The sequence below is a fragment of the Lactuca serriola genome, chromosome 5 (genome assembly GCF_051521515.1).
Source record: "Lactuca serriola cultivar US96UC23 chromosome 5, Lser_US96UC23_V15, whole genome shotgun sequence".
In the NCBI taxonomy this organism is placed as follows: domain Eukaryota; kingdom Viridiplantae; phylum Streptophyta; class Magnoliopsida; order Asterales; family Asteraceae; genus Lactuca; species Lactuca serriola.
Genome location: NC_136412.1, coordinates 4,992,929 through 5,064,546, shown reverse-complemented (window position 1 = coordinate 5,064,546; position 71,618 = coordinate 4,992,929). Strand labels below are relative to the sequence as shown.

The window sequence follows — 71,618 nt, the reverse complement described above, 5'->3', positions numbered from 1 at the left end:
TTACTCAATTTAAACGGCTTCACACGGTTGTTCTTGAACTGTCTTGAGCAATGATGCACTCGGGTTAATAGATCTTCCGGAAGGATGGACATGCATTTCTCATAATGCTCATGTGTCATGACAATGGCGGGCCCATCCACACACTCGACACTGATAACTTGTGCATAAGGTGTAATGAAAACCTCTTTTGGGTGAGGATTTCGAAGAGTGACAACAGCTTGGACTTCTTGATTGTGGTGAAACCATCTCACTTTTACCTTCTTTTGGCCCTTTCGATCTTCATACATATCTTCTAGATATGCAAGATGACGTTTTTCCTCTTCGGCCATCACAAATACAAACGATTGTACCTGAAAATCATCATGTATGTTACAAATTTTACTAAGTAAATCTCAAATAATTTAACCAACTTACTGCTATTGTAATCCCATTCCTGCAAAAGGCTGGAAAATGCTTCAGTTGTTTACCGCAGGTCCACGCTACACCTGACCACACTATGTCAGGTGTACGCAACTTTATATTTCTTGGAAGACGATTCTGATACGGAGCACTAACTCCCGAAATATCATCACTCTTAGGGGATTCTGAATTTTCAAAAATAAATAAGTAAATAAATGAATGTTAAATCTACTAAAGCTAGGGTTTTATCATATTTCATGAAAGATTGTCTCTTTAACGAGAGAAAATGATATAGCATCAAACTTACTTTAGGTGACAAAATGAGAACTTTTTAAGCATATGAATCAAACTACAACTACAAGACTATTTTTCTTTTACTCGAAGACAACAAACTTTTTGACCTAGAAGATGGAACGATTTCATCATGAGAGGTAAGGTAAGCACTAGATTGTGCAGGTTTTGTTCGATCACTAGCAAAATTTACATCTAGAATTAAAGAAAATTTGACGAAACAAGCTGAAAGATGAAATAACGGGTCAAGGAAATACAGGAAACTTACTGGAATGTTCACCTTGGCGGTGCTGCTTTGATAGCATGGAAGTAAGCCAGTTCACCACCTCTCTCCTTGATCTCCATCTATACCCAGCATTGACTGAATTCTGGGCCTCGTTGACCTTTAAGAACTCCTCCGCGACCACATAAAACATATGCCTAATGCTCCTCTCGGTTCCCACAACTGCAAGCACCGATTCCCCCGATATATCTTTCAGAAAATAGTGCACTACCCTCTTACCCCTTTCCTTTGAAACGAATAGCTCTTTCCACTCCACAAAGCATTGACTATTTGCAGCCATGTTTGGAACAAGAATCAGTATATGCTGAATTCACTAATAACGCATGTCAGAACCCTAATTTACAAAAGTAACAATGTAACCTAGACCCTACCCACCATGAATTTTTAACAAGAAAACACTATCCTACAGTTCTTACAAACCCTAGTTGCCAGAAACAAATGACTAGAGGTGTATATGAGAAATTTTGGCAAAGGGTTCCGTAAGCCAAAGGAACCCTATTCAGCTGCCAAGAAACCCAACAATTTTGGAAGGAAATAACACCAAATCCTCAACAAATACATACCAAAAGTCTTGATTGAAACCCCAAAACTTGAGAAATACAAAACGGGTATCCCGTGAAACTAATAGATAACCAAGGTACTAGCTAATTTCTTGAAGATCTGACTGTAATACACGAAAAAAATCTCAACCAGTATACAAAAAGTTCGAGACTATGGAAACCCTTGAGAACTATGCCAAAAGTATCTGATAAGGCTAAAGGGCGCCTCTTTTGTGGTGGTTGGAGACGGCAGATGATGGCGGTGGTTGATGCAGGTTCGGGAAACAGTCGAGAAAGGTGATATTCTTCTTAGCAAGATAGATATACATATGTACCTATAGGTAGAAGAAGAGGATGAGAGAGAGAGAGATGAGAACTTTGGGGATGTAGTCAGAATGTTAAATTGAAAAACTGTCAGGTGGTTTAGAGGGTTAGCTGATGGTGGTGATGGCGGTGAATGAATGTAGAAGAGAAAGGTAGGATGAGAGAGTGGTGGCCGGCCGGCAGGGAAAAGGGGGCAAAACCATCAAGAAATCATATTCTAACGGAGGAGGGTTTTATGTATGGTGTGAATGGTAAGAGGCAAGTTTATTGTGTAACCCTGTGGGCCCCACAAAATGACGCCCAGCAAGTCCCCTGCATTCGACCTCATCCCCCAAACCCCAAGGCATACTTCAGTATTTTAGAGTAATTCACTCGAAAATAATATTTGGAGGTGAGATATATATGTATAACTATTATTTTATTATGAAATAAATATTAAGTTGGTTACGATCAGTTTGTGAATACGTGAGAATACATTTCTCAATAAAGTGGCTTGTTATATATATATATATATATATATATATATATATATATATATATATATATATATATATATATATATATATATATATATATATATATATATATATATATCAAGGTTGTAAAAATTGTTTGACGGTAGTTCGACGGTCGACTGGTGTTAAGGGATTAATCGGTTTTGGCGGGAATTAATCGAGGATTAATCGTGGACCATAGATTATTAATAAAAAATTAAAATTAATTAAATATTAATATATCTTAAGAAAAACAAGTACTTCAAAATTAAAAAATAAGAAAATTTGTAATTTGGAAATTTGAAAATACGAAAATATAAACATTTTGGTATAATATTTGAAAATTTGAAATTTTTGGAGTAAAAAAAGAAAGCTGGTTTTTTGAATTTTTTGAATTTTTTAAATTTTTTTTTTCGACTTTTTTGATTTTTTTCGATTTTTTTGACTTTTGTTGACCGATTAATCCTGTCAAACTCGATTAATCATAAATTTCCGATTAATGTCCTAATCCTCAACAGTTGGAGAACGTCAAGTGATTAATCCATGATTCTGTCCTTACGGCCTAAAGGAAGAAAATAAATAAAGAATGTCAACCATATTCAGTGTATCTTTGATGAAAACCTATATTTCATAAATTGATTTGTTTGCAGACCTAAACAAACCAAACAAAAATTGAGAAAATTGTTTTTGAGTTCTTTAATGAGCTCATTTATTTCATCAGAAAACAATAAATGCAACTAAAAACATATCAAGACATGATAAGAACGTTATTTATTTTGTTCAAAAAAATATATAAATGCAACAAAAAGATATAACCAACACTTGTTAATGTGCTTGTTTATTTCATTCCAAAGAGGCATATAAAAATCCCGCTCGAGAATTTTCTATTCACTGAATATCAAAAAAGTAGACGAAATTGGCACCTGGTAGGATCAAAACCATAACAAATGGTCAATATGGTTCTCTGCAACTATCCAAAACAACCCCACAACACAAAATCTTTATTTATGAAGTTAGTATTGGTTGTATCCATACCGGGTAACCGAAATTATTCCTTCCAAAATGTCATAAGAAACCACATCATTTCAACATTTATTTTCAGTTTGGCACAATGAAGAAGATTTTATTTCAAATGTAATAAATGCCCTTGTAAACAAAAGGGTAAAATAGGCAGTTACAGTAAGATGGTTCATTCGGTCCATCCAGAAAAGAACATGTTTGAATTTATACCTGCTAAAAGAAAGTGCATTTTTCCATTGTAGTCATCAAGAATAAACGAACTGTTTCGAAGTTAATTGTAAATGACCTAATAAACAAAAAGAGTAAAATTTTCAATTTTTCACACTTAGATAGTTCAATCGCTCCATAAAAAAAGAAACGGAATTTTGGACATATAAGAAAACCTTATTTTTTTCCCCATTTAGTCATCAAGAATGAAGTTTTTCTTTCATAGTTACGTATAAACGCCCTTGTACTTAGAAGGGTAAAATAGCATTTACTCAAACTCATAATTATTCATTCGGTCGTAAAAAGAAATATACTATTAAGTGTAAAAACATATGATTATGAAGCGAAACCTATTTTCCCTATTTACTCACTAGGAATGAACATGTTTTTTCATAGGTTACTTATAAATGCCCTAGTAAACACAAAGGTAAAACAACCTTTTACTCATATTCAAAAAGTTCATCTAGTCCAAAAAGCAAACTTAATGCATAAAACACTTGTTTTAGAAAAAATTTCTTTATCCACTCAGCAAATAATGCACTATAAAGAAAATTTTCACATACCTTGATATGACTTGCAACATTTTCCCTAGTAATTCCACCCATATTAAGAATCCTTTTGGGTACATTTTTTGCATAACTTCCACCAAAAAATCAATTTTTAGTCATTTTTTATACACACCCGACGTATAAAATAATAGACTCACTCTCAATCACCAATATCATTAAAAGCAGCAACAAACTTTCTATGAAGATCAATCTACCAAGCAACATGAGGGTTCTTTTGAGCCTATGGATCATCACTTTCAAGTTTCAAATTAACAATCCATTTTCAATTCCTTGATCTGATTTATCATGATCGTTGTTTGACTTTTACTTTGACTTTGATTTTGATTTTGAATCGCCTAATCACATGTTGCATTATGTTCCTTAACTCCTCAACGTGAATAGGCTTCACTAAATAATCATAAGCACCATGAGTAATCCGTTTCATTATAGGATCTGGGTCACTGTTTTCTGATAACACTGAAAAAACATTTTGAAAAACTTCACATTTATGAGAATACCTTTGCTGAAAAAAAAACATTTTATTATATTTAACAATATGATTATCTTTTTGCACAATAGCACAAAATGATCACCAATTTGTTTCATCACGAATGTAAAATTGGTTTCTGGAAGGTCGTCCCCACCAAAAAAAAAAAAAAAAAAAAAAACCACAAAATTGAAAGTGAAAATTTCATTACGAAAACAAAAAAATTGAATATCAAAATTAATATTGTGAAATTGTTTTATAATAACAAAATTGTTCATATGAAAGTGAAATTATTAATATAGTTGGAAAATTGTTGATAATTGAGACCAACGAGTTCTAGAAGGTTGAAACCATGCATGTGTGTTGTAACGTCCCAAAATTTACGACCAAAAATTTCGTTTTAAAAATATTACTTTAGAAAACATCAATAGTTAAAAACATTGTTTGGTCAACCATAACAAAACGTAAACCATGTCTAAAAGCCAAATCATACAATCATCAAAATATTAGAGTATAAATCCCAGAGAATCTCGTAAGTGCGGAAACCAGTGTGTGTGTATGATGTGCTGCTACCGCGCCGGTTCTTTCCCCTTAGACGAAGAGGTACCTGAAACCAAAACTGTAAACTGTAAGCACAAAGCTTAGTGAGTTCCCCCATCGTACCACATACCATACAAACAAATAATATGCATACTGTCAGGCTATTCTGGGGTGCCTGACTACCCGGTACGGCCATTCTGGGGTGCCGACTACCCGTGTCAAGCCATTCTGGGGTGCTGACTACCCATGTCAAGCCATTCTGGGGTGCTGACTACCCATCGGTCCTAACAACCTATCCTCGGGGACTAGTCCCCTCCTACTACCACTATCGCATATAACATAACAGGCCAGCATGCAAACATATCATCACGTACTGTCAGACATTTTTGGGGTGTCTGACTACCCTTCGGTCCTAACAACCGAACTCTACTATTATCACATATAACATATCATGCTAGCATATAACATATCAGATAGTAGCAACCTAGATGATATCACAAAGACAATCATCTAACATACGACTCCTACTGGTGGGCCGGCATTGTGGCCGAAGACCCACCGCTACTGGAAGGTAACTCACCTCGAAGTAGTTGCTGATCTGAGCGGGAACTGACTGTCTACTGCTGCTGCTGCTGCTCCGGAAATCCTTCGGCTGCAATTCCCACAACGTACTCAATCAAACACTGCTAACTACCCTTTGGGTAAAATGACCATTTTACCCCTGATCATGACCTAAGTCAAAATCAGAGTCAACTTTCAGTTGACCCGACTCGCCGAGTTGGCTTTCCAACTCGCCGAGTCCCTACCCAAACGTTTGCCCTGAAACCCATTCCTACTTGTCGAGTTAGGCGACGACTCGACGAGTTCTCCTTCTTAACAGATACTCAAGTCCTTCATCCTACTCGTCGAGTTGTATGAACAACTCGTCGAGTTCATCTTCATCCGATGAACACTTATGCTAAGACTCGTCGGGTTGTATGAACAACTCGCCGAGTCTGTTCTTGATCTAAGGAGATTGCCTTGAACTCACCGAGTCAGGGCATTGACTCGCCGAGTACCTCCATAGATGAGTTCAGCTTCCGACTCACTGAGTCACACCCCGTGACTCATTACTCACTCGACACTACGAAAAGGGGACAAACTCGGAGACTCGTGAACAGACTCGTCGAGTCACATGAACGACTCGCCGATTCGTTTCCATGCACCCACTAAATACACAAATCTGCTCGATTCCAGTCCATGTCATTCACAGATCTGGGCTTCTAGGACACGAATCACACGTAAAGTTTCCAACTTTACGTGTAGATATTCACCAATATGGATTTTGGGGTTCAAAATGCCTCAAAAGGGTAGATCTAGGGTAAACAAGCAACATGGGTTCATAAAGCTAACAGATCTGAGCTCCTGGAGCTCAATCATGCCTAGATCTAGAGGCCAATCAACTTATTACGAAACATTATGCACCTACAAGCTTGGGAAATGGCTTAAGAATGTCTTAAATAAAGCCTTAAGCATAGAAACAGGGGAAAATGGGATATACCTCAATGGAACTGCTGAAAGAACACAATGATGCTTGGATGGCTTCCCTTCTTCTGGATCTACTTCCCTTCTTCTTCAAAACCTTCAAGAGCACCCAACAAATGCTTCAACTCTTCAAGGAACAAGCTTAAACGAGGGTTGGGAGCTCTGGGAGGGTGAATGGGGGTTGGCCTGGAGCGGATGTGCTGCTTAAATAGGGTGCAAACCCCTGAAACTTAAGGTTTCATCCAACAGTGGTGACTCGTCGAGTCCAGAATATGGATTCGCCGAGTCGCCAACTTAAACGTGTCCCGGGTCCCGCATCTACTCGGCGAGTCGGACCTGTGACTCACCGAGTCCAAGGCTAAAAGAAGAGAAATACTCAAATAAGATTTACGTACCAGGAACCATGTGCTACATCTGTCATATAAACATCAACCAATTTGAATATGTTTATGTTTTCCCTTAGCATATACAATGCTGTTATCGCTTAATTTGTGGTTGCAATTGTGAAAAAAAGTTCAAAACGAATTGATTGTTAACACATAAAGCAATTTTAAGGTCAATGAATTGAAACCCCATTAGCGAGGAGGGAGTCGTTCCCTCCCAACCCACTGCCACATCAATTTTTGTTTCTTCTTTTTCTTCATCTTTCCCAACCCACAACACTCGGAAATCCTATCTTTTTTGAACCCACTCAACCCACTTGTAACATCCGGATTCCCAAGTATTTTATTTTAATCATTTATTTTGAGTTAAAGAGAGGGACTCGACGAGTTGACGCCTAGACTCGTCGAGTAGGATCGCGATTCGCTGACTGGATTAATGAATGGACTCGACGAGTCTGTGCTAGAGGCAGAAACCCTACATCTTTGGGCTTGTGCCCTATTTAAGGGTCCTTATGGCCCTTATTTGCGGCTACAAGTCTAGAGAGAGAAACCCTAGAGAGCTTGAGCGAGTTGTGTGAGACAGAGAAAGCTATTTTGATCCATTGTTGGTATTGTTTTGCAAGAAGAAGGTGTTTCTAGCAAGAAAGGGTCAAGGGGGTTGTTATTACGTGGTTTTCAAGCTTGGATTTCCATTGTTGAGGTAGTAATTCGACCCCCTTCTTCTATTTAGCTTAAGATCCTTGAATCTAGGGTTTTCTATACCCTTTTTTTGGCTTGAATTGATGAGTATGTTGTCCCTTTGAGTGTTAGACTATGGATCTGGACCTTTAGAGGTCCAAAGAGCCTTATCTTTCCTGCTTTATGTTGTTCCATGGAAGAAATGAACTTAGGTTGCCATTTTAGAAGTGAATTCATCAAAAGGAGCCCTTTATGTGTTGCATGAGCGTAAAGGTCGGACCTTTACGTGATTATTGGGTATGGGAAGGTCAGATCTATAGGATAGAGAAGCAGATCTGACCTCCGAAGGTCATTTGAGTGTTGCCATGGAAGCAACTCGTCGAGTTCATAAGAGGACTCGACGAGTCGAGTCGGGGTTGCCTGCGATTCGTAACAGAAGTAACCTGTCGAGTGGAAGGTGACCCGATGTGCCAAGTGAGGCTTAAAAGGACTCAGAGGACCCGCGTGGACTCGCCGAGTCGCCCATGCGCACTCGACGAGTCTGGTCAAAGTTTGACCATTGACTAGAGTTGACTTTTGTTGACTTTTAGGGTCTAGTCAATGTTTGGACTTTTGAGCTATTGGAGGGGTAAAATTGTCTTTTACACTTCTAAAAGAACTTAGAGAGGGAATAGCCTAGCCTTTGAAAGTCGTATTGATTAGAGTAATTATTTTATGTGATTAGGCGGAGGCTAGATCAGTATTTCCGAGTTCGAGATTTACCGAGTTACTCGAGGTGAGTCTTCTCACTATACTTTACCTAGAGTGGTAATTAGAGTTATATGACAGAGTATGTTGTATGCTACTATATGATGTGATATCTATGTGATTTTGTACTCTGTGTGATTCAGAGTTTACAGAGTTAGGACCGGAAGGTCCACAAAGTTAGGGCCAGAGGGTCCACAGAGTTATGGGATTGGAGGGTCCCACTGAGACACTTTGACCAGAGGGTCATACAGAGTTATAGCCTCGGGTGACTAATATGTGTTGTATGTGGTATTTTGGTGAACTCACTAAGCATTTATGCTTATAGTGTTGTGTGTTATGTGATTCAGGTACTAGCGAGGACTGTGGGAAGGCGCCGACATGATCCGTACACACTGGGAGATTTTATGTATTTGAGATCTTGGGATTTGTTTTATTTTGACACCATGTGATACAATGGATTTTTGTGATATTTTATGAATGGAAGTAAAATAAAAATTGTTTTGAAAATTTATGCTGTTACAAGTTGGTATCAAAGCCTTGGTTAGAGGGATTCGGATGTACCTTTGGGAGTATCTGAACTCAAACTGAGGATTTGAGGAAGTTTTTCACAAAAGAAACAATTTTTCTAAAAGTAAAAGAATTTGAGAAAAGCGGAAAGAAGCAGTGTGTACGATCAGCCAACGCCCGAACGATGATTTCCCAAAATACCCTTACATTAGGTGTTATGTGACGTGATATGATATGTTATGCATGTTAGAGTAGGATATGTATTCATATTGGGACTATAGTGGCCTGATTTGTGATGCCTTAGCCTAGGAGATTATTGCTGCTATGAGATGCTTGAGAGTGAATAGGTAGCAGCGAGGAGCGTATGAGAGGTCTGCTGGAGAGTAGCCTATGCGTGGCGAGGTTGGAGTACTTGTGATGTGGGATCCTAGGAGGAGGGCTTAGGTGAATACTAATGCGGTGTGGACGGTAGTATAATGGCCCGTACTATTGGAAACACCAGATCAGTGCGCAGTCCAATTAATAATCCTTAGGGTACTGAAGAGCAAGTATGGTTGAGTTATCGAGTGCGAGTATGCTCGGGAGAGTTTCTGAAATTTTTATGTTGCATTTCAGAGACATCATGGTTGGGACACGCCACACGCCTGAGAGCAGCATTGTCAGCGATGAGGAGATCCGCAGGTTGATTCATGAGGAGGTGGTTGCGGCCATCCGAGCTGAGATACCGAAGATGTTTGGGTCTATCAAGACCACTTTGATTGAGACTTTTGACGAGCGGTACACCGCTCTTACTGATGTTGTTGTTGTTGCGGCCACTGCAGCCGTTGCTGCTGCCAGGCTACGCAAGTTTGAAGTCTGCTTAATCGAGTACGCCTAGCGTAATTTTGGAGTACGCCCAGCGTACCCGGAACTGCCTCAGCTATGCATGCAATGACGTCACTCGAGTACATACACATGCAATGACGTCGCATACGCCCAACGTACCTAGATTTATGCCCAGTGTAATCCCAGATTCAACACCCTATAAATAGAATGCGAGGGCAGCCGATACATTTGCTCATTTTCTCTTTTCTCTCTCTCCCGTTTTGCCTCGATTTTCGTGCAAGAAATATCCCGAATCCCCGGTATCATTCCCGATCCCTGAATCAAATCCCGAAGCCCTGAAGATTCCGAGAAGTGAAATTTCCATTCCGAAGCTCTACCTGCGAGAAGCCCGATTTTTGTGAAGATCTCCCGGTTTCACCGAATAATACTATTTCTACAAGTCGTAGTGCTGTCCGATCATCTTCTGATCAAATGAGTGTATAGTTACTTTCTTCTAACACATAAATATAAAGTATTAGCTATGAAATACATGCTATGTGTTATATATTATTTGTCTATCTGAGATGAGATTGGAGTTGATGTTTTTATACGGGTGTTAAATGATTTAAACTGTGTTTGTATTTATATCTACAAAAATGTTGGGTAGAACATGGGTAGATGGAATAGTTGGTGACAATGCGACTTTGTGCCTATTGAGTAAAGCCTTGGTGACGATGCGACTTCGTGCCTATTGAGTAAGCCTTGGCGACGATGCGATTTCGTGTCTATTGAGTAAAACCTTGGTGATGATGTGACTTCGTGCCTATTTGATGAACCTTGGTGACGATGTGACTTCGTGCCTGCTGAGTAAACCTTGGTGACTATGGAGTTAGCGCCGGATAGCTATGGATTTAGTATCTGATGGATAAATTTTTGGCAGCAATGGACTTCGTGCCAATTCCTTAGGTAAATCCTTAGGAACGAATGAACGAATGAATGAAGGATAATTGGTTCTTAGGGTAAAACCTTAAGAAATAAAGGAGATAATGAGGATGGGTATTTGGGTTGATTGTTTGATGATTGAATATAATAAATGTATTATTGTGGGTTGAAAACCCTATATGCTCACCAGACTCCCAAGCCTGACCCACACAGTTTTCTTTGTATCACATGTATCAATGCGAAGACATATTTCACTGAGAGATTAAAGAAAATATAAATCATTAGTGTAAATAAATGTAAGTTCTGTTTATGCTTATGTATCTGTATCGAAACATGACATCTCGAGATTTTGTTATATAATGAAAATACATTCTCTTTGAGAAACGTTTTGATAAATTCTTATCATATTTTGTTTTGGAAACAAATTCCGCAACAATTTTCTTTAAACGATCACTCTGATTTTAAAAACAAGCATAAACAAATCGGTCTTTTCTGGTCGTGAAATTGGGGATGTCATACATACATATACATACATATATATATATATATATATATATATATATATATATATATATATATATTTGTATTTTTTTTTTCAAGTTTGTTTTTTTTTGTTTGCCTTTTTTTTAAATTAATAAAAGAAATACATTTTTATAAAATATAATATTTAAAAAACAAAAAAAGACATAATATTTAAAAACTAAAATTAAGATTACAATAAAAAAAAAGACATAATTTCAAATGATCACATTTTTTCCAAGTCCTAACTAACCCAATAACATTTAAATTAAACCTAAAACCATAACATTTTACTACTAATCTTAATTAACCAAAATATTTCTTCCTAATTTGATCATTCATTGCTTGTAGCACCGCTAGATCTTTAGGCCCCAAACTTTCCTCGCTAGTACAAATAAATGACAACCGGTGTGTCATTAGTTCTTTCTTTCTTTCTCTTTCTCTTTCTTTCTCTCTCTCTCTCTCTGCTCCTGCTTTTCCCGTGTTTGCCTTTCTAGAAACTTCAAGTGACGACGTTTCAAGTCATTTTTCTTTTATTAATAAATTGTGCTCATCGAATTTCGCTCTCATTTCCGTCGCATCTTTTGCTTTCGCCTCAACCTCCTCTGCATGCCTTGCAGAGCGCCTCGCTTTGTCGCGTCCGGGCGGTTGTCGTGGTGGAGATATCTCATTGATATCATCTGGGATGTCATCGGTGTCGGCGTTTAGGTCGATGTGAGTCAGTGCGTCCGATACGTCGACCGAGCTCGAATTGCGAGACCTTTTGGATTGAACCTCTAACGATGTAGGAGTTTTATTCCACTTTGGATCCGCTCTCAACAGCTCCCATGATTTCTCAAACTCGAAAACATGTCTCATTTCGACCAGATATTGTTCTTTTGCAGATTTGAACAAATCGGAGTCGTTGGTTCCACTTTGTTGTTGCGCCTAAGGTCGATTGTAAATGTCGTTGAATTTGTTGCGCCGCTTAGTTATTTAACTCCATTTGCTGCTTAACATGTCATTATTGCGATACATGTTTTTCTTCAACATAGCGTGGAATTTTTCGTGCACCGCCCCCAATAAGCACCTTTCTTCATTCCATTTATGCGGAGTTCGTCTTTTGAAGTAGTACACCATGCCGTCGTCAAAACATATTCCTCCTCTGGTGTCCACCATTGTGCAACGTCTGTATTTTCCGTTTCAACCGCTATCGATTCCCGTTCGTTTTTTCCTTTCTCTTTCCCTCTCCTACTACATCTCGCTTCCACTTCAACCGATGGTTGTGTTGGAGGTGGTGGTTGGGTGGCTGTTTGTTGCATCGAAGCAAAAGTAGGGAAACTATTTTGTTGTAAATTTGAGTTTTGACCAAATAGATTTTGTTGAAGGTAAGGTGAGTTCGGAAATTGCAGTTGTGGTGAAGCGGGATTGAAAGCGACGACTTTGTATGAGATTTGTGGTGATCTTTGAGACGATAAAATGTTGAAATAATTTTCGTAACCCGCAAATCCGAGAGGCGATGTTGTGTTTGGTTGTATGTTTGGGTTTGATGATGGAGGGGTGGTGTTTGAGTTTTGCTCTATTTTTTTTTTATTAAGGAAGTATAAAATATAGAGAGAATGAGAGAAAGGTAAAAAAAAATTGAATTAAAATGAGTATTTATATAAATTTAAAAGGATAATTTTTTTAAAAAATTTAAATAAAACCGTTTGCAACTGTCATTACTCCAACATATACTTTTTTCGCGTTTCAATACGTTGTAACGGGCACGAGAATTGCCTTAGAGCATTAGGTATGGGTCACGTTATAACACCAAATTTATATGACATCTCAACCATAACACCACCATAACATAAAGAAATAAATGGTGTTGCACATGTTATAACATGTTAAGAGGTAGAGAGAAAGAAAGAAAATGATTTGATTGGTTGATAAATATAACAACCAATTAAACTTTCCGTTGCAACTTGTCTTCATCACAACGAGATATGTCATAACACCCTCTTAACAAGGATGGGCGATGTTCATCTTGTTATGACTAGGTTATGAGGTGCCACATCAGCAATAATAACATTTCTTGTTATGACTAGGTTATGAGGTGCCACATCAACAATAATAACATTTCTCATTGTCTGTACCGTATGCTCTTAATGAAAACAAACCAGAAGAAAGGGCAAGACGGCCGCGTTTCCCGTTACAACGCCGTTATGACATGTCCACAACGATAACAAGCAATCTCAAACCCATACCGATCTTCTAAGACGTGACCACAATTAATATGTTATACTATAATTTTAAAAAATATGACGTAACAGTTTCTTTTTTCTTTTAAAGGTTAACATTGTACATCGATCGGAGATGCCCTTCTCAACCGGATTCAGGACCCGGAAAGCGAAGCGAAACAGTTTTCTTCTCTAACTCCGTCGATCCGTTTACTCCCGACCCACATCCCTCACGTTATCTGCTCCTCACGACGACTCTCCCCTGCTCGTGGTTGCCTCCCCTGTGAAACCATCGGCCTGAGACCTTCAATAGCCACAGCTACACCGTCGCACCCAACCCCAGGTTTCATTTTTTTTTCCTTTTTTTTTCTGCGTCTTTTTGAAATCGCCAATTGATGTTGGTTGATTTCTTTTTATCCAAAAGGTTTTCTTTTACTGTGATTTCCTTCTTCACTTAATACGAAATTTCTGTAGTATTTATTTTTTAATATCAATCGGCAAGTTCAAGTTTTTCTTTGGAATTCTGTTAGGTGATTTCTTACATTGGTTCATTATTGATTTGCCACTTGTTTTCTGTTACTGATTTGCTACTTGTTTGTTGTTCATATATGATCATGAAATCTGATGTGTCCAGTGTTCTATAAAAAAGGGAATGTATTTGGAGGCAAGCTGTTTGATCAAATGCCTGAGAGGGATAATACTTTCTTAATATGCGTGTTTTCACTTATCAGTTGTAATATACATGTTTTAATGTTTAACTTTTGAATTTTGATGTTGGTAACTTGGGAAGGAACAATAGATGCATGTTTTCTGTTAGGTGTTTTTGAATGCTGCTGTTAAGATATGATTATATCTTTCTTTGAATGTAATTTAGACACTAAAAAGTGCTTATCAAGTTATAGCTTTTTGACATCGGATAGCTAATCCAAATAGTTTTTAAAAAACTCCGTTTTGTAAGCTAATAAGCTATAGACTAAAAGTTAAAAAAGTAGTTATCATTTTAAATGAGCTTTGCCCTCTTTTAAACATTTAAATTATTATTCCAACAATAACATAAAGATTTTTCAGTTACAAGGATGGCGGGAATAGCTTTGCTTATGGATCTAGTGAGGAAAAATCCAAACGTGAATGGTCAAACCCTACATTCTACTGGTTTATACTCAGCCACGCTTGCTGCCTCCTCCGCCGCCGCTTATGCCGCCGCCACCACCCCCTTTGCATCTAGGGCTATATTCGGGTACACGACCTAATCTAGTTCTGTTTTTCCAGTAGTGTATATATGGAATTTCAAGAAATTCACTAGTAATTCCAGTGATTCAGTTAGTTTGTTAATGATGATTGTTGATGTGAGTGAAACAGGTTTGGTGGAAGAAGAGTTGCTTATTGTGATGCTGGTGCTACTTCTCCTCTTCTGACTGAAGATTACCTTACCAGTTTAAGAACAGCATCTGAAACCATCTTTCGACACGATACTTTAAACTACAGAACCAAAGAGTATTACATCGAGCTAAAACCATTGTGGTCCGCTTTTCAGGCGAGATCACTCGCGTTAACATCATTGAGGTCTTTCTTACTTTTTTATTTGCCACTTTTGGCGCCTAATGTTGAAGATGATGATGATTTCTTACCGGGTTCTTCGGACGAGCATCATGTGGACTTGGTTGTACCCTTCAAGAAATCAGTAAAGCAGATCCTTCGTGAAGTAAGCATATGAAAATTGATGATTTTCGCTATTTTTTATATTTAGAAACAATAAATAAGTTGATATTTTATATTTTCATCATCACAGACTAGTGTTGTTACTACTAGACGGGTTCTGGAACGACTTGCTGTTCATCGTTTCTCACAGCGAGCAGCATGGAAGCTTCTTAAAGGTACAATCAATCAAATCAAAATCCCCATAACTCTTCTCTTTTCATCCAATTCAGTTGCTGATTGTTTTTCTTTCCATGCTTAGATGTTCCCAAGTCTGCTGTTCGCAAAGCTAACAGGGGGATGCCATTTTATACTTACTTTTTTTGTGTAAGTAGAACCACGTTTAGAGGTCAGTTTTTAACTTCGTTATTTTTTTTTTGCTATATAACATTATAATTGTATATATTGCTATAGATATGGTCTGTGCACGTTTTCATAAAAAAAAATTCAGCATGTAGTTTTTAACTTCAGCTCTATGTTGATTCTATTAAATCTTCTTGTGCTTTGTAACCTACAGATTGCTTCTGTAGAAAAGCTTAATTCAACTTAAAAAACAATAGTATCAGATGAAATTATGATTGACCTTTGTTGAATCTATCATATATCTCAGACATTCTAACACTCAAACTAACAGAAATACTTGATAATATTCATAAAGATATTTTTCTCACAATTCTAGAGGTGAGAGTCTCTCCAAAGAAAAACAATGTTCTCTTACAAATTAATTTTTTAGCTACCGACTCTCTAAAACAAAAGGACTATATTTACTACCACTAGAGACAAGACAAAAGGGAATAATCAGCCAACATAATCAGGTGTTGTTCCCACTAATAGGAAAATAAACAGATAAAAGACTGAAATACCCCTGGGACCATTTTCTGTCCAGCACAACCAGGAAAATGTCACCCATTTTGCCATCCAGCTATGAATCAATAAAGTCTGGGGCTTATCAAATTACTATTCTATCCATCATAGATATCATTTTGATGCAAACTGCCATTATGCTTATATGCTTGCTTTGACACACAAAAAACAAACCAAGTTATCTTTAAGCAAGAGATATTAAGCACTTTTTTATTGTTTTATTGTGCTATGAACTATTGATAGGATGGTTCGTATTGCTCCTTTTGGTATACTTTAGCCCTTTTTACACATTTTTAGCAATTTAATGGTTAGTTTGCAACAAAACTATAACATGATGATCAGAAAACTTGGTTGCTGAAATTTTAGGAATTTATGTGCACCATTGGCTTTGTTTTTAAGTTTTTGATGGTTGATTTTTTGGTAGCTAGTCAATAATAACACATTGATTGATGTGTGTGAGTAGGTCATTTCCTAGGAGTTGCAGCATCATGGGTTGTTCAAGTTGGAATAGAAAGTTACCGGTTTGTGCGTGACATTTCAAAATCTGATGATGATGGTGTTGAGCGGGAAGAACAAGTGAAAGGTCTTGGGAAGAAGGTGTATGGTGTGACAGTTCGATGTGGTGCGTCGCTACTTTTTGCATCCATAGGAGCTGGGATCGGTGCCACCCTTTTCCGCCCATCAACCGGCCAATCAGTTGGTAAGTACCAACCTTCATTACAACATTGTATTCTCAAAAATCTACTACTTTTTTTTTTTTTTTTTTTACTTTATCTTTATGTTTCAACCCATAATAACAACATAGGTACATTTTGCTACCACTACGAGTAAAATGTACTTTCTATGCTAGTGCTACATATTTTTGTTAAGTAGGTTGCTATTATCGGTAATGAATTATATGCGCTTGCTAATATGTGTAAAGAATTCAAGTATGGGTACACATTGCTACTATCAATAAAAAATCTAAGCATGATGCTCTATCATTCATCGGTAAAGAAACGTAACTACATTGCCTATTATGGGTACATCATTCTCTAAATTGGTAAAATGAGTAAAGTACATTGCTATCTTTCACAATTTAAAAGATCATGTCAACTATAATGTGCTTATAAGAAAAAAAAAGTATAATGTTATAGTTGGAATGGATAGATTTTATAAAGTATAACTTCCTTACAGTTTGGTAGGTTACTTGTTTCAAATTGTGTCTTGCTAAGGAAAAAAAAAGTATGTTGTAACATGACAAAAGGAAACAAAAGTAAGATGCTGCCTATAATAAATATAGAATTGATGAAAGTACATTGCTATTTCTTGCATTCAGCCACTACAACACACACCACCACTCTATTGTCATGCATAATTTAAAAAAAAAAATTGTTTTTGGAGTTGGGGTTGTTGAGTGACATTGCTGCGTTGTTTGTTTTACAGGGTGTTTGATTGGGGACTTGGCAGGGCCTATCATTGTATCGTTTTGTTTAGGCAGCGGTTCTCCGTTGGAAGTTTAGACGCTATTTGTTTTTTGTCAACAGCTGATTGAAGCTTTACTTTTGAGAGAGGTTGAACTTGAATGAATGAATCTTAAAACAAAGGTTTTATTTGTAAAACAATATTGGGAGATGTATCGGTATCTTTGTGAGCATTGCTATTAGCAACCAACCATTGTAACGAATAATATATATTTTATTTTATTTTTCTTTTCCAGAAGGGGTGCAACCTTCAAAATAAGATGTGCTCTTTGAATTTCTTACAAACTGATAAAATTTGATTTACTATTATTGTTTGGATCCCTGCTTCACTTTTTTTGGCAATGGTCAAAAACAGTGTACGTTCCTTTTTTTTTTTTTTTTTTTTAAACTCATTTTCTATAATAATTAACGTGGACATTTATAAGATGCTATTTTGGATAAAGTTGTATGAGATAATTTCTATTTAGCTTTGTCTCATGGTTATTGTGTTGTATTCTTGTATGCATTGGCACTTTAAACATTTTAAATGTTAAGTTTATGACTTTTTCTACAAATTGTTTTACTTAAATGATGTTAACCATGAATTTCATGTTACATGTTTTTAAATTCTTATTAAATATTATTATTTAAAATAGCTCATACGACGTTCAAAATGAATATGGAGTGACAATAACAACACATGATTTTGAACATGGACTGACAATAACAATACATGACACCACATCTGGTGTCGTTGGTTTGGATTAAGGAGTTTTGATTTTTATCCCACCGACTCATAAAAAATATTTAAACTTTAATTATGTGTGTATCCGTTTGAGATGTTGCAAGACAGCACCAAAATAGCTTGGTCCCCTTAAGATTTTTTAAGAGATCCTCTCTGTCACATTTGACATTCACTGAGATTGATCCTCCTAGGCCAGGATCCTGAAAAAGAAAATGGAACCACTCCCATCCAAACCATACATACAACCATGCTGTGATCAAATGAACAACTAATACATTCACATAAATATTAAATTAATTATAGTTAAACAAACAACCAACAACCCATTATATCTAAATATTTTATGTATGAACTATGAACATGTTGATTTTATGAAAAGATGGATGCATGCCCACAGTGATTCGGGTGTTGGGCTGCCTCCACGATCTTCAAATGTAAAGGTAAAGATAAAGTTTAAGAAAGGTAGTCGGAAGTTTTGTTGAAGCAATTATTGGTATGCATATTTGAGTATATGTTACAAAGCTGCCTTTGCATATTGATGTAACATTTCGTTTATGTAGGAAAACGTTTTTCAAAATTAATAGCATCAAGTCAAGTCAGAACAGGTAGCAAAGCTTTTGAGAACTACTGTAATGTAAGTAACATTCACCAAACAATTATACCATTTTTACACCAAAATAGTATTACTTTTAGTGCAAGTGTAATTCAACTCCAACATATTAGATCCTCCATAATAGTATTAGTAGAGCTTGTTTTCTTAAACTTTTTCAATACATATTAGCACCAACTCATCAATTTAAAAAAGCTCCAAGAAAACTACTCTATATGATATCAGCTTATTTATGGAGCCACCAATTCGTATGAGAGTTTTTTCATCAACTTATTTACGGGAACCACCAATTGTTTAACTGTCTTTTGTATAAGGTGAACATTAACACCTGATTGTACCATAATGATTGAAAAATAAATGAGGTTAATCAAGATGAAAAAAATCAATTATAATAGACAATAAGAAACTATAAATAAAGAAAACAAAGTCTTCACTGTTAAAATTGATTAAGCTGTTGATAACTTAAGTGTTTGTTGAAGCAGCAACTATGGTTTTGATTTTTTCCCTTTGGTTTCTTTAGCAGCAGGAGGAGCTTGGAAAGGGATGAACGTCTTCCCACCCATGAATGGCTGTAGCACTTGAGGGACTTCAACACCATCTTCCCTCTGGTAATTCTCAAGAATGCAACACATAGTCCTCTCTGTTGCTGTGAGTGTGGAATTCAATAAATGGCAGTATTGTTTTGTTTGTTCATTGCTCTGCACATCCCAGAATCACCACTTAATAATGAAATAAAAACAAATAGTACGATTGTAGTGAAATAAACCCTAAACCTTTTTCTGCCCAAATCTGATCTCCAACTTTCTCGACTGGTAATCAGTGCAATTTGAACAAGACACAAGTTCTCTGTAAGTGCTGGATGCAGGAAACCATGCTTCCAAGTCATACTTCTTTGCTGCAGCATCGTTTAATGCACCAGAGACTATAGAGACTATATGATACGGCAATTTCAACTGCACTTCAAAATTAAAATATATCATATATTTTTAAAAAATTAATGGTGAAAAAAATAATAATTAGTAATATTACCATTTGGTAAAACTCCTCAGAGTTTTTTATCATCTCCTCATGCATGTCCCATGAGTCATTGCCATTTGGACTGGTGATACAAAACTGTTCAACTTTCTCAAACTGATGAACACGGAAGATTCCAAGAGTGTCACGACCATGTGACCCAGCTTCTTTCCGGAAGCAAGATGAATATCCAGCATATCTGATCATTTTTCCAACCAAAAAGAGGATATCTTTTTCTTTACTTAAAAAATTAACACAGTAAAAAAAAAAAATTCTGCAAATTAAAGGGTATTATTATTACCTTAGTGGTAGCTGTGTTGGATGAATCCAGTCATCTATGTGATAAGCACAAAGTGGTTGTTCAGCAGTAGCAATCAGATACTTGTCATCACCCTCACCTGTTACCTATCAAACAAATTCATGACTTTTTTAATCTTGAATATTTTCCACAAGTATCTAGTTATTTATACCTTGTAAAGTTCTTCATCGAATTGGGCTAATTGAGCACATTTTCCCATTATATCTTTCCTCATAAAGAATGGAGTTTGCAATGATGTGAAGCCCCTTTTCTCGAGAAAATCAAGACCAAAGTTTATAAGAGCTTGATTTAGACGCACGCCATCTCCTTTCAAATAAAATCCTCTACCACCAGCTACATTAGCACCTGAATATAACAAAAAAAAAAGATTTCAATTTGCTTAGAAGACATGTTGAAAGAACCCAACACAAGTGAATCAAATAAATTGTAATATAAAACCTCTTTTCAGATCTGCAATTCCAAGAAGTTCCACAAGCTCAACATGATTTTTTAGTTTTGGCTCCGTTCTTTTCTCCCCCCAAGTGCGGACAACAGCATTATTTGCCTACCATGTACAAAATGCATTATGGAAAAGAGATACACACATATTTATTATTTAAAGAAACAAGAAAAGAAAAAAAATATCCACCTCATCATTGCTAACAGGAACAGAATCATGCACAAGATTCCCAACCACCTCCAATTTTGAATATAATGCTGCACGGGCTTCCTGAACCTCTGCATCTTTTTTTGCAGTTGAGTCCTTGTTTTCCTCTGTATTTTTTATCATGGAACTGGCATCTTCCCCAGCCTTCAGATGAATTTAGTGTTAATAAATACTGTAAGTTCATCATATGGCATATGCTAATGAAAGGCAAGATTTCAAAGATAGAAAGACTTACAATTCTAAGTTTAGCCACTTCTTTATTAATCCTGTTAAAGTCTTTGCGCAGCTGTTCAAGCTCAAACTGACCTGTAAATCAAAATGAAAACACCAAATGGTTCCTGAGTTATGTAATATATAAACACAAAGATGAATCAATCAAATGCAAAATGAAGCTTACGTTGTCGCCACTCCTTGTCAAGATGAATAATTTCATCAACAATCTCTACATTTGCAAACCTGCGGCGTTGAGACTCACGTATAATTTCTGGGTTGTTGCCCTTTTCCTCCCTAAATAGATTTATGTCCAACATGTTTTCTCCTTCTTTCTTGCTTTCTGTTATAAAGGTTCACATGGTTTAAGAGTTAAAAAAATAAACTGAAATTTGGTAGATAATCGAACAATCTTCTAGCATGATGCTTAGTTGCTTACTGCATCTTTCCATGGAAGGAATTACCTATATAAGAATATTTTTGTACTCCAAAGTCTAAAGTGCATCAACCAATATAAGGCCAACAAGTAAAATTAGGCACATGACATTCAACCTATAAAATTCTATCACTTGCATAACAAACATATAGTTCTGGAATGTTTTTTATTTGTAGATAGAGAATAGCGGTGAATATATACGCTACATAGAGATGAAATAGCACCCACTATTTTGTATTTAGCGATGGGCATAAAAAAAATAATAATAATAAATACTAAGTTTAAATCATAATCAATAAATAAGCAAACAAACCATGATACTAGCTAAAATACTTGATCATTTTAGTTTTAAGGACATGTTTTGATGCAAACTATGATCAATGGAATGAGCTTCAGTTAAAACTTATAACTTACAATGATCAATTGAGTCAATTCATACTTATACAATCAATGAAACTCATACTTGCTCAATTGAATCGACTTTCGGTTACTTTTAGTAGGGAAATTACAAGAAAAAACTTAAAAAAAAAAAAAAAAAAAAAAAAAAAAAAAAAAAAAAAAAAAACTGAAAATAACATTGAATAATCAATTGGAAGTTAATATGTGCGACAATGGCATACTTGCAAGTACTTCAAGAGTTCAAATGATCAATTTGATCAAATTTAAGAGTGAATCAGAGAAGCTTAGAAAAATAAAATAATCATAAATATAAGAGTGAGAAATAGTGAAAGCATTTACATGAAACATGATCAATAAAACATGTATACATATCATAGAAGCTTAGAAATACAGAAATCAGAAAGATAGAGTAATAAGCATCTGAAAACGAAAAGGAAAAACCTTAGAAGCAGAGATTTTAACTCAGAATCAGATGAGGAAGGTGTGATGGAACACCGGAGGTCAGCGGTCGACGGCGTGGAGGAAGCACCAAAGGTGAGTGGATGCAGAAGAGGTAAAGAAATTGAGGGTCGATTGAGAGTGAATCGTGTAGGCGGTATTTTCTTTGACCTAAGTCAACGCCGAAGTCCGAACCCTAAATTGTCTCTGTTAACCATGGAGGGATGTTATTTGGATCGGTTCGACCCGAAAGCGAATAAAGGTAATTGCTAATTGTTTGAACCGATTAATTAATACGGGTTCGATTCGGGTATTAATCGGTTCGATTCAGTTATTATCCGAATAAGATGGACAATATGATTAAGGATCTAATATAACCGAATAAACCGTATTATGATTCTATAACCCAAATAATAGAATAACAATATACTTTTATACATCAACGTAAAACATTCAAAGACTAATATAACATAATAGCACATTGAAAGAATAGCATTTACATAGAAGATTAACATAATGAGAATTAATTTATTACTTGAGTTCTTGAGTTGGAGCCTAATTTTTTATAACTAGACAAAGTAAGAATTCGTGAATTCTTAGGGACAATAGGAAGGGTCGATTTTTGAAAGTCTGAAATAAGAGGAAGGATCGATAGAAATGATTTCAAGTTTGGAAATAGTTGAGAAGATGGTCGATTTTGAAACAACGAGAACACACGTAGGTTTTTTTTTTCTGTTATGAACGACGAGGACATAAGTGTATATTGTAATGCTCATGTTTTTTGTTAAGCATTAGTGTAATGATGTAATATTTAGGGTTAATGTTGACAACTCAAGCTGTTGACAGAACATCAATAAATTCACCAGAATACCAGATCACAAAATTGATTTCCAGCTAATTAATTCCCTGATTCCTAGCTGATTGAGTTATCTTTGGAAATGATCTGATGTTGTATATATGTATAGTAATTAGTGTAGATGATTTCTTTCCATTCCTAGGTCCCAAAGATTGTACTATATATAGTGTTTTTCAGTATTCATGAATACACACGACATTTTACAGAACTATTTTGTTCATGGTATCAGAGCCATAACAACTCTATAAACATTCCTCTCCAGAAAATTGTGTCTTAAAATGTCTATCGTCTCCGAATCCACCATGTCTAATGAATCAAGTTCAAACCCTATCCCACCAACCCAAACCGGAGAGTATCAGAATTTACAACCATCATTCAAACTCAATGGCCGCAACTACATAGTTTGGTCTCAAATTATCCGAACCTTTCTGAAAGGAAAAGGAAAACTTAGCCACCTGACTGGTCCTATACCGAGGGAAGATGACCCCTCATTTGCTGCTTGGGATGTTGAAGACTCATCAATCATGTCGTGGTTGTGGAACTTAATGCAACCTGAGATTAGTGGTACTTGCATGTTCCTGACAACAACCAAAGACATTTGGGATACCATCAAATAGATGTATTCCAAAGTTCATGATGCTGCCTTAGTATATGAGATCAAAACCAAAATTCACTCAACCAAACAAGGTACTCTCTATGTTACAGATTATTACAACAAAATGAAGAATTTGTGGCTTGAGCTCGACTACCACCACAACATAAAGATGAAATGCAGTGATGATGCTGCAATGATGCTAAAGTTTGTTGAAGGAGAACGAGTCTATGAATATCTAGCAGGACTTAATGTCAAATATGACCAAGTCCGCATCCAAATCCTTGGCAAGGACACCTTGCCAAGTCTAAATGAGGTTTTCTCAACCATCCGGGGAGAAGAAGGAAGAAGAGGCGTCATGCTTGAGAACCCATCAACTAATGGTTTTGCCTTACTTGCCTCAAACCAACATGCTCCAAGTAATGCTACAACCAGAATTGCCCAGCCAGTGATACAAAAAAACCCAAATTGGTTAACCAATACCAATTTTAGATCTTCGGGCAGCAAAGAAAGCCTCTATTGCAGCCATTGCAAGAAATCGGGACACACAAAAGAAAATTGTTGGAGGCTACGAGGAAAGGGGCAACCGAGGAACAACCACCAAATGCAGTCTCAACCTGGAAATCATCAAGTTAATGTTGTCCAAGGACAACAGAAGGATGTCACAACTGCTGTTGAGATTCAAGAAATCAGCAGGTTAAATAGAGAAGAGATTGAGAAACTTCGCAGCTTCCTCACCACAATCGATAAACCAGTAGGTTCATGCTCTATGGCTCAGTCAGGTAAGTACTCTACAAACTGTCCTTTAAATGGCTCTTCGACTGTATCGAATGGAATTTGGGTGGTAGACTCGGGTGCAACTGATCATATGACAAACTCCTCTCATAATCTTTCAACATACACCCCATGTCCAGGAAACAAAAAAATAAAAACTGCCGACGGAACTTTAATTTCTATTGCTGGAAAAGGAACCGTCAAACTCACTCCAACCATGACCCTTCATTCGGTTTTACATGTCCCAAAATTATCAGTCAGTTTACTTTCTATTAAGCAGGTTACATCTCAATTGAATTGTAAAGTGACATTTTATCCAACCTACTGTCATTTTCAGGATCTGAAAACGGGGAAGATGATTGGGCATGCTAAGGAGGAGGATGGGGTTTATTACCTGGACACAAATAGTGGTGGTCTTAGAAGTAGTTTCCTTTCTAAAGCTTATTTGTCTTTAACTCATTATGCCAATAAGGCTCAAATTTGGCTTCACCATGTTCAGATGGGTCATCCATCTTTTGCATTAATAAAAACAATGTTTCCTTTCTTGTTTAAAAATCTGAATGTCAATGAATTCAATAGTGAAGTGTGTCATATGGCCAAACACCATAGAGTCCCCTTTCCAATCAGCACTTCAAGATCTTCTAAGCCTTTTTCCTTAGTTCATACAGATGTTTGGGGCCCCTCGAAGATCCCTAATATCAATGGAACCCGATGGTTTGTGTCATTTATCGACGATTATTCGAGAATTACTTGGATTTATCTGATGAAAAATAAATCTGATGTTAGTATTATTTTTCCCCAATTTCATCAGATGATTTTCACTCAGTTTGGCGTATGCATTAAACATATTCGATCCGACAACGGTACCGAATATTTTAATCAAGTTATGTCTCCATTCCTCACTACAAAGGGTATCATTCATGAATCCTCTTGTATTGCAACCCCGCAACAAAATGGGATTGCAGAGAGAAAAAACCGTCATCTTTTAGAAATAACTCGAGCCCTTCTATTCGGAAAAAGGTTCCTAAATTTTATTGGGGAGAAACAGTTTGCACAGCTGCGTATTTGATCAATCGATTACCCAGTAGAATCCTTCAAGGTCGATCCCCTATTGATGTTCTTTCTGAACATTTTCCAGACCTTAAACACTCATCCCTTCCATTAAAAACATTTGGGTGTGTTTCTTATGTTCACATTCAACGAAAAGACCAATTGAGTAAACTTGATCCGAGAGCCTTAAAAACCATTTTTCTTGGATATTCTTCTACACAAAAGGGGTACAAGTGTTATCATCCAAGTTCTCGAAAAACCTATGTCTCCAAAGATGTCACGTTTCTTGAAAACCAAGGGTTCTATGATCAAGTTTGTGTTCCAAGAGAGTCTAGCATAAATGACAATGCTCTAGAATTTCTTTCTTTTGATTTATCTACTCCAAATCAGCCAACTCCAACTCAAACACCCGAAACCCAACCAGTAAACTTAAAAGAAACGCAATCCCAGCCTGAATCCATCTCAAGTCCACCTGATCATCATCCCACCAAATCAACCGAAACTGATTCTGAACAAGAAAAATCATTTGAAACAAATTTTGAACAAGAAAAAACAACCCAAGATGAGTCTATTTCAACTCCACCTCTTACAGAAAATGATTGTTCTGAACCACCACTACAAGTGTACTCGCGAAGAAGACGAAATCCTGACAAGCTAGCAGCTTAATCATTAGACCCGGTACAAGATCACACTCAAAATACATGTAAAAAAACTGATTCCTTACCACCTAAATATCACCTTCCAATTGCATTCAGAAAAGGGACTAGAAAGTGCACAGAACATCCGATAGCCAATTTTCTCTCGTATTCAAACCTGTCTCCATCACATAGAGCCTTCCTCACCGAGTTAAATTCCATCTCAATTCCAAAAAATGTTCAAGAAGCACTTGGGGATAGTGAGTGGAAAAAGGCCATGATTGAAGAAATGAGGGTGCTTGAAAAAAATAAAACATGGGAAATTGTTGAACTACCGAAAGGAAAAAAGGTGATTGGTTGTAAATGGGTATATACTCTTAAGTATCAAGCGGATGGGTCATTGGAGAGATATAAGGCTAGGCTTGTTGCGAAAGGCTACACTCAAACGTGGGATAGATTACCATGAAACGTTTGCTCCTGTGGCTAACTAAACACTGTTAGACTTTTATTGTCATTGGCAGCAAATCTCAATTGGAGTCTACAACAATTTGATGTGAAAAACGCATTTCTACATGGAGACTTTGAAGAAGAAGCATATATGGAGCCACCACCCGGATTCAATCAAAAGTTTGGTACTAACCAGGTTTGCAGGTTAAAGAAAGCTTTATACGGTCTCAAACAATCACCAAGGGCATGGTTCGGGAGATTTACCAAAGCCATGAAAAGAATGAAGTTTGAACAAAGTCTGGGAGATCATAGTTTATTTGTCAAAAGATCAAAAGACGGGAAGACTACTGCATTAATCGTCTATGTGGATGATATAATCGTCACAGGAGATGACGTGGAAGAGATAAAGATGTTGAAATTGCAATTATCAAAGGAATTTGAGATCAAGGACCTAGGAAGACTCAAGTACTTCCTAGGAATTGAAGTTGCACACTCTAAGGCTGGAATTTTTATTTCCCAACAAAAATATATTCTGGACCTTCTTAAAGAAACAGGAATGATGGGTTGCAAACCTTCAGAAATTCCTATGGATTATCAGTGCAAACTTGGGAAAGGACTGGATGGACAGGAAGTTGATAAGGGACGCTACCAAAGATTGATTGGGAAGTTCATTTATTTAGCACATACACGACCGGATATAGCCTATGCAGTAAGTGTACTCAGCTAATACATGCACGCTCCTCGAGAGGTACACTTAACAGCCGCATACAAGGTTCTTAAATATCTCAAGGCTACTCCAGGAAAAGGAATTCTATTTAGAAGAAATGGGAGACTAGACTTAGCAGCATATACAGACACAGATTGGGTTGGATCCCCTCTTGATTTCCGATCCACCTCAGGATATTGCACCTTTCTTGGAGGTAACCTGATCACATGGAGAAGTAAAAATCAATCGGTCGTCTCTAGATCAAGTGCTGAAGCTGAGTTCCGAGCAATGGCTCAAGGCATATGTGAGCTTCTTTGGATACGAATCATCCTAAGGGACCTTGGTATTAAGTATGAAGGTGTTATGAAGCTCTATTGCGACAACAAATCTGCTATCAACATTGCTCACAATCCTGTACAACATGATCGCACCAAACATGTGGAGATTGATCGCCATTTCATCAAAGAAAAAATAGATAGTGGACTCATATGCACTCCTTACATTCCTAGCAACCAACAACTGGCAGACGTTCTAACAAAAGGACTCCCTTATTCTTTGTTTCAAGGCATCACTAACAAATTAGGAATGGAAAACATCCATTCAACAGCTTGAAGGGAGGGGGGGTGTTGACAACTCAAGCTGTTGACAGAACAGCAATAAATTCACCAGAATACCAGATCACAGAATTGATTTCCAGCTAATTAATTCCCTGATTCCTAGCTGATTGATTTATCTTTGGAAATGATTTGATGTTGTATATATGTATAGTAATTAGTGTAGATGATTTCTTTCCATTCCTAGGTCCCAAATATTGTACTATATATAGTGTTTTCAGTCTTCATGAATACACACAACATTTTACAGAACTATTTTGTTCAGTTAACAATTGTAACCTATTTTGAAGTAATAAAGAAGAATTATTTGAGTATTATGTGATTTATGTGCATTATATGTGCTTATAATGATATAATAAAATAATAATAAAAATATGCGTCAAAAATAAAATAATAGATAGACCCAATATCTTTAAAGAAAGTTGAGGTAGTCGTAACAAGGATTTCAGGGATATAAGGAACGCTGAAAGCCTATGGAACAATTATGTGATAATAAAGGAGCGGTTGCCTTAACAAAGGAACCCAGAGTTCATGGTAAAACCAAACATATCGACAGAAAGTATCATTTCATCAGACATAGTGTAGAAGAAGACCATCTTGTCGTAAAGAGGGTCTCATCTGAGGATAACCCAACAGACCCCCTCACAAAAGGTCTGAGTAGGGTTAGGCATATTCAGCAGGCTCGGAGCATTGGACTGAGAGATGATATTAGTTTTAGCAGTTAGATTAGTTTTATTTTGAAACTTATAACAAATTAAATGTAATTGATTTTTGGTGATTAAATAATAAAGTATTATTTATGACTTTGTCTATTGACTTCTGTGAGTTGTTTATTAGTGTGATTCATATTTTACATGTTTTTACTTACCGAATAATATGATTATTCAAACTCCACAGTCGTTCGTACTTTTGGAAGTAAGTAGTGAATTAAGACTGTCATGAATTGGATTGCAAATTGTCTAAGAGAGTTAGACATAACAATAGAATTGTTGCAATGTTCATGAGTACTTAGAAATGGAGATTTGGGTGTTGGATAAACCCTCGCTCAAAGTATTACTTCATGTAATTCATCATGAGTAATACTGAGACGATAATATGTTATGATCTTAAAACGGATAAATATGAGTTGTAATTTACAAGCACACATTGGTGATACGTAAACGCATCAGTAACTTGGTGTTATAAAACGTATTGTCATGTATAATTTGATAAGTAAAAGATACAAGCATATGAGTCAATGTTTATTTGTTCCTTTTGACTTAACGGGAAAAATGATATATGTGGTCCCTTCGATGATTTGGTGTTGACATATGTGTTGGGCCCAGCCAGGGCTAAAGTGATGTGTTCAATTGAAGTCCTTTATCATCACAAATCAGAAATCAGGAAACATAGATTCTAGACAAAAAGATTGATTGCATTCCATGTCTTATGTTCGGGGGTATCTTGTAGAATGAAGGATTATATGGTCACTTATCTTAGGACATGTAACTGACTGGGTCAGAGTTCGACAATAACTTTTGGAAGCTACAATTTGTTTGTCAACTTAGAAGTCATACTAGCAATTATAGTTATAGACTTATCTAAGTGGGAGACTGTTGGGTTAGCTGTCTAAGCCCATAACTATAATTGATATGTACTTGAATTGATAGCAGCACAGTCATTTTGGGTTGTCTCAAACCTAGCAACTGGACAAGGAAATTATGAAAGGAGGGAGATTAATTTATTTTAAGATTAATAAATTAATATAAATGATTTATTAATATGTTATTAAAGTAATATATTAATTAGAAATCATAATGTTTAATTAATAGTTAGCCATAAATTAATTGGAATTGATTTTGAGGTTAATTGTATTAATTATAAAGTATATAGACTAGTTTGCAATTATCAAATAGAAAAATGGAAGGTTCCAGAACCTCCTTAGAAGTGGGTGGACGAAATCTATAGGGGAAACCCTAATGATTTCGTCCAAGGGCTTTGAATAAGGCTTTTGGATAAGCTTAGGCCCTAAGCAAAGGAACATTAGGGTTTTCCCTAAACCCTAGCAACCTCAGCTATGTAAAGAGCCCTCTAGCTCTCAAATTCGGCCAATCCTACTCTTAAAGAAACCCTAGGCTGAAAATTGCATACCCTAGCCTCTCTCTTCATAAGTTTCCTTCTTGCTAGCTCTTGGGTGTGATTCCATTAGAGGCATTACATTTTTGGTGTTAAGCTTCCAAGAAGAACAAGTTCAAGGATTACCAATTGTTTACTATAACAATTGAAAGGTATTAATACTAAACCCCAATTTGTAATTTTCAAAATTAGCCTCCTCCTTTAGGGTTCTTATTTTGCAATTCAAAGTTATATGTTTAATAGTTAAAACATAGATCCAAAGTAGGTTGCATGTGAACGCAGGAATTTGTAACGCCCCGATCCTCATGTATTAATTAATTAAGAATTTCTGGATAAAGTTCTACTCGACGAGTTGGTTGACTTACTCGTCGAGTAGCAACGGGGTGAGAACGCGTGGTTAGTGACCTACTCGACGAGTCCACTATTGGGACTTGGCGAGTAGGAGCTGGCAGTGGAAACCCTAAATCCCGGGGTTTGCACCCCTATTTAAAGGAGCCTCAGCCTCCTTTGGGACTCCTTACAGTCTTTGAGAACCCTTGAAACCCTAATTCGTGTGTGTGCCTTGGTGTGGGTTTGAAGCTTGGAAAAGAGGATCTTGGAGGAAGGAAGCTAAGAGTGCAAAGGAAATTGAAGCAAGAAAGGAGTGGGAAACGGGTTTTTCCTCAGCTAGCAACGTTTGAAGGTATCAAAGTACCATTCTTACTTCCCTTTTCTTCCCTTTGGTTGATTCTAGGGCTTTTTATGGACTTCAAGTTGGGATGTTGAGCTATGGGCTAGATATGAAGTTGTAACTTCAGATCTGGACCCTCCTTGGATGCTAGAGTCATAAAGTTGTTGTATTGGCTGTGGTTGGAGTCCCTCTTGGAGTAGAAGCTCCATTAAGAACTTAAAATAGACATTTGGAGCCCTTATAACCATGCATGCACGTAAAGTTTGCAACTTTACGTGGTAAGTATGCTCTAGAAGCTTGGATCTGTGATTTGGAGCCGCTGCATGGCTCAAAACAAGTCTGTATGGATAGAGGACTGGATGGACTCGGCTAGTCACATGAAGATGGTCATTAAACTTGGCGAGTTGGATGAACAACTCGGCGAGTCCGATGAAGATCACCATAAAACTCGACGAGTTGAAGAACAACTCGACGAGTCGGATGGATTTTCCCTTGGATAGGCATGTGTGTGTACCCGTCGAGTTGCAAGGAGGAAACTCGATGGGTGGCCCTTAAGGATTTATCGGGATTCGAAGGAACTCAGCGAGTTGGAATGTGCTCCACGGACTCGGCAAGTGGCCGAGTGCACTCGGCGAGTTGAGGTCAACATGGAATGTTGACCTTGACTGAGGACTCTGATCTTGTTCAGGGATTTCTAAGGGGTTTTGGGATATCTCATAAGAATAAGAACTTGTGAGTATATTGTGCCATGGTTATAAGTGGTGGTGCCAGTGTCAAGTGATCCGATAATTGGAGTTTGCATTTCAATCGACATCTGAGAGGTGAGTTATTCTCACTATATTGATAGGGTCTACGGCACCAAGGCCGACCCTTTATGATTACATCCTGGTTTAGGATGATTGCTTGTTATTGCCATGCTAGATTTCATCCTGGTTTAGGATGGGTGTTATGTTATTGCTTTGTTAGAATTCATCCTGTTTAGGATGGTTGCTATACTAGAGATCGGTTAGATCGATTGTTATGGTATGCTACATATGATTCAGATCTGTTAGATCGGAATCAGGATAGATAGTAGGGTATGCTTTATGATCCGTAAGGATCGGTATGTTAGTGACCTGTAGGTCGATACTCTAGTTACGAGTGAAACTCTATGATTGATGGTCGATGAGATAGATATGTTGCTATGTGTATATGCCAGTATATGATTGTATACGTACATGGTTAGTTGCTTGTTGGTTGGGTTGAGGTGGTCCTGCTTTGTGCTGAAGGCCAACACACCCTCTGAGCGGCCCGGGGAGACTGTAGGCCCACACGACGGACCAGTCATATCGAAGGCTCGGGATAGATTCAGATAGACTGTAGGTCCAGTAGGGCGGACCAGTCCGGCCAATGGCCCAATATGTACGTTGTTTGAGTGATCGGTTTGGCTGTAGCTTTAGTCAGTATGGTACTGGTATTTTGGGGGTAGCTTACTAAGCCCTCGGGCTTACAGTTTCAGTTTATTGTTTCAGGTACTTCAGGAGAGCGAGGGAAGGCGAAGGCGTGACCGTACCGCTCCTCATCCTTATGATCTATTTTGGGACACTCTGATGATAAACGGATTGGAAATGTTTTGTAAAAACAGTTACTATTTGACTCTTTTGTTAGTATTAAAAGCTTAAATTTGGGGTAAATTTTTGGGTGTTACAGAATTGTTTTCTAATTTATTTGTTTTACCTAAAACCTATCACAAACTAGGCCAAAATGACCATGAAACCAAAAATGTCGAGGTTTAGACTAAACCTCAGAAAAAATGCATATCATAGGGACCATTTTATTAATTATATATATATATATATATATATATATATATATATATATATATATATATATATATATATATACATACTAGTGGTGTACCCGCGCAAAGCGGCGGGCGACAAATAGTTTATTTTGGCAATTAGTTTTATTCTGAAATATTTTATATTTCAGGAAACAAAATGTAGATACATATTGTTATCGGTCATTGTGGCAACGAATAGTTGTAACACTTGCAATGCAAAGGAAAAAAATGCTTAGTATGCACAAGTACGGGCCCTTATGGTTTACGGATAATGGTTTTGGTTTAGGACATAGGGTTAATGCATGTTTAATAAACATATAACCTCGCAAGAGTCATCACCGATGACCTGGAAGGAAAACCTTCCCTTATCCGGACTTGTCCAGGTGGCATTGGACTTATTCACGTGCAAATATGGATGAAAGTGGGTCATGAACCAATGTAAATGGCCCAAAAACAAAATTGTTGTTTTGGGTTACCATCATAACTCTATTTACGTATGGTTTCAAAATATAGTAAACTAATCGTTTTGTTAAAAAAATTTGCATCAATGTTTTTGGTTTAATGTAAAAATATGTTGCTATTTTTGTGTTAAAAATAGTTTGTTCTTTTAAAAGTGTTGTTTTTTTTGTTTAAAACAAAATTATGATTAATAAAATTTATCGATTATTTATTTATTATAAAAATAAGTATAAATAACTTTAAGTTTTTTTGTTAATGCTTATTAGAATTGAAAATTAGATTGTTAAGAGTTCGTTATGAAAGGGTGGTAACTTTTATGTTAGGTGTTTTTTTTTTTTTTTTTTTGTTTTTTTTTTTTTTTTTGGAACGACTTATGTTAAGTTTTGAAAAAAATAAATTTGTTTATTTTTTGTTATTAATCATTAATATTTATATTCCAATAACTTTTGTTGTGATCAATTTCTTTTGCTTATGTATATTAATTGCAACAATGTTAAAACGAAAACCATAAATCAACAAATGAAATGACCTATAATTACTTAAAAGTCAACAGAATTCACTTGCACATGATCCCTGTAAACTTTTCCAGTTTTCCAATACTTGTTTCTTAAAATTGAGATCTTGTGGTAGAAAACACGCATATAGTACAATTAGAAGAGCTTTACCATGTATAAAAAAGGCACCAATCACTTTCTTTTTCTTTCCATTCCTTTTTCCTGAATTTCCAATTCTCAATTAAATTAATACAACAAAAGACACAACTCCAATGCATTACATCTTGCTATGTGTACTCACCAATTTTCAACTTATCCACATCTTGAAAAAAAATGATAAAAGCAAAAAAGAAGAATTTTTAGAGATTTTACAAAAACATTCAATTCCCCTTTCTTTTCCACTGAATCATATAATCCTAAAACAATATTCCAAAAATACTATTCGTTTATTTTTCCATTATAATCTTGCAACATCACAGAAGAACAATGCTTTTGATAATAGTCTTAATACTCTGACCATGTTGTTCACCCCTAACATTATCCATCTTCATTTTAATGGTATAAGGACCAAATTACCCTTTACCCTATCATCACGCCATCTCCTGCAAACAAACTACACACATTCTTTTGATCTTATTAAGACAATTACACCCTATTTTATTTTTATTTTTATTGACACATGTAAATTACCCGGCTGGGTACATTTGTCAGTTTCGTTTCCAGTTCAACAAGACAAACCATATCCATAAACATACCCACCCGAATCGATTAAATCCCACCTGCACAAATAACCATAATGCATTTAATACCCACAAGTATATGTTATCACATATTTATGAATAAAATGATTTATAATAATTTTTATCATAAGCTGATGTATAGCATAAACTTTGAAAGTACAATGTCATAATTTTATTTTTATTTAGATTTTCGGATTTCGACATTTTTTCTAGTGAAGTAAGTGTGTGTGTGTGTGTATGGGGGGGGGGGGAGTGGGCTTGATGTTGGATATCTCTCTCGTTCTGTTTCAAGTTAGCATCATTGGATCCGAAGTTCTAGCGGTCTTAGAATCAACCCAAATTTCATTATTTGAGCTTATTGTTGATTGATAGAAACTGGATCGGTTATTGCCATGTTCAAATCTTGTTGTCCTTGTTTTCCCTTTTTTAATAGATAGGTCCTCTAGTTCAGCTTTCAAATCTATTGACTACACTATTAGATACTTGCTGATGACCAAAAATCATGGAAATTTAACTGTGGAATAAAACTCATGAAAAAAAATGTAGGACACTATAGATTTAAAAAGGTTTTTGTACCTTCATCATCTGTACCAAAACAACAACTTCTCCATTTCCAAGTAGGATCCTATAAAACTCACACTATAAAAAAATAGGATATTACGCAAGTAGTACTGTCCCATAGTGTTTTATTGGATTTTTGTATTAAGATCACTCACTCCATGGTTATGTTTATTTGATCTTAAATAAGCGTTCCATCTTAATAGCTTTGTCCACCTAAAAAAAGTGAATTCCATGATTACATCATCATAATTCGAAAACCTAAAATAAGAGAATAGAAGAAACACAAATAACAAAAATTACTATGATCCAACAGAAGTTTCACCTTGTTTACCAAAAAATATTAAGTTTGCCAAATGTTTTACCTGTTGCAATTATACTCTCATGAGGAGCAAGAATGTCACCTGGGGGCTCATGGAATAACTCTTTGGAACCATTATAATTATAGAAAAAGCCAAAATTAATATAGTGTGTATGTATCTGAAATTGAATCATGTAGAATGATTTATATGTATTAGGAATGATGGAGACGTTTCGTGTCCGCCTTCCTCAAGAACACTCCCCATTTCATGTTTGCTTTCCTCAGTCTCCTTATTGTAGAGATCAAATCAACAAGGTGAAACAATAGATGATTTTCTTTTTTTCGTTAAAAACTTTAAAAATACCATGAAATTATATTATTACCCAATAACTTTTAACTTTAAGCCATTAAAAAGTCTCCGAACACATGGACACCTTCTGGCTTCTTCAATGCTACAAATGTTGACCAGGTGTATCATGTGGCAGCAATTTCCAAGGTTTGGTTTCTACTTCAACAATTATTACTATGCAAACTGTAACGCCCGTGTTTCTGGGATTGCCATTTTTAGCAATGTAATAGTCTAGGTTAACCTTTGTAACCCAATTTGAAATAATAAAAATGTATTATTTGTGAATTATGTGAATTATGTGATTTATGTGTTTATCTTCTTAATTATTATAAGTTAATGAATTAAGAATAAAATAAGCGTCAAAATTAAAGTGTGAGATAAGCCCGATATCTTTGCATAAAGTTGTAGTGGTTGAAACAAGGATTCTGGAGATATAAGGAATGCCAAAATCCGAGTTATAACGAAGAAGTTATGACCTGTCGAAGTTTCGCGACAGAACCGGCACGACGTCGAGTGACGTAAAACATGAATTTAAGATAGAGTGATATTTAGCCTTAGCGATCTAAAAGAAAGTCGTAGATTTCGTTAAACCGAGAGCGTGCATAAAAGGAACGCCCAAATCTGACTTCGTATGAGGAAGTTATGATTTTTCTAAATTTTGACTTAGCAGTATGCAGCCCAAATACTCGATTTGAGATCAAGCGGTTTTTAGCCGAAACAATCTAAATGAGAATCGAAGATCTCGTTGTTAGTAGCGAAACAATGAAAAGTTAGGCGAGAACGGACGTCAGACGAAGAAGTTATGAATTTATAACGGAGTTTTTCTGTCCCGGCCTTCTAAAAATAAATAATAAAAATAAAAGTCAAAATTAGCCGACGGAGTCTAAATGAAAGTTGTAGAGTATGGTCTGACCTTCGCGTGGATATAAAGAACGTCGAAAACGGAGCTCGTATGCGAAAGTTACGCAATTTAGAAGTTCGACGAGTCAATTACGCCCCGCGTACTCAGTCGGATGCAACTTGTCTGACTAATACTCGAGTGCCACAGATCGACGCATGCAGTGACGTCAAAGTACGCCCCGCGTAACCGAGTACGCCCCGCGTACTGAGTACGCCCTGCGTAATTTGAGATTACGCCCCGCGTAATCCCAGACCCTCAGCCTATAAATAGAACTCGAAATCAGCCATTTTCTCTTGTTCAAACTCTTCTCTCTCTCTCTAAGTTTTGCCTCGATTTGCGTTCCAATCATATCCCGAAGCCCCGGTATTATTCCCGAGCCCCGAAGCGAGATCCGAAGCCCCGAGAATCCCGAAGAGCGTTATTCCCGAGCCGAAGCCCTGCCCGCGAGGAGCCGGTTTTTGTGAAGATCTTCCAGATCTACGGAGAGACGCTACTTCTATAAGCCGTAGTGCTGTCGGATCATCTTCTGATCAGGTGAGTGTATAGTCCCTTTTCAAAACGCAATATTATGAAGTATTTAATATAAAATACGTGCTACGTGTATATATTTTGTGGTTATATGTGTGAATGTATATTCACTCTCTTCTATCTCATGGATCTGATATATTCTCTATGAAATACGTGTTATGTGTGTATGCCTCATCTGTTATGTGGAATATGTATTGATCAAAGCATGCTATACAGGTTTTTAAACAATGTATAAAAATATATATTTTTATCTACTAATATGTTGGGTAGAACATGGGTAGATAATTGGTGTGAAATAAACAGATGAGAGGCCTCGGTGTTATTGGTGTTATTCTAGTCATTCAGCAGAGTATGGATGACGACCACGGACTATTCTAGACTGTCCTGTGGAACACTAGCAGGCTCATTACCTGTAGGTGTTGTGAACGATGTGTTCACCGGTGTACTCTATCCCCCACATGGTTGCCTTTAGGACACTTATTGTTGAGGAAGCCCCTCTGCAGTAATGTCCGTCCCGATGAAAATCCTGAATATAAGTTCCTTATAATAGACGTTATTTTTAGGAACGTAAGGTGAGGATAACGGGAATGGGTAATCGGGTTTATTGTTGATTGATGAAATTAAATATAATTATTGTGGGTTTGAAAACCCTATATGCTCACCAGGCTCCCAAGCCTGACCCACTCAGTTGATTTGTATTACAGGAAGTGGCGCAAGAGCTTAAGATGGGCGAATCATCAAGTCATTTTTGTTTACAAGTCTGCATATGTATATATTTGTTGAACGACTTGTAATATCATCGTTTATGCTTTATGATCTATATCCGAACATGACATCCCGACTTTTGATTATGAAATGAAATCATATTTCTATATGAAATATTTTGATAAATATCTATTTTATCATGTTTTGTTTTTGGGAACAAATTCCGCACCTCTTTTAAAATCAAACGGATTTACTCTGAAAATGTTTTAAAAAGCATAAATGAAATCGGTCTTTTCTGGCCGAGATTTTGGGGATGTCACACAAACATAGTGAGTGTTGAAAACAGCATAAAGATCATTGTTGAATAGAAACTTTGTCACAACATTAGCACCAAAAGTGTAAAAAAATCCAACGATCATTCATGGCCCACCCTTTGACATCTCTATGAAGATCTGAACATAAAAGATCACAATTGAAATGATGATTCAATGCATGCTTGTAGTGACAAAATGATTATTTTTATTCATGTTGAAATAAAAGGACACAATCTTGTTGTAAGGGAGCCAAAAACCACAAAAAGCTAGAAGAAGAAATGGAGCTAAGACTAACATGTATTTTACCAAGAAAGGAGAAAGGGAAAACTTAAACTTACAAAGTTAAGAGAGAGGATAACGATACAAATGGTAAGCATCATAAGAAAATCTTTCACCCATTCCTGCCAAATAGTCTTAAAATCTTCTGGTTGAGCCCTAACAATAGTAGCAACAATAACAACGAATAGTTCAAACATTTCTTTTACTTCCTCCAACTTTATCCAACATAAAAAGACTCATAAAATCGATAGATCTAAGGTTGGTTAAAAAAAAAAGGCCTTACCTTTTGTGGCACAGGAACAAAGGATGGTGGTTGATAGAGGTTTGTGATGTTACGATTTCCATATCTGTAAAGATAAACATAAAAAACCAAAGATATGCAAAGAAAATACGAAATAGTTTGTATTTTCTTAGAAAAATGAAAAATAGTGATGGCTACCAGATAAGTTAATGTCGTTGTTGAAATAACCACAATCGATTCGTCTTGAATGAATGGAAGAAGGGAACCACAATTTGGTGGTGCGATGGAGCCGTGATGGTTGATCCATGGGTTTGAATCCAGATCTGCCTAAATCATGTATTTACCAAGTTCAACCAAAAACCTAAAATCAAATTAAACTTAAACAAATTTAAGATTCAAATAAAACCCCTATCGTTCATCAAAACCCTAAAAATATCCTTCAAACAAACAAGTTTTCAAATTAGAAAACAAGAAAAACGAAGAAGAGAGAAGCAGGTGGTGAGTTGTGATATACTTAACCTTGCGGAGATCGATGGTCAAAAGGTCGACAAAAACTCTGGGAGAAGTTAGTGAAGCCGGAAAACGATTTTTACAAAGGGGATTGCGTATCGTAGCATACCGACTCCAAAGGTAACACAGTCGAACGAAGATGACGGTGGGTTCAGGGAAATTTATGTTTAGAGAGAGAAATGTAATGTATAGTTTCTCTTGTTAGCGAAATACTATCCTAGCAGCCAAAATAGAGATATGTGTTCCTTTATTTTAGGAATTAATCAGGTATTAGAGCGAATAAAGACTACTGGGTCAAAATTCCTATATGTATTGGTTGATAGTACGTTTAGCTTACATGTTTGAACAATGCAAGATTAATATTATTTTATTGGTTGTTACTTGTACTTTTAGCTAAATTGTTTGGACGTCTTAAAAAAATATTATTATTATATTGAAGCTATTTTTAGAAACAGTGAGATTTCTTTTATAAGATAGTAAAGATATATGACTTTTTGAAAACTAATTTTACCAATAAATATTTGACTTTTTTTAAGAAGACTCGACTTATCAATGTGACGTCCCATTTTCACAACAAAAAGTTTTCATTTATTAAGGTAAAACTCCACATTATAAAACCCATGTTAAGAAAACCATTTGTGTTTGGCAGGTTGAAGGCACCAGTGCCAACCTATGACTTATTATGGTTAGGATGCTAGTTGTTTGTGTGACTATTGCATGCGATGTATGTGATATGTATATTGGGCAGGGCCTGATGAGTGTATTATATGCTATTTTGTCTTAGTGATTATTGCATGTGTTTATGTGTCTATATGTATACTAGGGAGGGGGCTGATGTCAGGCGCGACCTGATGAATGTGATGAGGCGAGACCCATCTCATATTATTGACAGATCTGTTCCGAGCGGGGCTCAATGTTGGGCGGGGCCCGATGGTTATTAGGTATGACCCATTGTATGTTTGTTATGTATGGTATGAAGTATTTTAGAGAACTCATTAAGCTTCATGTTTATGGTTTTCAGTTTATGTATCAAGTACTTCCGGATTAAAAGAGGAAGAACTCAGAATGATCGTATCGCACACACCATATTGTTCCACATTTTATTTGACTCTGATGTAACCGGATGATTATTGATATACTTTGATTTCATTATGGTTTTTATGAAACGATTTGGATGATGGTTTATTTATTATAAAAATGAAAATTTTGGTCTTAAATTTTGGGACGTTACATTAGCCCCTTCATTCCATTAAATACCCGAAAACATTAGGGTTTTGGCCATTAGACGGTTCTCACGTCGTGACCAACAATGGTTCATGTCATGAGACTCAAGAAACCTGAGTTAACGGGTCAACACTGACTCACGACGTGACTGGGCATAGCTCACGTCGTGACCCACTTCCAAAAGGCTATAATCCTCAAAGTTTATTACATCAAAGATATGAATGTTACACTATAGAACAATATGAACATTCATTTTCTTCTTTAATTTTGATATTCCATTTTTCTTGAATCGGCTTTAACAAATCGTTGTTTTCGTAAGTAAATCGCATTTTCAACGAATAGATTAATTTTACAAGTTCGAGCTTACGGTCATAACAAGCAATCATAATAATAATATAAAGTTTGATATCTTAATTATTAAAACCATTAGGCTTAGATTTTAGTTTTATTTGAAAAAAATAAGCCAACTCTAATATTGTCCATATATATACCATTTTCTTGGATAAATTGCATGAACTCAAACAATTTTTTTTTGAATAGTTGATTAACCCTCTTTAAAATACAAAGTTAAGAATCTTTAATAATATACTGGTGTATGACTTTATATCGTTTGAAACTTTGAATGAATGGATCCACAATGCATTTATTAGCGATCTTGATGCTTGCACTCAATCTATTCAACTACCGGTGGGAGTTGACTGCAATAATATAGTTAAAAATTAAAAATTGCTGAATGTGGAAACATTAATCGTCCTGCCGACGGGATCTCCGACATCACTACGTGAATCCGACGGTTGAGATTCAGTAAACGAAAGCAAATCGGTGTTTCTTTCTCTTAATTAATTAAAATACCGGTGCGGCGACTTCCTGACATTTTCGAAGCTTGCTATAATATTACTACAATGGACTTCCACTTCGTGTTCAATTTACAACTGACTGCAATTAGAAACCATGGATGACTGCTGCTGCTAACAAGTTACGGAAAGGAACCCTACGAATCACGAAGGTAGCTAGTTTACTTTAATTGTTTCTCGGAGCATTATTGTATTAGCATTTGTTTATTTGTTAGCGATTGTTGAGATCTGTTATATCCGAGTCTCTGATTTTTGTTTTTGATCGATCGTAATTGGTAGTTTAATGGAAAATGTACAATTAAGTTTGAAGTCTAGCTAGTAAAAAATAACGAAATAGCAAAATATGTAGTATTACAGCATGCAAGATAGAACTTGAAAACTGAAAGTTAGTTTTGAAAAGTTGAAGGCGGTTTTGACTGGCCGAAAGTTTTATGTAGCTTCCTGCTTACTCCATGCTTGTACTGTAATATCCATACATCCGATTCACTTTCCTGCATCTGCTTCCATATTTCTTCAAATTCTAAGCTGCTGCGTACTTTGATAATAATAAGTCCCCTAATCTAAATGGTTTGGATATCTGTTAAGTGACTCAAGAATTGCATCAAGTATCGTTGGCAGGCATTATTAATGTTTGAAATATTGCTTCTTAGGACTGAAGAAAAGTGGTTGCGATTTGTGAATTGTGATGGCATCTAAGGGTGGACAACAACCAATACCAAAAGACCAAATAACTTCCATCAAAAGAAAAAGATTCAGACGCATTAAAAGTGCCCCAATAGCAGATTCGTTTCCTTCACAATCCAAAACTGCCGATTCCTCTTTTTCACGGCCTAAGTCTGTATTTAATTACCTCCACCCAAGCTACCGAAAAGTAGCCATCATCTTGTCTATTTACTTGGGTGCAGGCACGCTTTGCTTCTATCTGGTTAGACACCAAATTAATGGAAGGAAAACAAACGCAGTCCTCGATGCTCTGTATTTCACAGTTGTCACAATGACTTCTGTTGGGTATGGAGACCTTTTCCCTGGTAGCACTCTCACAATACTACTAGCCTGTCTTTTCGTCGTCTTGGGAATGCTTCTCATCGGGCTAGTCCTCAGCAAAGCTGCAGATTTTCTAGTCGAGAAACAGGAACTACTGCTAGCAAGAGCCTTACACTTGAATCAAACCCTTGGCACTGCTGAAACCCTAAAACAAATGGAAACCAACAAAGTTAGGAACAAGTGTATAATACTAGTGGCCTTGCTTGTGGTTCTTATGGCTGCCGGGACAACCGTGTTGGTTGCTGTTGAAGATTTGGACTTTATTCATGCTTTTTATTGTGTGGTTGCCACAATTACAAGCTTAGGTTACATCGATAAATGCTTCTCAACAAAAGGCGGGCGTGTTTTCGCGCTTTTTTGGATTCTGTCTGGTACTATTTACTTGGGTCAGTTGCTGTTTACTTTTGCTATGCTACACACTCAAAGAAGACAGAGGTCATTAGTGAAATGGGCTCTTAAGAGAAAGACCACGCCTGCAGACTTGGAGGCAGCTGATCTTGATGACGATGGTGTTGTAGTGTAAGTAGCTAGCTATGAAACATCCAATCGTTAAAAAGAATTAATTAGTAATTACTTTATATTGTTTATATATATATATATAGGGCTGCTGAATTCATCCTTTATAAGCTAAAAGAGATGGGGAAAATCAGCCAAGAAGACATGGCGCCTATCATGGAAGAGTTTGAAAGACTCGACTTTGATAAAACTGGTACGCTGACAGCTTCAGATGTTCTGCTTTCACAGTCGTCGTGGTATGCCTCTGAATTTCTACTTACGCAAACATCTGTCTAATAAATTGTAACCGTACGACGTACGTACATGAGGACGCCAATTCACGCTGGTGTTGTGCTGTAGATGGTATTTACTAATTTATTACTTGTATTTTTTATTTGGTTAAATTATTACCAATTTAATTAGAACCTGTTAAAATTACAATATTGCTGCTATTTTTTATTTTTATTTTTCTGATCTAAATTTTTTATAAAGCGATAAGCTTTCAAACTTTGAGGGTTTAGTTAGTGAACTTGATTAACGATAAAAGAGCTAATGCTAATTTCTAAAAGTTAGATAAAAGGTCACTAAATAAAATGTACCAAATCATAGTCAAAGCGTACTAAATCATTGTCAAAATGTTGGGGAGTTCTAACTACTGAGAGATTCCTAAGACTGAGCAAAAATCTTCCAGAGAAGAGTTTTTGAATTCATTTCCATGATCATTAAGTAATTGTTTTATTTTGTGATCATAAAGGACATCCCATTGCTTAATGAGAGCAATGATTTCATTTGCTGGCATGACTCTTTTTTTAAAAAAAACTATCTACGTAAACCTTTAAAATTCATTCACAATGACAAGAGTATATTTCTTCCTAGCTCTTGACTAGATCGGAATTGGTCCAAAAAGGTTCATATGAAGGAGATGAAGACACTACAAGAAAATTTCGATTTAACTATGGAAAAATTCCGTAGCAAAAAGTTGAAATTCTGTAGTTAAACCTAAATAACTATGGAAGTTGCTACGGAATTTGCCAATGAGATTCCATAGTAAGATTTCTTGTAACAAAATGTTTAACTACGAAATTATAGTTCAGTAGCAATTTTGCTACGGCCGTTGCTACGATGTCTATTCGTATCATTTCAACTACAACACACCTCCATCACAATTCCGTAACAATGAATTTTGTAGCAAATTTCGTATCTATTTTGTTCGTAGCAAATTGCATAGCCATTTTGTCCGTAGCAAATTTCGTAACTATTTGTTCCGTAGCAAATTCTGTAACCATTCGTTCCGTAACAAATTTCGTAGTCATTCGTTCCGTAACAAATTCTGTAGCCATTCGTTACGTAGCAAATTCCGTAGCCATTCCTTCCGTAGCAAATTCTATAGCTATTTGTTACGTAGCAAATTCCGTAGCCATTAGTTTCATAACAATTTTTTCCATAACAATAGGTTCGGGTGCAAATTTAGTACAATAATAATATTCAACAAAATCCAATATTCATATTATAATATTCATAGAAATATATGAAAATGTAGTAAATATAAATTTAACTAGATAATGTTCCCCCGTGTTGCAGCAGGGATTGGAAGCCTTCGTTATTTAAGATATGTTATCTATTTTATTTCTTTTTTTCTATGAAAGCAATTTAGGTGACATAAAGAAGTACTATCCAATTTAAAAAACATTATCACTTATCTAACTGTGTACATTTAGTTCAGACTTGATCTGCATCAACACATTTGCGAGTCTAGAATCAATAGGAGCAAGATGCAAATGGATGAGTTCCATTGAAGCATTCTGTGAAAATGAACCTGCAGAAAGGAAGAAATAAAAAAAGTATTAACCAATTGTAGATTGAGGTGATAGAATAAAACTAACGATAAGACCTATTATTTGGTCTATTTATTATTATTTATCATTTTAATAAACGATCTAATATAATATATCATTTTTTGCTTTAATTAAAAAAAATTAACTAACCAAAGCAGTTCCTGCTAGTGCCACCAATGCAGAGAGAAAGTTGAAGAACGTGGCTTTAAATACAATAAAACCAGACCTCACCAAGATCTCAGAATCATCAATCTGCAACAATCAATTTTTTTAATGATAATTAATTCATTTGATTAGATTTAGTAAAAAGTTGTTCATTTTTTATACCTCTTGAGGACACTCATATGCAAGAAGAACAACTGTTTTTGACGGCCCACCAACCGATCCATATAAAATAAAAGCACTTCTTAAAGCCATTCTATCTGTGGTAATATGTTACATTTTTTGTTAGCTCACATATTAATATTTATTTGAATTTTATTAAAAATAAATGGTTAAGAAATAAGAAGCACATACAATAGCATCAGAGAGAACATATTAAGCACATACGACAATATGACAGAATGAAATAAGAAACTCATACAACTATAAGGATTTCTGGATTTGGGTTAGAAGTGGAAACATAAGATCAATCATCATAATTGCATATTTTAAACATTTCCCAATAAAATCAAAAGAAAATTCAAGAACAAAAAATAATGATTCATTTATCCATAACAGAAGTAGTAGTGAGAACAAAACTTGATCAAATGGCTTAAAGTCACATAAATATCACTTCACACAAATGCATGGATCATTTAGTAGTTTGAATAACATATTTTTCATATTAGTAATTTATAACATTAAAAATTAGAAGGAAATGTAGACTGAATTAGGATATATGACTATTACTTTTGCAATATATGCCTATAAATCAGATTTCTAAGGTTGATTCTTTTGTTACAGATTTGACTTTATGGTGAAATTAGTCAATAAAAATAATTCAAGCTTCATATCCGGTCTCAAACAATTAAGAAAATAACCAAACAAAATATACCTTTCTAATGAATTCAAGTAATGGATGACTCTTAATCTGTTGACCAAGAACGTGTGCACATCCATCTCGATATTCGGGAAATCCTGCACACATTTCCATTCGATTTTATAAAGATGAGAAATCCGAATTAATAGTATGGGTAACTATAAAAAAAAACTGTAAAAAAATGTCACAATGCCATCTCAAAAACAGAAACCAGTATATGAAAGGAAGTTTATTATGCATTCCGTAACATATATTATATCTTCTTTTTTCCCTTTTTTTAATAAAACTTCATCATTTGACAAAAGACACAAATACCTTCTTTGACAGCTGTCTATCAGTGTCCTTTGGAGGCAAAAGTTCTTCAGGCTTTTAATACACCACCTCCTTTTCTGCCTCTGCTTCTTGTTCATGATCATTTTCTTCATCATTGTCATCACAATTTCATCATCTTCACATTCACTTTCCTAAAAAATAATAACTCAACCAAGATTAACATTTCAGTTACTATCTCACACACAAAAATGACCAAGATTTGAGAAGATGTTCATACAAGATTTACATTTTGATGATAACATTGTTAGTTATGTGACAAATGAAAGATTCTAATTAGGTCAAAGAGTTTCCATACAGGCACATGAACACAAAAAGGAATTTCTTTAAACACGTTGTGGGTACAAGCATACATATCACATAATTTTAAATATACCTCATGGAGTCTGAAAATATTAGGATGCCTCATCATCTTCATTATAGAGATCTCTCTTTTAATCTGGAAGTCAGTTGAGAAAAATAAGAAAATTTGCAAATACAATAAGAAAACTACAAAATCAATATAAGTCAACACTAACTATATATTTATAGATAGTAGGCTATAGCTATTTTCACATAAATCAAGAGACAATTTTCAATCAACACATAGATGACAGTAGGAAAAGTGAAGCACTAAACAGGTATTACAATAAAATGTTTCCAAACATTAGAAACAATGGAAATTCGCTTAGTGAGATGTGGTAAGTAACAAAAATGTAGCAAAAATCATACCACAATTGGAACATGACCAAAAAACTTGTTCCAGGCAGCGAGATTAAAAATTGAAAACGTAAAAGAGATGATAATGATATCATCTACATGTAATTTGCAATATACATACATGGATAGTTTAATCACAAGGAATTCTAGAAAGTGAGTAAAACGCACGACCATTTTAGACGATTGAATGTTTCTTGAAAGTCTTCCACCGTCCAAAAAACGTCAATGAAGTCTTCGCCACATTTTCCTGCAATTGAAAAGGCAAACCTAGAATTTAGGGATCACAGACAAAATTAAAGCGATTTATGCTTCTCTAATTTCGTGCTCCAGGCAAATGTGAAATCGACGCATAGAATTATTGTAATAAAGAAATTGAATCAGCAAACCTAGAAAGAAACTTAATCAGAAAAGCTGGAATTTAAGGTTCGGAGACAAAGCTGATGCGATTGATGCTTCTCTCCTTTCACAAGTGGGATGAAAGAGACGAAAGATGAATTTGAGAGAAACTGGTATTGATTAAAATAAGGCGTTGTTCTTCTTGGGAAGATAGATAGCGTTAATCGGAAGAAGCATTGACGCAAACGAAGCACAACAGACGTGTGTCCCCATTGACCCCGCCTAACAGCCCAATACCGGACGGACGATAACGGAGACAAAAGGAAATCAACGATTTAGGGAGATAGGTATTGATGAATAAGTGCTTATTGTTTAAGCCTTAACCTTTTAAGCTAAGGGTTTGGGTTCTCTACCTATTAGGATGGTTCTTAAGGTAATAAATGTAAACGATAAAAGATTGGTGGTTAATGTGGAATAAGCAAGAATTCTACTGTACATGACCACCATTCTCATTAATAGAGTATATGAATAGGTTATAGAAATTTCTATATTTTGCTACAGAAACATATTCTATAGCTACTTGGCTACGAAATATTCCATAGTAAAATACCAACAGATTTTGATTTCGTAGTTATTTTGCAAATTAGAAAACAAGTTTTATACACAAATATCTACCGGCAAGCTTTTCGTAACAAGTTACATAGTAGATTAGCTACAAAATTTTATTTTCTAACAAATTTCATAAGAAAATAGCTACAGATTTCACTTCCGTAGCCAACTAGCTACCTATTTTGATTGTGTAGCTAATGATGTAGCAAACTAGCTACATATATGGATTTCGTAAGAAGTTCTGTAACGAACTAGCTACGACTAACAACTCCGTAGTATATATCGTAGTAAGATAGCTACAAATTTTGATTTTGTAGCAACTTTCAGTAGTAATTCGGGATTTAGCTACGAAAATGCAACTTCGTAGCTATTTCCGTAGCAAAATAGCTACAAGTAGCCAATCCGTAGCATATTCCGTAGTAGAATAACTACAAATTTTGATTCCATAGTAAATTTTCGTAGCTTTTCAAGATTTAGATACGCAATGCAATTCCGTAGCCATTTCCATAGCAAAATAGCTACGATAAGCCATTACGTAACATATTTCGTAGTCGAATAGCTATGGATTTTGATTCCGTAGCAACTTTCTGTAGCTATTTAGGATTTTTCTTGTAGTGAGAGGATTGATGATTGAAGAACAGAACTTTGGTTTGAACGAAGACTTGGTTTTCTTCCCTTTTTCACACGCTGAGCACAGTTTGTCATTGACAAATTGCATCTTAGGAATTCCTCTCACAAGCTGATTCCCTGCAATCCTTGAGATGTTCTTGAAGTTCACATGTGATAGCCTTTTGTGCCACAACCAATTTAGATGAGAATGAGCACGATAGAAGAAGCAACGGCGAAGTGAGTTGTTAGCAGAAAACATATCCAAAACATAGATGTCATTTTGTCGATTTGTAGTAAGAACAATGATTTTCTCTTGATCAACAACTTTTCCTTCTTTCTTGTTGAAGAGAACTTCATAGCCAGTGTCACACAGTTGACTAATAGAAATAAGATTATGCTCAAGACCTTTCACATAAGAGACATTCTTGAAAACAACATAATTGCACTTGATGGAGCCATATCCCTTTGTAGCTCCCTTGCCATTATCTCCATATGGGACTGACGAACCATACTTCTTTATGAAATCTTCCAGGAGAGACTTGAGTCTTGTCATATGTCTTGTGCAGCCGCTGTCTAAATACCAAATATGCTCTTTACCCTGAAACTAAGATGTACAGTAAGTCTAAAAAAATATACATTAAATATACACTTACCCACTTGCAAAGGATCACTAAGAAAAGATGTTATAACACTCATCAGGGAGACAGTTCAACGATTTTTCCTTCTTGATCCACTTATCATTTCGAGTCATGATATTATTAGCGCGAACGATGTTCTTTTCAAAAGTGCATTCGCTGACTTTGTGAGAGGCATCACCACATCGATAACAAAATTTAATTCCAAGATGCTTTCCTTTAACATTATAATTTGATTTCTTTTCAACTGCTGAATCTGAAGAATTTTGTTTATTTGATTTAAGAGTTTTTGATTTAGCTCTGGAACAAGGAATGTTATCAATGGTATGCTCATATGCTACATTGTCATGAGACTCATGATCCTTAGAAGAGTTATTAGGAGTAGAAGGCTTTGATTGATCTTCAGTTTCATAATTGCTAATTGAGCACTGAGGAAACATGCTAAGAATTTCGTTTATAGAATGAACTTCACCATTACATATAGGAAACTTTAGCAAAGTCTTAGTGGATGGAGGAACATACTCACGATGAGAAGGTTGGAGAGAAGGATCAAGAGCAGTGAGCATTTAGCTTTATAAAATGTTTGTTTAGTTTCGAATTTGGTTAAAGAAACAACACCTTTTATATCACCTCCAAGAATTTTCTTACACTAGTCTAGACAATGAGCATTAATGATTCTTGTGACATTAAAGTGAGAGGATGCCCAAAAATTCAAAATAAGTTGAGTGTGATTAGCATGATCAACAACCTTTTCTTTTTCAAAGTGAAGAAAATTATTGGTAAGCGAGAAACAAGTGTTTTCCTTTTTTAAAACATAAATAGATTTTTCTAGAGAAAGGAGTTTTTCTTTGAGAATCATTAGCTCAAGACTGAAAGAATATTTTTCTTTATTTGAGATTAATAACTTGAAACGTAAGAGATCGATCGTGTCATCTTTTTCGATATTATCAACAGAGGAAAGATTAACATGATTTTTTACTTGATACACTGATGTATCGTCCCGTTCTAACTTGAGGTCATCAATAGTGTGAGGAGAATTAGCGTTAAGGATCCCAACGCTGTCATGTGAAGTGTCAGCGTGAGATTCAACAACCTGCGCCATAAGACACTTAGCTTCATCGTCTAAAGAGTTTTCCCTTTCAAAAGTAGATGATAAAGTGATCATCATCTCTTGAGCAGTTGAGCAGTTTTGGACCAAACGATAGACAGAAAAAGGAAGTGAGTTTCCAATAGCAATTCTAGCCTTTACATCAAGATTCAACATCCTTTTCTCTTCCTTGTTATAACAGGGATTTCACTTTTAGCTTACTTCCAGATGCACCATTATTGGATGATTGATGCATAGCAACTATAGGACCTTTGTTGACGACGTCGAGCATATTGAAATCCATGAAACTAGAACTTTCATGGCCTTTGATTTCCAATCAAAGAAGTTGTATTTGTCAAACAGAGGGATCTTGTTACAGATAGATGACGTAGGAACGAAAGAGGTCGACATGATTACTTGAGTGTATCACAAATCTGCTCTGATACCAATTGAAGGTTTGTGATGATCAGATACACTTCAAGTATGATTGAGAAATGTAAAACTAATCTAAGCAAAATAATCAACAGAAAGAAAATAACACATAAGTTCTCCTTATTGTTCCTTTCACTAAGAAAAGAAGTTTTGTCTTCACCAAGAAGACAGGTTTGTCACAAAGACGAATGACACAAAGCCATAATCACAACTACCACGACCACAACATTAGGGTTTGCCCTTATGTTGTATATATACTAATCTATACATGTATATCCCAAGATTGATGAGATTGTATATAATCTATACTAAGAGTCGATCTTATCATAAAGATACCGAATCTGTGATCTATTCTATACTTCTCTATATCATTAACTATTATACAAAAAAATACAATCTAATAACTAACATGTAAGCTAACGCTAATAAACTTGATATGTTGGCGCTGTCAATGTGCAGATGTTGACGCTGATAGATCAGCGTGTCATATGTTTGCCTCATCAGATTATAAGGCGTGACCTTACAATAAGATTATTGAGATGCTAATACTAACTAGATACTAATATCGAATGGAGTAACTAACATTACATTAAAACTTTTAAGACGTGTTCGACAAAACTAGTTGGTAGCGTATAGTTTGTAAATGGTAGTGTTTTATTAAACGTTACGTGAAGTAGCTTTGGATTTAGGGAGTTTTGTTTAAACTAAACACTAGAAGTTTGTAGTACCAAACGGGACTTTCTGTTTAAAACAGAACTTTTTGTCAAACGCTAGAAACTAGAAACTCTCAAACTCTTCGTACTAAACACACACTTAATGCAATAATAATTTTGTATTATTTATTAATATAAATTACTTGTAAATAAAAAAAATATTAATAAGAGATTGAACCATATCAATTGGAATATAATTTTGTTAATTACATTATGTTATGATCATATTTGCTATAAAGTTATCACCTTACCAATTTAACATATGGTTAAAAACAATGCTAACAACTTACAACTTATATCAATTATTTATTTTACCATAATTTAGATATTCATATTTAATTACATAATTATTTCACTCACATTCGCCTAATAGAATTTCATAAAAGAAGTAAAGAACAAATACGTTACATATTTTATTTGCAACACACAATTGGGCTTATAAAGATTTGATTGACAAAATTAAGAGACTTAAGCGTTAAGACATATAGCACTATTGGGTTGGGCTCTAGTCTTCTTTTGGTAATAGTTTACACCCGCCGACCGGTAACCCGGTTTATAGCCGGTTACACAACTCCACCGTGCCGTCTACTTCTCTGAAGCTCCGACCACCGCGAGATGCCCCCATCGCCAAAACCAATCGCAATTATAGGAGTAGTCTCAGTTGTCCTATGTTCTCTCTACGTTATATCCAATAAACGCCGTGCTACGTCTCATTCGAGAGGCAAAACCCTAACCAAGAACAAGCTTAAGAGAAATGGAATCGTCGGTGCGATTGGCAACACCCCTCTCATTCGGATTACTAGCCTCTCCGATGCGACTGGATGTGAAGTAACCTCTTCCATTTTTCATTTTACATACATCAGTTTGTGTTATGGTTTTTCCCGATGGTAATCATGTCTTTGTAATTCCATGTTAATCAGATTCTTGCGAAAGCAGAGTTTTTGAATCCTGGAGGAAGTGTTAAAGACAGAGTCGCTGTTAAAATAATTGAAGAGGTTAACTCGATCTTCTCTATTAATTCTAGGGGTTCTGTTTCTTTAATTTGGTTATAGCAATATATGCTGATGAATAAGAAAATAATCCACAGGCCTTAGAATCTGGACAACTATCCATAGGCGGTGTAGTTACAGAGGGAAGTGCCGGAAGCACTGCAATTAGTCTTGCAACAGTTGCTCCTGCTTATGGATGCAAATGTCATGTAGTTATCCCAGATGATGCTGCAATCGAGAAGGTAGGTTTGTGAAAATTTTGGTAACTAGAAGTAGAAAAGAAAGTTGATTATGGTGTATTAGTTTATGTTACTGAAATTGTTTGAACTTATTCAGTCTAAAATACTAGAGGCCCTTGGGGCAACAGTTGAAAGGGTTAGGCCAGTGTCAATAACACACAAAGATCACTATGTGAATATTGCAAGGAGAAGGGCATGTGAAGCAAATAAGGTAGCAGTGAATGGATATAAAGGTGGATTCTTTGCAGATCAATTTGAGAACCTGGCAAACTACAGAGCTCATTATGAAGGAACGGGGCCTGAGATATGGGAGCAGACTGGTGGCAAATTACATGCTTTTGTTGCAGCTGCAGGGACAGGTGGCACTGTGGCTGGTGTTTCTTGTTTTTTAAAGGAAAATGATCCAGGGATAAAGTGTTATCTTGTGGATCCTCCTGGTTCTGGTTTGTTTAACAAAGTTACAAGAGGAGTGATGTATACAAGAGAAGAGGCTGAAGGGAAGAGGTTAAAGAACCCATTTGATACTGTCACTGAAGGAATAGGGATCAATAGATTGACTGAGAATTTCAAAATGGCTCAACTTGATGGAGCTTTCAGGGGTACTGATATTGAGGCTGTGGAAATGTCAAGGTAGGAGAGGATTGAGACTTGTCTAACATTATTTTGTTTTTGTTTTTGTTTTTGTGAGTTGTAAGGATTTGTTTTATCATCAGATTTCTTTTGAAGAACGATGGACTATTTATTGGAAGTTCTTCAGCAATGAACTGTGTTGGAGCTGTGAGAGTGGCTAAATTGTTGGGTCCTGGTCATACGATTGTAACGATTTTGTGCGATAGTGGGATGAGGCATTTAAGCAAGTTTTGTAACCCGGAGTACCTCTCTCAACATGGCTTGACACCTTCTGCAAAAGGATTAGAATTTCTTCATCCCGGTGGTGATTCGTGAATGAATATATATTCCCCACTAACATTGTTAAGCACTGAATTTCACAACACCTACATTCATATGGTTGCACACTCAGCCATACACCATTCAGGAGTAGCTTTTCTTTCTTAAAGATCAATTTTTTATTTCTTTATGTTGTAACCTTAAGCTGTGTGCTTTATAAGTTATAAAGATTTAAATAGAATGGTGCCGGGTTGCCAACCTTCTTTTTAAATTTTAAATGTGGTTTCTGATTTTGAGACGAGAATCTTGATCACTTACATAAAATGTACAAGTGCATCAATATGACTAATAATTGATAGATCAAATGGGTATATGGTATACATACAATAAGGGGTTTTTTTGTATGTACCCCCAAATTCCCATTTCTACCCCCCTTTTTTGTCTTTTGTCAAATTTTTGTCCTTTTGTTGTCTTTTTTTTTTTTTTTTTTTTTTTTTTTTTACATTAACAATAATAATAATAATAATAATAATAATTAATTAATAATAATAATAATTATTATTATTATTATTATTTTTTGTTTTTTACATTTATTATTATAATTATAATAATAATTATTTTTATTATTATTATTAATTAATTTAAAATAATAACAATAATAATGAGGATCTTGAGTTGGCGGGAACAGGAGGTTTCGCTTGTGATGGTTTTGTACTCGTACGTGGTCGTCCATGGGTATTTGTACGAACAACATGCTCTGAAGCCATAGAAGGTGATGGCTTCCATATATTCATCATTTTTTTTAGATTATTAGTCTTCACATCATTTGACTGTTTATTGTAGCTTTTCTTTAAAATGTTTGCTTCGCCATCAAAAGCTGATTCATCATATTGAGCGACCAACACTACTCTCTCTATAGCAAGTCTTCTCCAAAAAAAAAAGATCAATTGACTCCACTTATTTTCGTTTATGATCTTTTTGTAATGACCACATATCCGAGAATTCGTGCCACATTGTCAACCCACTCCTTCAGATTTTCACGGGTGCTAAACACCTGACTAATAAAATACATACATGCTCAATATAATGATAATTGTGTCACCGTATTATTATACTAAAACTATCCAAAAAAAACCTGATTAGTATGAAAATCCGTCATATGATTCAATCGTTGTAGATATGTTTACATAGATATATGAGGTATGGAATTTTGAATGATTTCAATCGATTGATCGATCGTATTATATATATATATATATATATATATATATATATATATATATATATATATATATATATGTAATAATAGAACACAAAACATCAAATCAATTTCTTTATTATTAAAGATAAACGATTGAATAGCATGCAAAGAGAATGAATATATCATAAAAGTTGAAGGGTTGAAAATGTAAATTTTAAGAGCCAAAAAGTAATAAAGTAAGATTCCCTTAGTATATATCTCGTAAGATTCCCTTAGTGTATATCTCGTAATATATCTCGTTTGGTTTGTGATGATTAAAAATTGTGAGAGATTGAAAAAAAATGAATTTTTTTATTGTTAAAGATAGAAATAAAATGACAAAATAAAAATGAATTATATATGGTATGAAGATGCTTTGTTTGTTAAAAAGAGTTTTATTTTTTTATATAAAAATGTTTTATTAAAAATCATGAAAACCATCGATGAAAAGATAAAGATGCTTTGACTATTAAAATGAGCATTTTTTTTTTTAAATTGTGCTGATTATTATTTTTTTTATTAAATAATAATAAAAAAACAACAAAGTGAAAAATAAAAAACGCCAAAATGACAAAATAAAAAAAAACAACAAAAAACAAAACAAAATAAAAAAAACAACAAAATAACAAAATGGGGTTAGATGGAGGAATTTTATAAATTATAGGGGTGCATACAATAACACTCCATACAATAAACCACCTTCATTGCACTATCATGCAGACGACCACGTGTTCATTGTGGTTTTGTCCATCGTTATCACATCACGATCTATCATTGACTAATGAGAAAACTTTGCATGCATTTAACCTTTGACCAAGTAATGAGAAACTTTTTATTATTTAAATTTAAAAAGAAAATGACGTGTAGTGGTAGGTATACTAAGTTCATATATGGTGTGATATATGGTGTGATGTGACAATGATATGACATCCCATCGCATTTGTTGTAGTGGTGTGTATACCATATGTCTAATGTGTTCAAAATGTATAACTAATCTGAACTATCTTAATGAAAAAATAGACTATCATTTTTAAAGGTTTGTTTTCAATACATTAATAATTCAAATAATAAATTTCAGATTTCGGACTTGATTTATTTTGGATTCCAAACATAATTTTCGGATGTATATTTTGAACTTCTAAAGATTAGATATGAGAGCAAAGAATTCCTTGATTGGCTTAAACACCTTTTCTCATATGTACAACAAACACACTCGGACCACATCATCGTCCAATAACTTATCAAAAGAATTTTCAAATACCTCATCTACATGTCACAACTTCATAAAGTTGTTCATTTTAACCAAAGGAAACACATGAGAATATACAACCATCTATCAAACCATGACTGTCGGAAAAGAGCCCTCTCATGTTGGGAGAGGATGAAGCTTACGAAGAATAATCATATAAAATTTAGGTTTGCATGACATCAGAGAAACATTGTACACATCGTCATACTAAAATATATCCACCAAAGTTAATTTCATTAATAATCGGTATCATGTGACACCATTCAAGAGTACAATGTTCTAGAGTACAATGTTCTGGATAGTTCTTCGCGTTCCAACTTGTTTTTTGCATTCTGGATTGTTTTCGTACTTCAGTCTTTTCACATTCCGTAAACAAGAAATCCACTTTGGACATATCATAAGGTGTGTTTAATAGAAGGGACAAGTAATCCTAACACCCTAATACTAGTTTTCAGAGACTTCTAAGGCTAACTAATGACCCACAATAGCCTTTTAAGTATTCTGATTTGAAAAAATAGGGCGTTCCTAACTCGTTCATCATACTTTGGAGTCGTTAGTACATTATGGAGTACATTTTTTAGTAGCGAATATCATAACAACAGAAGAAACAAGTAAAAGAAGAAAGAAAATACTCAGTAAGGTCTCAATGTCTTCAATAATTTTTCCTAAACCAAAAAGTACGAAATGCTATTCCAGAAATACAATGAGTATCACATTCCGTATTTTCTTTAAATAGGGGAGGCCACCATCAACCGGGTCAAAATCGGGTCATGAATATTGTGGGTTATTTTCATTAACGTTAATTTAAATTATGGTTGGTTTTTGTTAATATTCCGATTATAACTTTAGTAAGGTTACCTAACGTCCTAACCCAAGTATTTGTCCAGTTTGTTTAATTTGCTTGTTTATTCTTCATTGTGAAAAGACGTTTCATTTGTAGAATATATGCAGTCTTCCAACCCTTAGTTGGAGTGGCCGCCCATATCTTAACGTAGCTTAAGCAATCTATATCACGCGACACACAGTAGAGTTATATGAACAGCCACCTAAAACATAGAAAGGGAACAAATGTAATTTGATTTAATCCGTAACAAAAAAAAAAAAAAAACTAAAATGGCCCATCTATCACCATTAAGACTATAGGGAATCCTTAACATGCTGCCACAATTGATTTTTTTGAAGCCGCATAAGATTTGTTTTAAGCCACATAAGGATGGAGAGACTGGTAGCACATAGGTAAGGAATGGTAACATCTAATTTATTTTGAAAAAAAAAAAAAACAAGGAAAATAAAGCCAGTCAATCACAACCATTTCTTTCATCTCGCCACCCGGCCATCAAGCCATTCTTAGCGAGACAGCAAGCAAGTTTAATGGAAGCGGTGGAGGCAAGTTTGGCCAGGGAACCACTCCCTCCGCCTCCAGCCTAACCTCATACCAATGATATAGTTGTATGGAGATACAACTCCACTATCCATGTCATCCTCTCACAATCTTAATTAATGTCATGTCACCACTATACAACTATCATTAAACTCCCATTGGAGATGGCCTAACCCAAATCTTATGTGAATTGGTTATAAGAAAAGGCCTGGGATAGTTTCGATCAAATACGGGTTTACATGAAAGACCACTTATATGCTAAGATTATGCCTTATATTCAGTTGATTGCAAGCAAGCACCAAGACAGGAAACATCAATACCAATAAGGTAGGCATATATATATATATATATATATATATATATATATATATATATATATATATATATATATATATATATATATATATAATCAAGTTCTGTTAAAACTTAAAAAAAGCTTTAAATAAGGCATGAATATGATGGCCTGTATCTTTCGAGACACTATGCCTATGGTTTTTAGTTTTTAGTAATCAAATTTCTATGATGTGTATCGCTTTTCAAACTGAGACTCGTGACAATGCGGGTCTAGCCAATCCCTATTGGAACTCTTGGGCGCGATAACAGGCATCTTTCCACCACCCACAAGATCTCTTAGATTTTCCAGCTTGTTTTCTCTTCCAGACCCACCCCCACCCCCACCAATTCTCTCATCTGCATCCTTCAACTTCTGCTTGAACCTCTGTTTGCGTCCAGAATAGTTTACATCCTGTTTTGCTTGTGAAGGAGGAGCTCCATGAGGTCCAAGATATATATGCTCTTCCTTCTTATCCTGCAAGACCACATACAAAATAAAAACATACAGCACAACACAGACCCTAGCAAACTTGTCTACTCACTTTGATTGTGTGTTTCGAGTCTTCTACTAGTGGAGCATTTGTTGTGCTTTGATTTAGGTCTTCAATTCCCAAGCTTGGGATCACAAACCCATCGGTGTCTAGTGCAGAAAATTGAGCCAAAAAAAACATCAGTTAAAAGAAATGTAAACAGAATCGACCCATTGCTTTAGGTCGACAAATCCCCCTTGCATCCATTGCTTGCAAAGTCTTAAGACTAGTAGTACAAGGTCAACAGAGCAAGGCAATGTGTGAAACTAGAGAAGATAAAATGATAAGATTATATGGAGTAATTTTCTGGAGATCCAAGTTTCGGATATGCACTTTCTTCTATAAATTTATCATAGTGAGACCATGATATGAACAAATACAAAACTGTGTTACAAAAACTCAAGACCGATAAAAAACTAAATAAACTAATAACTGCACCGGTCATGATGAACCTAACTTTCCTAGTATGCTAATTACTACCAATAGCACTAGTTAGATTGAATTATTCAGAGACACAGAGATAAGTCCAACTCCCTTATAGTTTGTCAAAATCATTTGAAGGCCCTACATTCCAGGGGCACAAAAACCCTCAATTGGTCTGTTTGCTAGTTACTGAAGATTTCAGATTACTCAACCTCGGTTTACAAGAGCAATGTTTGCCACATGTTGTTTGATGTAAAATTTTGATTCTTCATATGATGTACTAATGCCTAGAAAAATCTTGTGAAGCCGATAAGTAATGACCAGGTTAACCAAATGAAAAAAGTAACTATGTTTATTTTAAATGTAACAGTTACAATTTCAATTACAAAGGAAGTGATCGCTGCTTAATTTTTGTTTTGAGACTTGGCCAGTTGAATAGTTCATGATATCACATAACAATCTCGAATTGAAGTTGATAGTTGCAAAAATAAAAAATTTATATAACTAAACAGTAAACAATGATCGTAATGAGCAGCAGAAAAAGACGATCTACTATCCCATACCCTATAACAAGAACACGCATAATAATATAATATATTGAGAGCAAAAACTGCATAAGCAAAATAAAAGATGTATATGGCCTACCCCACTCGTCATCTTCGTCGACTGTTGGAGCGTTATGCACAGAAGGGTCCATGGGAAACGAACGATCATGGAGATTGAACTACCAAAGATGGGCGAATAAAGCCCTACTGCGACTTTAAATCCCTAAAAAGGCAAATGGAATCAAACAATTGATCAATTGAGAATTTGATTCCAACTGTGAGTGACTTTCTATATAGAATTGATCCAATGGTGAATATGGAAGGAGTTAAGGAACGACTCGCTGGAGAGATAAACCCTAGAAAACTCTCGCGCTACTCTACCAACCACGAACGTGGCGACTGGGGTGTGGCCGGCATTATATTATTTAGCAAGAAAACTTAAAAGCCTCTTCCCGAGTTTAACAAAACAAAAGATGAGAAAAGAAAAAAAAAAGGTTGAGAGAAAATAAAAGAAAGAAAAGGAAAGCAAAATTTTCTTTTGTGTTTTCGAGTTTGAGAGAAATGGAAGAAAAATAAATTATTTTGTTCTTTCTTTCCAAATCCTCTCAAATCGGAAGAAAAGTTAGGAGGGAAAGTGATCCTCTCATTTCCCTCCACTTCCCTCCTTTAATGAAACTAGGGAACACCAATTTCTTTTATTTTCTTCTCATTTCCACCAATTTCCTTTCCTTTTTCTCGTTAAGTTAAACTCGGGAATGGGGTGTAAGGCTTGCTCCCGATTTTTTTTTTTTTTTTTTTTTTTTGTAAATTCATCAAAGAAAAAGAAACAGAAATTTTGACAGAAAGAAATTGAGCCAATGAAAAATATTCATTATTTCGTGTTCCCAAAAGAAATGAAGTAAAAATTTTAAGTTTTTGTGTTCCCGAGTTAAAAGAAAAAATATAATAAAATTTAAAATTTTCTTCCCTCATTTTCTTCCTAAATCGGCCAAATTTGGAAGAGAATTTTGGAAGGAAAATATGGCTCCAAAATTTTTTCCCTCCCCTCACTTTTCTTCTATTAATAAAACTCGAAAACACGGTTTTCCTTCAACACCCCTCGTTTTCCCTCTGTATCCTCTCATTTCTCTCCTTAAATAGAACTCGGGAACAATGCGTAAAAGATTGGAGAGTTTTTACGATTAATTTTTCGTTTTATCCTTATAATTTTCATTAAATTTCATAATTTTCCAATATATTTTTGGGATGAATTAATGTTTCTTAATATCTGAATTTTTAAGATGTCTAGATTTTTTAAAAGGGTCTGAATTTTTAAAATCTAAATTTTAAGATGTTTATATTGGGTTATAATAATGACTATATTTTTTTGTTGAATAATTATAAAAAATGTAAGGGATAATGACTTAAAAAGTAATATATTTTTCGATTTGTGTACATTTGATCACTAAGTTTTTTTGTTTACATTTATCCCTTCCACTTGTTAAACTGTACACATTCAGTCATTTTATCCGGTTTTTAGTCCTTATGATTGGCTACTGTAGGTAAGTCGGGAAAAATGACTTAAGAAGGTAATATATTTATTACTTCGTACACATTTAGTTCTTAATGTTTTTGTGCACATTGAGTCATTAGTATAATTTATGTTGCAAAATAACTCATTTTTGTTTTTGTACACATTCAGTACTTAAGAATAATTTCTTTATGTTTTTCTTAAGACGTCCTATATGGGACAATCATTGATGAAATGTTTGAGGATGTTGATGCTTGTGTCCATGGCAGTCTTGACTGCTTGGTTGCTTAGGTCTTATGGTTTGACTTAAATCTTGTGTTCTGAACGTCGTAATTTTTTCATAGGATCTTGGATTTTAACAATCTTTATATCCATGCGTTCGTATTTGAGTCAACTACAACTTTCATAGGTCTTGTGGTTTGACTCATTTTAAAAAGTAATATATTTTTACTTACGATCTTTATATCCATGTTTTTTATGAATGTATGTATGAACGTTTTTTTATTATAAAATTATAAGTAAAATATATTACTTTTTAACAGAAGTAATCTTAACGAAAGTTGTACTAGACTCAAATACGAATGCATGCATATAAAGATCGTTAAAATATGAGATCGTATAAAGAAGTTACGATGTTCGGAACACAAAACCTAAACCAAAACACAAGACCTAAGTAACCAAACAGTCGAGACTGTCATAGACATAAGCATTAACAACCCAAACACCTCATTAATAATTGTCTCAAGAAATTTTCGCAATTAATGAGTTGTGAAAATTACATAAAATACCAAGTGCTGAAGTTACATGTTTGTAAGCATTTTGGTGGACGTGACTCTGCCAAAGGTACTCTATAATGCTTCCTTTTAACTGTGTCTCGCGATCATTGTTGAACATTGTCTATATAGAATCAAACCAAACATAAAATCAGAAAGTCGTTTATAAGTAACCTACCTACAAATGTTTTAACAATTTTATCAAAAACAAAAATTGATCTCCATTTTAGTCATAATGTCATTCAGAGTTCAGCCTATAAAGACTACACTTATTCGTGCAAATTGAGGCTGCAACCAACAACAATAATGAGAAGTAAGAAACTCAAAATTACTTGTTTTGTACCTATTGATTTTTCTTAAATTGTCATTTAACATTTTTTGATAGATTGATAAGGAGTAAATCAATTCCGAACTTCAAAAATCAAAATTTTCAACATTACCATAATAAAGGGTCATATAGTTTAGTAAGACCAAACTTCAATTCTACAAAGAACATAGAATGGGGATTGAACTCTTACATGTAAGTACATTTATGTTGCTAGCATATGAAAAAAAATATAAAAAAGACATGCTAAGAAACTTGCAATGTAAAGATAATGACAAGAGATGGAAGTTATATTTGGCAAACTCCTTCATTTATAAAACTCTCAATATCTTCCTTTTTCTTTCCTGCAAAAAAATATAGATTTATTACTTTGAGACAATATCAATATTAGGGAGACCACCACGTAACTTCACCTTTGGTATGAGAAATAGATGTTATCTACCAATATTGTAAGCGTCCCACCTATATATTCTTCCAAATTGGTTGATTGATCAACAACGCTTTTATATTTACCAATCATTTGTATATGTGGTTCGTTTCTCGAGGTAGATTCTTCATTTCAAGTCATACAATGTTAAAAAGTCAAAATAAAACCAAAGTTTTAACAAACATGATTATTTTTCTATAAAATTTATTTTTTTATGCAATTCCCCATTAGTGAATTTCAATGAAATACATATACTTAAGAAATGTGAGGGAAAAAGTAGATTATTAGTTCATTTTTTGAGATCTAAGTTTCGTTTCAGCAATTCATTGAACATTTGTCATGCGTTGTGAAATAACTATAAATTTACCAAAAAAAAGTCATGTGCTCTTACATTATTATATGTGTTACGTAGCCTTTTTGTCTTGGTCCAAAAAGAGTAAGAAAATCGAGACGGTTGAAAGTGGTTGCAACAATGAAAATAAAGAGGATGTACAAACTTAATTTACCTCATTACATCAAATGCCTTTTTGTCATTGTAACAACCCATTATTTTCTAGTCAATAAAGTCAAACCTTCTTAAATAAAATTTCAAAATTTATTTATTTCGTTAAGTCCATGAGGGTTAAAAATGATTTAAATTATATAAAAGATGCTTTTATATAAGTATTTGAAATAAAATGCACTTAAAAATCAAAGTTCTTCCTTTTGGAACCGAGAACCCTCAGACTGAAAACCCTCTCACCCGAAATCAGGTCTCGGACAGCAAACCATTTTCGGCCAAGAACCTTATTTCCGACCGAAAACCCAACCACAATATATATTTTTCCCCAAAAAATAAGTCATTTTCCCACTCTTTCAATCGAAAACACTCCCATTTTTCTCTCAGATATCATCCAAGAACATTCATACCTTCAAGAAAAATCCTTCAAATCTTCATAATTTTCACCGAGAACAATCTTCATAATTTTCACCAAGAACAATCTTCAAATCTTCAAGCAGGCCGAAAACACCTTGGACCGAGAACACATTCCTGACCGAAAACACCTTAGAACTGAGAACCTGGTCCTCGGTTGAGAATTTAGGACCAAAATCAAGGATTTCGGTGGAGCCATGACCAAAAACCCTCCTCAACACTTCATACAAATTTTGGTAATTCTTTCAAGAAATTCCTTACATAAATCAAGTGTTGTCTAACACTTTAATTTAATATTTTGCTAATTTAAATACGATTACGTGTTTAAATAATATTAGGATACCGCTCTTTTCACATTCGCTAGCCCGAGGATCACCTTTTCAGTCTCGTTATTCAACTCAAAACACATAATATATGTGAGTTTATACCCCTAAATTTTCATTTTTTTTCAATGTTTTAGGGGGGGATACAAGTAACACACAAGGACTCTTGTGTTAACATTCAAACGATTTCAAAACCTTTTTGCAATTGATTCAAACTGACTTATCGCTACAGTTTACAAAAATATAATTATGTATATTTTAACCCTTTTGTAACATGTTGAGCAAAAGGGTACTTTTCACTACTTCATACCCACAGTTAAAACTTGCAAAGGTTTTCAATGCATTACAGAACATGATATTTAAACTATAATTGGTATAGTTTGTGAACTACTATACTATTTTACTAAGTACAAGAACCGATACAGGGACATACATTAAAACTATAATAGATATAGTTTGGGAAAAACTACTGGATTTTACAAATTCAAGAACACTATTCAGAAACGAGTATTTAAATTATAGTTGTATAGTTTATGGGACACTACTCTAATACATTGATTAAGGGATACATTACTAAATGATTATTTAAGTATAATTATTTTACATTACAAATTACACTTCTACAAGGTAATACATATAGTTTTCAAGTACAAGAGAACACTACAACACTACACGTAAACTAGTTAATAAAGGGTTGTAAGGCACTACTTCAATTGTACCCATTAGGGTACATGTTCTAAATCCTATAAAGTATAACCATAGTCTCCTAGAGGGAGAGTGTGAGTTTGTGTATAGATCTATACGGGATTGATAACCCCGTACCTAAACTGTTAGCTACAGTTAGGCCGGCAGGCCTAGGGTGACAAACGTCATAACATTCTGACGCCTGAAGAACGTCGCATAGGTCACTAGTCAGAGTAGCATGGTTATATGAAATTCACAATAGTATAACTAAAACATATGTTTACGAGATTAACACTACTTCAATGGTTTTATTATAGTTAATAAAACTACAATACACTACCATACATTACAGTTGTTGGTATCTAGACATACATACAAAAAGTTTTCATACAATACACTACAATACATTACAGCTGGTGGTATCCAGGCATACATACAAAAAGTTTTCATACAATACACTATAATACATTACAACTGGTGGTATCCATGTATACATACAAAAAAAATTCATACAGTACACTACAATACACTACAACTCGTGGTATCCAGCCATACGTACAAAAGGTTTTCATACAGTACACTGTTATACATTACAGCTGGTGGTATCCATGCATTCATACAAAGGTTTTTATAATAAACACTACAACGATACACTATTTTCCTAGTATAGAGTACGCTGGTACTAAATACAGTTTGGGAAAAACATACATGATATGGTTTTATTCAATAATAAGATCACATACACTATTACAGAATGCAGTGACAACATACATTTTGGTCTTAAGGCCTATGTCACAACTAGGAATTTTGATGCTTTGTAACAACAACAATGATAACAAATGTAAACCAAAAATGTGAAAGCATGTATGATGTTTATTTAATAACAACAAAATTTCCATCAAACACTTTATACATGCACTGCAAATAGTCAACAAAGAATTGGAAACCCTAGAAATCCCGGTTTAAGTCCATTTTGGACTAGGATTTCCTTATTGGTCCCAATGGGCCAATAAGCTTCCAATTTTGACTATCTTGGGCTTAGAACTCTTAAATAGGCTCTAATTGGACCCATTTCCATTTATTTTAATATTTTGGGCCTTATTGGGCCTAAAATGAAATAAAATACCTTAATGGGCCTTATTGGGCCATAACTAACCTAATTCGCCCTAATGGGCCATAAAAACTTATACTTCATTTATTTTGGGCCGTGAACCCTCTCCAAAGACCAATTGGGCCAAAAATCATCTAACTAGATCATAATATGGGCTTAAGCACAAAAGGGCCCAAAAATCTTTCCTTTTCTCTCTTTTCTCGGCCCAAGAAGAAAAAAAAGAGAAACTAGTGAAATAAGGAGGGTTAGCCACCTCCTTATTACCTTGTGGATTCCCATGCATCATCCCATATATCCATGCAACTCTCTCTCTCTCTCTCTTCTTCTTCTCTTCATATTACTCTTGGCCAAGGGGAAACACACACATACACACACAAAATTCATTCCAACTCTTTCCAAATCCTCTCAAGAACACTTGCACTCATTCTTCAAAAATTTCGAGACTTAGAACTTTTCAAGGAGTTTCTTCCATAAAAATCATCATTCAAGGTAAGTTGGTGCTTAAATCCATGATCTAAATACTTCATTTCATCAAAAATCTCCTCCTAATCTATTCAAACTCGTGATCTTGCATCTTAGAGCACATCTAAGCCAAAGATCCTCCAAGAAGCTTGCTAGGCCGAGAATAGCATCAAACTTCTTCCATTCTTCTTCAAAACCAAACCCACAAAATCAAGGTGAGTTCATACCCCTCTCTTTTTGGTTTTTACAAGTTTTATGGGGGAGAATACAAGTAAAATGTGTAGATTTATGTGTATGTGTATGCTATTTATGATTTCATGTATGTTTGTGTGAAATTATGTGCTTATGTGTTGATTATGCAAACAAAAAGGAAAGAAATCTCTAGATCTATGACATAAGAAGGAAAAAACATGATATAAGGTATACCACACTAAACAAGTCAAGAAAAATAACCTCTAAGATTAAAATCAACATATGGTAACATAAAACAAATTTCGGGGCTTAAATTGTCAAATAAACAAAAGTTGGGTGAAAAGTTGCCATTCACGCTTTTCTTGAGGGTCAAAAGAGTCAAAACAGTTAAAATAAATGTTTTTGTGAAAATTATGCTCTTCAAAGGACTTGAAATGTAAATAATAGCTCAATGGGCCAATTTTTGGGCTTTTCGGCCCATTAAGCCCAAAGTTGCGAAAAATCGGATTTTCAAAGGGCTAAAATGAAAATTTTCCCAAAACAGGGGATAAAAAGGTAAAAAAAAATATTTCAAGGGTTAAAATGCATTTCTTTACTAAAAAGGACTAAAAATGTAAAGTTTTTGGATTTTGGGCCAAAATTGTAAAAGTTGCAAAAGTTTGTGCTTTAACCGAAAAACACTTTTCTGGAAGGGCTGAAACTATCAAAGAATAAATTTTGGGCTAAAAATATCAATTGAGTAAGTCTATAGGTCAAATGTGTCAAGAAAATGATTTAAGGACTTAAAATGTCTTTTTTTTATAAAAAGGACTAAAATTGTCATCTTTATTAAAAAAAGGTTGAAATGGGTCAAACCAACCTTTGAATCAATTCTTTTACTATCAAGATATTTGAGTCAAAAATACAAAACTACAATTCTTGAAGATGAATATATGTATAATTCCAAGAATCGTTAACATCAACCGAACGGCCTCGTGCCAATCCAAAATAACAATCGTCCAATCAAACCTTCCAACAGTTATACAATTCCTAAAAAAAACAAGTAAACAATCCAAACCTTGGGCTTGAAATTCCAATCATGCTTGTTGGGCCTTTGTAACCCATTAACATGATTTTGGGCCCAAGGAATAATAATAAATGTTATTGGGCCTTCTACGACCCAATTTCATATTTAAGGGACCCTCAATGGCTTTTAAGTGCTATTGGGCCTTAGTGGCCCATTAGTACTACTAGTAAGGTCCAAGTAAACAAATACAGGTCGATAATCAATAGTAATCAAGTCAATTGGGATTTAGTGAGTAATAACGGGTGACACCAATATGTGTCGGTCGTACTCTGTAGTTATAATCAAAGTCTCTTGGAAGGAGAGCAAGAGTTTGTGTATAGATTTATACGGGGGTGACTCCCCCACACCTCAACTGTTCGCTACAGTTAGACTCGGCTAGTCTAGGGTGACAAAATCTTAAGATCAATTCCGGTGTTCACCGGAGTGCCAAGACAGACGAACTAGTCATTATCATGCATGATTATAACGACTCACATAAATAAATCCAATATAAATCAAGTAATCAAGGTAATTCAAAATCATTCACGTGAAGGATAACCATTCAAACCGTTATATGATATTTTTATTTTGGAAAACATCAGGTTTTCCGGGGAAGTTCAACATTTTCACTTGTACGTTTAATACAAAGTTTTTCAATTATACATGTTTTGAAATCATCATGCATATATTTACGGATATTCACACCTTTTTATAAACAATGGTCTTTTCATAAAATATCGGATTTTCTGGGTTGTTTTCGTTCAAACTACACAAAACATTTTCATATCAAACCTGCTTATGAACTCACCAACATTCCATATGTTGACCATTTTTCAAAATAACTTGTATTCTCAGGTAACAGGTAAGCTGAGGAATAAGTACCAAGTATGCTAGTGTGTTTTGCTTTTGAAAACTATCAAACAAATTATGTATGGATTGTAATGTTAAAACAATGTACTTGATGTGAACAATGTCAGTTGTAATATATTGATGCATGGTGATGTTTATGTTACGATTCATGTATATTCATTGTGATGATATTCAATTTAAGTCACACGAACCCTCGGACGTTTCCGCCGTCTGGTTCGGGGGTGTGACAGCCTAAGACTACTTTTCATTACTAAAGAAAATATTGGAAGTTCTAGAAGTACACCATAGCATTTTCAAGGAACAAAGACAAGCTTTCCATCTCAAAAACATACTTATGAACTCACCAACTTAAATGTTGATACACTTTCAAAACCATTTGTAATCTTAGGGAACCGATAGACAGGTACACCCGTAGGTTTTGAGAAGACGGAGCTTTTAGAGTCGCGTCTTTTATACTTTTGTTATATATTTTTATATCATACAAACTATGTATTGAACAGATGTAAATACTTTACTTATTCAATGTAATGGTTGTGTTTTCTTTGATTACTATTATTCAACTGTTGTGATATTGTACATGACATCCTCTGCCCTCGAATGTTTCCACTGTTCCAGTTTGGGGGTGTGACAGATTGTTATCAGAGCATTGTTTATAGTGAACTAAGTATATCAATCCTTACATGATATACAACTATAAACACTATGGGGCCGAAGTGCTCTGAACTAAAAGTATACTTTTAAAATCCAATTATTCTATAAGAAGTATACAAGCATACATACATACCATAAACAATATCACAAGAAGAAAAAAACAAAAGTATTTAGATTTTGGACACTACAAATAAACTTGGATAGTTAAGTGATCATATCTGGGATAAATATAGCATGATCAACTATATTTATTTGAGATACGACCAACATGTGTTTGGGAGTGATTGTGGTGTTGCAACAAGTCTAAAACTTACCAAACTCTATACAAGGAAAACACTTGAACCAAACATACAATTAAAATACTATAGGAGTATTTTAAGATTCTATAACCCTAGAACAATAACAATTAAGCCTTGATAGTTATGCATTATTCGCATACACTATGTGATCATAGGGGGGGCCAGGCACAAATCACACTATACGAATTCATTTCAAGTGTTGTTATAATTTTAATGGCAATTGTTTACTTGTATTAGTAGACTTCCACTGTAAATCGCTTAATAGAACACTATAATTGTCAGGATAAGATATACCTTGTTCAGTATCACCTGAATCATGACCACTATAGAGGACTTATCATCATTTTTTCTCTTAAATCATTATAGAGAAAGATGCCTCCAAAGAAGTCCAATAGAAAGAACAACAATCCTTTAACAAATCCACCGCCGCCGCCACCTCCTCAGTATAATCCTGTTGTCGTCCAAGCAGCAGTAACAGCCGCAGTGGCTACCGCCATGTCACAGATCAATACAAGTGGCACTAGCGGGGTGGGTAGTGGTGCCAACCCATCTAACCTCGGAGATAGTCATGGACATCCTAAGGAGTGTTCATAGAAGGACTTCACCGACGTTAAACCTTAATCCTTTGATGGCACTGGGCGTACCAGAGGGTACGTTGGGCGTACTAGGCTCATAGTGAAAACCATAATTATGTGCTGTGTCCCTATTTAAGGAACATGATGGCCTCATTTCTAGCCATCATTTCCAGTCTTCAACTCCCCTCAAAACCCTAATATTCGTTTTCTTAGATTGAGTGGCCATTTTGAGCTTTTGAGTTTTTGTGGGATTCTTTGGGTGAATAAGGAGCTTTGAAGAGAGTAGAGTTGGATTCCAAGCTTTGGATCTGAGTTTCCCTGTGGTTGGTGCATCATATGGATGTATCAAGCTCAAAACTTTCTCATTGTTTTGATTTGTGCATATTGTGGTTCATTTTAGGGTTTATGCCCCCAATCTTGAAGCTTTACGAGTTTGTTGAAATCCAGAGTATAATACATGTCCCTTTAAGTGTCTCTAGTGGATTGGACTCATAAAAATGGGATATTGGACGTCAAGATCTCCCCATGCATGATATATGAGAACTTTTATGAGTAAGGAGTGAGAGCTATGAGTTTTAGACCTTCTCAGCCATACAAAGGCTTAAAGTCACAAACTTTATGGAGTATTATCCTTTAGAGAGTCCATATATGAGATTATAGCTATGGTCTTAACGGATTAAGACCAGGAGAGTGGGAAAAGTAGAGTTTGGGATGTACGCTGAGCGTACTCCCAGATATGCGCAACGTAGAGTCAAAGTTTCCTGATGCATGCATGATGAAGTAGTATGCCCAGCGTAAAGGGTTGTACGCCCAGCGTACGCGCTTGCTGTTGAATTTTGTTGTGTTTTTGGGTTTGGTCAAACTATGGACTTTGGAGGCCATGAAAGGGTGAAATGGTCTTTTATCCTTCTGAGAGTTAGTAGAGGGTTTATCCTAACATTTGTGGGGGTCATTTATTAATTAGAGATAATTATGATATGTGTTAGGTGGAGGCTAGACCGGTGGTTCGAGCACAAGACATACTTGCTTTACTTACGAGATGAGTCTTCTCACTATACTTACCTGAGTGGTAATATTGTGCGACCGTAGGGTCTTATGTGCTTATACTAAGTAAGTGATATCATGCATTTGTCTCTACGATTTATGTTGTATATTATCTTGTGCTTTATTAGTTAGGACCGGAGGGTCCAACCCGAGTTGTGAGACCGGAGGGTCTTTACTGAGACACATGACCGGAGGGTCCTTATTGAGATATAACCATGAGAGGCTAATTATTGTGTGTGGTATTTTGGAGAACTCATTAAGCTTCGTGCTTACCTTGTTGTGTGATATGTGTTTCAAATATTTATCAGGATCACGTGAAGGCGCCGACTTGATTGTACATACCAGTTGGAGATCATGATTTTGAGGATTCTAGGATTTTATCAAACATTGTTGACTTGTGTTTTGACAACTTATACATTTTGTGATTTTTGAGAAATGTGATATTGAGCTTATGTGATTTTAAAAATGAAAATTTTATCTGAAAATTTACAGTGTTACAATATTCAGTTGCACTCCACTTGCATAGAAGACTTAATGCACAACTGCATTCTGTGAAGACCAACTTCCATGACGTGGCCCTTAATTCCACGTCGTGACTTTGGAACCCATCGCGATTTCGAAAACGATTTACATCAACAACACGACGTGACTTTAAGTACCACGTCATGTATGGTATTTGTATTCACTCTTCCAAATTTATAAGGTGGCGTATGCTTTACCACATTGAGAATACTATGCTTTGAAGATCTCATTTGTTGAAGATTCACGTTTCTGACTCACATTCTGCCGGCACATTCTCATATCTCAGAAGATCCAAGTTCCAATCACATATTCAAGATGTTCTAAGTTATCCACACACATTCAAAAACGATATCGCCACTACTACCCCAGACGGGTCTGTTCATTTTTCTCCCTTTTATTGTTTTTAATTATTTTTTGCATACAATGAAGGCATTGTATGTAATAAGTGTGAGGTAGGGGATCGAAAAAGTAAATTTCTAGAAAATTTTAGAATTTAAAATTTAGAAAATTTAGAAATAGATTTGAAATAATAATATAATAATTGAATCTAGTGATAGTTTAAACTTAAGTTGCTAATGTTATGTGAGATGATCTAATGCGAGCTCAAATGTTTAATTGAGCCAACATATGTTATAGTATATTTGTGGCTTCTCAGGTTTTAGTGAAAAGCCATGAGATATGAAAGATAATATGGTAGTTTATATGACATAATAAGTTTTGCAACCTGTATCTGAAATCTATCTAGGAGAGCTTATGTAGTTATTGCACTTAGACCAATACATCTAACCAATAAATGTTGAAATTAAGCTCCCTTACTTAAGCATGTAGGATTGAGCGAAAAAAGTGACTTACTTAGAGAGAGAGATAGAAAGAAAGATATAGAGAGAGAGAGAGAGAGAGTTAGAGAGAGATTACCAAAATTTTGTAACAATTTTGGAGCAATTAAAGTATGAAGATCAAATATACAAATTCTGAAGAATCAAAAAGTTAAAGATTCAAAAAATTAAACAAAAAGGTGGTGAATTAAAAGAAATTAAAAATCAATTAGTCAAGAAGTTAAGAATTCCAAAAAGCTCCATTGTGGTATCAAAAGTTGTAATTTTTCTAGATTTTATATGCTTGGGTAGCTTAACAAAAAATACCTTGAGGTTAAGAAAATTTTCCACACGTTTTGGGCAGCCTCCATCCTCTCTCCTCCTCATCCTCTTGCTCTTGGTGTTTGTGAACCATTAGAGGA

The 71,618-nt window shown here is 35.2% G+C and overlaps 7 protein-coding genes across 9 annotated transcripts in view; 3 read left to right on the top strand and 4 right to left on the bottom strand.

Moving 5' to 3' along the window:
• The window catches only part of LOC145051837 (Agenet and bromo-adjacent homology (BAH) domain-containing protein), a 4,488-nt gene extending 2,375 nt beyond the window's left edge, over positions 1-2,113 (bottom strand). The window contains exons 1-3 of one of the 2 annotated variants that reach the window (XM_078999663.1): positions 971-2,113; positions 415-584; positions 1-350 (exon numbers count right to left, since the gene is read on the bottom strand). The exon at positions 1-350 is cut by the window's left edge and continues 406 nt beyond it. In XM_078999663.1, the coding sequence (XP_078855789.1) occupies positions 1-350; positions 415-584; positions 971-1,253 (803 nt within the window). In that variant the 5' untranslated portion in view covers positions 1,254-2,113. Of the gene's footprint in view, positions 351-414; positions 585-958 lie in introns of both variants that reach the window. The other variant, XM_078999662.1, reaches the window with a different exon arrangement.
• Positions 2,114-13,546: 11,433 nt separating this feature from the next.
• LOC145051836 (isopentenyl-diphosphate delta-isomerase) lies at positions 13,547-17,718 on the top strand. The gene is made up of 7 exons (XM_078999661.1): positions 13,547-13,780; positions 14,506-14,674; positions 14,797-15,139; positions 15,227-15,311; positions 15,395-15,481; positions 16,460-16,696; positions 17,422-17,718. Exons 2-7 carry the CDS (start codon positions 14,514-14,516, stop codon positions 17,496-17,498), a joined length of 990 nt encoding a protein of 329 aa, XP_078855787.1. The 5' UTR covers positions 13,547-13,780; positions 14,506-14,513; the 3' UTR covers positions 17,499-17,718.
• Positions 17,719-19,083: 1,365 nt separating this feature from the next.
• On the bottom strand, positions 19,084-22,443 carry LOC145051835 (serine--tRNA ligase). The gene is made up of 10 exons (XM_078999660.1): positions 22,259-22,443; positions 21,170-21,325; positions 21,008-21,078; positions 20,755-20,916; positions 20,565-20,670; positions 20,278-20,471; positions 20,109-20,212; positions 19,823-20,006; positions 19,567-19,746; positions 19,084-19,491 (listed from the first exon to the last, which is right to left on the bottom strand). Exons 2-10 carry the CDS (start codon positions 21,300-21,302, stop codon positions 19,279-19,281), a joined length of 1,347 nt encoding a protein of 448 aa, XP_078855786.1. The 5' UTR covers positions 21,303-21,325; positions 22,259-22,443; the 3' UTR covers positions 19,084-19,278.
• Positions 22,444-40,861: 18,418 nt separating this feature from the next.
• Positions 40,862-42,997, top strand: LOC145051834 (two-pore potassium channel 1-like). Its single transcript, XM_078999657.1, has 3 exons — positions 40,862-41,145; positions 41,644-42,556; positions 42,640-42,997. Exons 2-3 carry the CDS (start codon positions 41,679-41,681, stop codon positions 42,827-42,829), a joined length of 1,068 nt encoding a protein of 355 aa, XP_078855783.1. The 5' UTR covers positions 40,862-41,145; positions 41,644-41,678; the 3' UTR covers positions 42,830-42,997.
• Positions 42,998-44,016: 1,019 nt separating this feature from the next.
• On the bottom strand, positions 44,017-47,115 carry LOC145051833 (IAA-alanine resistance protein 1-like). 2 transcript variants are annotated; one of them, XM_078999656.1, is made up of 8 exons: positions 46,804-47,115; positions 46,586-46,664; positions 46,095-46,157; positions 45,704-45,852; positions 45,404-45,486; positions 44,695-44,789; positions 44,518-44,619; positions 44,017-44,348 (listed from the first exon to the last, which is right to left on the bottom strand). In XM_078999656.1, exons 6-8 carry the CDS (start codon positions 44,782-44,784, stop codon positions 44,268-44,270), a joined length of 273 nt encoding a protein of 90 aa, XP_078855782.1. In that variant the 5' UTR covers positions 44,785-44,789; positions 45,404-45,486; positions 45,704-45,852; positions 46,095-46,157; positions 46,586-46,664; positions 46,804-47,115; the 3' UTR covers positions 44,017-44,267. The 2 variants fall into 2 exon arrangements, with proteins under 2 accessions (XP_078855782.1, XP_078855781.1); XM_078999655.1 differs by having other exon boundaries at positions 46,589-46,664.
• Positions 47,116-51,333: 4,218 nt separating this feature from the next.
• LOC145051832 (Pyridoxal-5'-phosphate-dependent enzyme family protein) lies at positions 51,334-53,225 on the top strand. Its single transcript, XM_078999654.1, has 5 exons — positions 51,334-51,666; positions 51,759-51,833; positions 51,926-52,069; positions 52,164-52,696; positions 52,780-53,225. Exons 1-5 carry the CDS (start codon positions 51,454-51,456, stop codon positions 53,009-53,011), a joined length of 1,197 nt encoding a protein of 398 aa, XP_078855780.1. The 5' UTR covers positions 51,334-51,453; the 3' UTR covers positions 53,012-53,225.
• Positions 53,226-57,238: 4,013 nt separating this feature from the next.
• LOC145051829 (Na-translocating NADH-quinone reductase subunit A) lies at positions 57,239-59,077 on the bottom strand. The gene is made up of 3 exons (XM_078999652.1): positions 58,756-59,077; positions 57,700-57,797; positions 57,239-57,632 (listed from the first exon to the last, which is right to left on the bottom strand). The coding sequence occupies exons 1-3, from the start codon at positions 58,805-58,807 to the stop codon at positions 57,342-57,344; spliced, it is 441 nt and encodes a 146-aa protein (XP_078855778.1). The 5' UTR covers positions 58,808-59,077; the 3' UTR covers positions 57,239-57,341.
• Positions 59,078-71,618: the final 12,541 nt, after the last annotated feature.

Coding starts and splice junctions, on each gene's coding strand:
- LOC145051836 (XM_078999661.1), top strand. CDS start 14,514: ATGGCGGGAATAGCTTTGCTTATGGATCTAGTGAGGAAAAATCCAAAC. Junction 14,675..14,796: donor GCATCTAGGGCTATATTCGG/GTACACGACCTA, acceptor TGAGTGAAACAG/GTTTGGTGGAAGAAGAGTTG. Junction 15,140..15,226: donor TAAAGCAGATCCTTCGTGAA/GTAAGCATATGA, acceptor TCATCATCACAG/ACTAGTGTTGTTACTACTAG.
- LOC145051835 (XM_078999660.1), bottom strand. CDS start 21,302: ATGTTGGACATAAATCTATTTAGGGAGGAAAAGGGCAACAACCCAGAA. Junction 20,671..20,754: donor TTCCTGTTAGCAATGATGAG/GTGGATATTTTT, acceptor TGTACATGGTAG/GCAAATAATGCTGTTGTCCG. Junction 19,747..19,822: donor CTGAGGAGTTTTACCAAATG/GTAATATTACTA, acceptor TTTGAAGTGCAG/TTGAAATTGCCGTATCATAT.
- LOC145051834 (XM_078999657.1), top strand. CDS start 41,679: ATGGCATCTAAGGGTGGACAACAACCAATACCAAAAGACCAAATAACT. Junction 42,557..42,639: donor GATGACGATGGTGTTGTAGT/GTAAGTAGCTAG, acceptor ATATATATATAG/GGCTGCTGAATTCATCCTTT.
- LOC145051833 (XM_078999656.1), bottom strand. CDS start 44,784: ATGGCTTTAAGAAGTGCTTTTATTTTATATGGATCGGTTGGTGGGCCG. Junction 44,620..44,694: donor CATATGAGTGTCCTCAAGAG/GTATAAAAAATG, acceptor TGATTGTTGCAG/ATTGATGATTCTGAGATCTT. Junction 44,349..44,517: donor CACTAGCAGGAACTGCTTTG/GTTAGTTAATTT, acceptor TCCTTTCTGCAG/GTTCATTTTCACAGAATGCT.
- LOC145051832 (XM_078999654.1), top strand. CDS start 51,454: ATGCCCCCATCGCCAAAACCAATCGCAATTATAGGAGTAGTCTCAGTT. Junction 51,667..51,758: donor CCGATGCGACTGGATGTGAA/GTAACCTCTTCC, acceptor CATGTTAATCAG/ATTCTTGCGAAAGCAGAGTT. Junction 52,070..52,163: donor ATGATGCTGCAATCGAGAAG/GTAGGTTTGTGA, acceptor GAACTTATTCAG/TCTAAAATACTAGAGGCCCT.
- LOC145051829 (XM_078999652.1), bottom strand. CDS start 58,807: ATGGACCCTTCTGTGCATAACGCTCCAACAGTCGACGAAGATGACGAG. Junction 57,798..58,755: donor CGACGAAGATGACGAGTGGG/GTAGGCCATATA, acceptor TTTCTGCACTAG/ACACCGATGGGTTTGTGATC. Junction 57,633..57,699: donor ACTCGAAACACACAATCAAA/GTGAGTAGACAA, acceptor GTGGTCTTGCAG/GATAAGAAGGAAGAGCATAT.